The sequence below is a fragment of the Erythrolamprus reginae genome, unplaced genomic scaffold, assembly GCF_031021105.1.
Source record: "Erythrolamprus reginae isolate rEryReg1 unplaced genomic scaffold, rEryReg1.hap1 H_1, whole genome shotgun sequence".
NCBI lineage: Eukaryota > Metazoa > Chordata > Lepidosauria > Squamata > Dipsadidae > Erythrolamprus > Erythrolamprus reginae.
The window spans coordinates 2001554-2073642 of NW_027248462.1; the positions used below are offsets into that span (position 1 = coordinate 2001554).

General features: G+C 38.6%; 3 protein-coding genes across 3 annotated transcripts; 2 read left to right on the top strand and 1 right to left on the bottom strand.

Annotated features, from left to right (window-relative positions):
- Positions 1–1357: 1357 nt before the first annotated feature.
- On the top strand, positions 1358–17830 carry LOC139155261 (microfibril-associated glycoprotein 4-like). Its single transcript, XM_070730371.1, has 6 exons — positions 1358–1777; positions 6629–6719; positions 12375–12538; positions 14915–15011; positions 15574–15756; positions 16422–17830. Exons 1-6 carry the CDS (start codon positions 1772–1774, stop codon positions 16667–16669), a joined length of 789 nt encoding a protein of 262 aa, XP_070586472.1. The 5' UTR covers positions 1358–1771; the 3' UTR covers positions 16670–17830.
- Positions 17831–26939: 9109 nt separating this feature from the next.
- LOC139155257 (RING finger protein 112-like) lies at positions 26940–54079 on the bottom strand. Its single transcript, XM_070730368.1, has 14 exons — positions 53801–54079; positions 47762–47830; positions 45352–45649; positions 44163–44378; positions 42249–42386; positions 41112–41216; positions 40969–41019; positions 38478–38534; positions 36298–36384; positions 36020–36146; positions 35124–35254; positions 32042–32095; positions 31132–31203; positions 26940–29910 (listed from the first exon to the last, which is right to left on the bottom strand). Exons 2-14 carry the CDS (start codon positions 47785–47787, stop codon positions 29371–29373), a joined length of 1902 nt encoding a protein of 633 aa, XP_070586469.1. The 5' UTR covers positions 47788–47830; positions 53801–54079; the 3' UTR covers positions 26940–29370.
- A 3069-nt stretch (positions 54080–57148) lies between these two features.
- Positions 57149–70596, top strand: LOC139155259 (serine protease 27-like). Its single transcript, XM_070730370.1, has 6 exons — positions 57149–57259; positions 62376–62402; positions 62484–62646; positions 63113–63384; positions 67033–67199; positions 69396–70596. The coding sequence occupies exons 1-6, from the start codon at positions 57208–57210 to the stop codon at positions 69678–69680; spliced, it is 966 nt and encodes a 321-aa protein (XP_070586471.1). The 5' UTR covers positions 57149–57207; the 3' UTR covers positions 69681–70596.
- The last annotated feature ends 1493 nt before the right edge of the window (positions 70597–72089 follow it).

The following is a 72089-nucleotide window of genomic DNA, read 5'->3' on the forward strand; positions in this document are numbered from 1 at the left end:
AGATAGATAGATAGATAGATAGATGATAGATTTAGATAGATTTGTGATTGTCCCCCAGTAGCAAGGAATAATCTTTCACATTTGGTATTATAATGGATAAGTTTTGTCATTCTTATTATTTTTATTCTTAATTTAAAATGCATGTCATTTGAGAAACAAAATACTCCTCTTTCCAATTTAAATAGAACATAATATTGATTGCTGCTAGCATCTTTCTTCTTCTAGGGATTCATTGAAAATTAAGTGTTTCCTCTCATGCTTGGATACAAAGAAGCCGAAGTACTACTTCTTCTTTTATTTTAGCAATGTCCTTCATGACACAGTCTTCATCTGATCCCACTCCACAGATGAAACAGCTTTAAAATAATCAGTTAATTGTATCAGCATTAGCGTTTGTATCTTTATCCTGATTGACTTAACAGTATGCAAAGGCACTATGCACTACCATTTTTTAAGGGATCCACTTGTAGGTGGGGATTATGTTATGCTGGTTTTCAACCACATTAGACTGGTGTGAAATCACTCCTTTCCTTCTAATCCCATGGCAATGCTTTCCAAAGCCCTTCTTTTCTGTCTCAATCTCAATACCCACCCTCAAGGACATGCCTGATGTTTCCAGACAAACTCTGGGTTGGAGATCTGAATGAGTTTTCAGAGTTCATGACCCGCAGTAGTGGGGGGGAGAGGGGGAGGGAGGGAGAAAGAAAGAGAGTGAGGGAGAGGGAGTGAGAGAGACGAGTGGGTAGGTGGGTGGGTGGGCAAAGAAGAGGTGATTCTCTGCTTCTTAACAATATAACAGGTTTAGCAATTTTCTGACAACTTTTTGATGTGAGTTTGTGGTGCCTCTCTTCTAGAGGAATGCTATAATAAACCTTGTGACTTGTTTCTTGTGGAAATCCAATGCACTTTTTGACAAATAACTAAAGTTACTGCTATAACTGTTAAAATTCAAGTCCTTCGCTTGTCTCAGCCTACATAAAGAGAGTGATTGATGAGTATTTTTTAATTAAGAATAACATTTTCTGAGAGCTGAAGTATCAAAACCGGCTGAATCCATTGGACTCTGAAAATAAGGAAACAACATTTGCTATTATTGTGTATCTGTGATAATGTGAATCACCAGTGGGAGCAACACATTTTATTTAATGTGTCTGTGAGCAAGAATCTCAGGTTTTGAGCCATGACTAGGTCACACCCTTCTTCCACAGTAGACAAGAATCCTAATTTCAAGGCCATCATTTTTTATTTCTTTGGAAGTCCCTCTTTGGGACTTCACAGAATACTCCCAAATGTTCTGGCTGTGAATAATATTTTCTCCCATCTACAGTTAAAATTTAACACATTTTCTAATATAGTCACACAAATACGGAGACAGAGAAAGATAGGAGGGGGAACCTTCTTGCACATACGTGAGATTGGCATATAACAGCATTATGTTCATGCCAAGAGCCCTGGAAGACATCTAACTCTTGGCTTGTTCTGTGTTTCCCTTCTTCTTTCCAATTTTTCATTTCCTGCCTTGCTTTTCTATAACACATTTTTGCCCCCCTTCTCCTCCCAATCCTGTGACTTCTCTTTGGGCTATAAATCCAGGATTTTCACATCATGTCTGTTCCTTGGCTTGGGGTATGTTAGTGGGCAGGCAGCAGTTTTGGTGGGAGGTGTATAGCTAAAGGCCTGCAAAGGAGACCAAAAGAAGCAGCTTCAAAAGAAAAGAGAAAGTCCTATACAGAGAGCAACAGGAGTGACAGCTCAGGAACCACAAAACAGCATGAAGGTACAGTAAGTCAGTGGAAACCTGAAGGATTGGAGCAACAGATACTTTTGGAGGGGAGATGAATTAGGCTGTAAAATAAGATTTAGTGTGGGTTTTTTTAAAGTTGGACTTTTTGTATTCTCTCCTCACTCTCAATTAAATTAATATTTGTAATGTTCTATTTCAGTGTTGTATTTTGATGAATGAAATTTGCAGTTTTAAGAAATGATGAAAGCCAGCTTCAGTAACTTTTAGGTATGATGTCTGAATGTTGTGAGCTGAGACCCAGAAAAGTGGAGTGGTTAAAGTGTTTGACTAAGATTAAAACTTTAAAGATTCATGTCTCTTTCAGCCATAAAATCTCAGTGGATAACTTTTGGTCAGTCCCTTTCTCTGGACTAGCCTACCACATGAAGTTATAGCTTTGAGGATTAAATGGAGGAAGATCTGTCTGTGAGGTGCCCTATATTATAAATATAAAATTTAACACATCAATAAAGATATCCTCCCAATGCAATGTATGGTAGATATGACAAAGATTTTCCTAAAAGATACTTGAAGAATTCTGTTCGGCCCTTGTAGGAAAGTAAAATGCAAAATGAATTTTCTTTTGATATGGCTGGCATTCCTTGTTTTCTTAAATCATAGCATTTGATTTCTCTATCATGAAGTTTATTCTTTAAACAAAGGGATGTTTACTTTCACTATCTGTAATACTATTAAGGGATTGCTTTCCAAACAAAGACACCTTGAACCACGGATTGCTTAGCTACTTTATTTTTATTCTGTAACAAAGGAAAGAAATGGTTTCCATTTCATATCCAAGATAGTGGAATTACAAGTGCTAACTGAGCAGGGTAAACCTGATCGATATCTAATTAGTATCTAATACAATTCTTTGAAGTGAACCATTTCATACAAAATGCTTTTCAAAATTCATGGGGAGAGGAGGTGAAGAAAACTGCCCCCATTTCCTACATGTGAAAAATGATGAGGAAATATTACTTTTATTATATTTATTTACTTCTTCAAGCATGTATTAGATGACACATATAAGTATAAACATAATTATGAATACATGAAATGGATATGAATAAAAGGGAACATGCAGGTATGGATATTTTTATCTCTATCATTTCTCTCTCTCTCTTTCTATATCTACAACTATTCTAACAATATTTATATATCTATATATTATCCTCCCTATCTCTCCTTACCTTCCCATTTACCTACCTCCGTACCTACCTACCTACCTACCTACCTGCATACATACATACATATCTATCTATCTGAAGGTACATGAACATAATAGAGATCAGCAAGGAGAACATCTGACTAAATTAGATCAATTAGCCCTCTGTAATTCCACTATCTTGGATATGAAGGAAAACTATTTGTTACTATACAAAATTGAGCAGAATATACATATAGTATAAATCTATTTCAAGCTATTTTGCTCTCATCAGCTAGCCATGGCTTGAAATAGGTCTATATTAGTTTATCTTGCTTTTCATTATCAGCAAAAATATGTTACATATGTAGAATATGGTTTGTCGGCTATAAAAAGTAACTGCCTTGAATGGCCTCTGGAGGGTCCGAGTGGCAAAAAGAGAGCAGTGTGCTCCCTCCCATATTTGGGTATACCAGGATTATTCAACAGAAACACACACCCACACATACCCCCCCACACACATTATTATATTTTTTATTATATATTCCCCAAAAATACAATTTACCTGGCAAATAAGCCTACCCTGCTTTTCATGCAACTAATATAATACACACACCCAAACAAGCCCTAGTTACCCCCCCCCCCTTTGGTTGCATGTGGTGGGGCCACCACTCACAGCAGAATGCCGCAAGGCTTGTTGCACCGGTTCTGCCCTTCATGGCAGGACATCACAAGGTTCATTGTGCTGGTGCCGTCACTCACACATGCAATGGCACAACACACCATGTTGCCTATTGCTGCTCATAGTGGCACTGACATGATGAGTGTCAAGGTGTGGGAGGCTTGGTTGCAGTGGTCCTAAGTTAAGTAGATAAGATATCCCCTTAAAATAAGACCAGGTGTTTTATATACAGGCACATACATACTCATACACACACACACACATACAGACAAGTGCGTATGTGTGCGTGTGTGCATGTGTGTGTTGGTTTTCTGAACTATCTAGAATATTGACTGTTGATTGCATGAAGAAAGCTTGCCGGCCATATTTTTCATGAGCCTCTGAATATTTTTATCAGGAATGAAGACTATTATCTCAGGTTCAAGTAGAATACTGTTTATTGCAGACAGCTGTTCTGTATCCACATCAAAATCAATCTCAAGGTTACCTACTTGTCATGCTTCCTGGCTCTAAATGTGAAGTGCTCAGAGGGATAGCTGGGGGACATGATGTGGCAACAGAAAGGACTTCTTCACATTTTTCATATGTGTTGCTCTTTATTTGCTTGCAAATGTTACTGCAGGTATTCAAGAGATGAGCTATGAGTGAGCAACACTATGGAACAGTGTTAACTACCCTTGGCTACTTAAAGATATGTGGACTTCAATTGGATGTGGAATTCTGAGAGTTGAGGTCCATGTGCCTTCAAGTTGCTAAGGTTGAGAAACACTGCTATATAGTTCAAAGTTACAATGGCATTGAAAAAGTGACATGCCTTTTTTCACACATATGATCTTTGCAGCATCCCCATGGTCACGTGATTTATATTTGGATGCTTGACAACTGACTCACGTTTATGACAATTGCAGTCGCTGGAGCTCATGTGATCCCCTTTTGCAACCTTATGACAAGCAAAGTCAATGGGGAAATTAGATTCACTTAACTGTATTACTAATTTAACAAGTGATTCACTTAACAAACATGGAAAGAAAAATCCTAAAGTGGGGCAAGCTTCACTTAACAAATTTCTCACTTAGCAACATAAATTGTGAGTTAAATTGTTGTCATAATTTGAGGACTACCTGTCCACTATACATCAGAGCTTCAAATAAAAGTAAACATGCAGCTTAACTATATGTAAGTTTCCACTTTCTTCCTCATTGGTTCTTCATTCAGTAAAAATACAGTGTATGTTTCCAGAAAAGCATATAGATACCTAGATGCAAATTCACAAACTTTTAAACAAAGCAGACAATAATAACAGCAGCAGGAGACCAGATTATATAAACATTTTATTTAAACAGTAAGTAACTGGGACATGGACACATTCAACAAATTGGCAAATTTATTTAAAATGTTCCTGCATTTTTTTCCTTCGATGATTTTGCCACAGGCAAAAAGAAAATTATGGGGCCAAGAAGAACAAGAGTTCCCCAAAGATTCTACCTAAACTTGTGTCTGCCATGAGAATTGTTGATAGATTTTCAAAGTTAAGGAGAAAATTAATAATGGTAGATGGACTTTAGCATTTTCTTTCTATTTCTCCCATGTTGGGAACTAACAAATATTAATTAATGTTGGATCAGACAGAAAAAATATTTTCCAGTTTTTGAATCTTAATATTTAGAGCTTCTTGTATTCTGAATATTAAGCCAATGATCATGAGCTAATGTCTCTAAATCATGTTCTCTACCAGCATCCACGTTTTTTGCTGCTTGCCTCACAATGATAAAAGCTGCATTCCAGCACCATACCGTAAGATCTTTCCCAGTGGAGCAGGCATGCAAGATTGCAACACATTTACAAAAAGGGGCAGGGTTTCTATTGCACCAGGATACCAGCTTCATCAACCTGTTTTTTTAAAATCCTTCTTCAGGCACTGCTTTGACTAATAAATATGTATGCAACTTTTCAAGTTTCAACTATAAAGTTTATGTTGTGATATATTTCCATCTCTGACAAATATTTTTTCTATCGTATATTGCTATAAAACTTTGACCATTGGAGTTCATATTATCATTATTAAAGAAGTTTGTTAGATCATCAATAAGCCTCTAAACTCAGGAAAATGTGCATTCATATTTTTCACTTCAGACAGCAAAGTCTGATTTTTACATTTTGCCATTTAATGTGAAAATAACCAAAAGGAAGGTTCAACATAAAGAAGCCCTGGGCAAACTAAACACACAGGACAGATTTCTGTTTTTATTTTTCTTGGTAAGATAATGCAAAACATATTAGGACAGTGTCTTTCCAAGCCAGAAGGAGTTGCTGGGAACTGGGCAGTATATTCTATATTATAATTAGGTTGGTCACACAGTCAGACAGTTGTTTAGACTAGATTTGGCATTTTTGTCCATCCATGAAGCAATTCCCAAGAACCTGGGATAGTAATAATGAAGGTAATGTCGCAATATGTAAGTTGCTCCATGTAAAGTTGCCTTCTGCAATTGACTGATGGGAATTATGTCAATGCTGATAGTGTTTAAGTAATGTTGCAGATGTTTTGGAATTGCACCCAAGTTTCCTATCTGTAATATTTTTGCTTTCCTTTGCCACATTCATTCTACTTCTATTTGCAGATCTTAATAGTACAATGATAATTAGACCAACAACAACAACAATAATAATATTGATCTGCAATGACTTTGGCATAAGCTAGTAAAAGTGGTCCCAATAGTTCTTGACACGCTAGGCGCAGTGCCAAAAGATCTTAGCGGACATTTGAAAGCCATCGGAATTTACAAAATCTCCATCTTTCAATTGCAAAAGGCTGCTTTACTGAGATCGGCACACATAATTCGCCACTATATCACACAGTCCTAGGTGCTTAGGAAGCGCCCGACTGGTGACGAAATACAAAGTCCAGCATGGTGATCTTGTTTGCTGTGTTGTAATGTTGAAATAATAATAATAATAATAAGATGTCTCTTTCCTCATTATGTACATAGATGACAAGTCATGCCTTTTCTTTTTTTAGCTTTCTCAGGCCTCCTCATTTTTGCCCATCTCTCTGTTCCTCCTCTTACTTCTTCAGCTGCCTACATTGCAAGGACAGGCCATCAACTCAGGTAAATGCTTTGAGATAGATTTATGGCATATACTCATTGCCCCCAGAAACGGAGTAAACATGCTGAGACATATTGTGGATTAAATAAGGGTCATTTATTGAATTAACATAAATTTAAATAAATTTGAATACGTAAAATTAAATATTTAACTTCAAAATGAACTAAGGACCTGCAGAGGCCAAAATTAATGGGGCGGAAATTCCTATCAGAAAATTCCTTGGCAACATTGGGCAAAAACTCCTTGCTGAACCAGGTGAAGGTAGCCACCTTCACCTGGATCCAAGCCACGCCCCTTCATCGTGTGGGAGGAGTTCACCCTCCAATCCCCATGGGGAATTGGATCCGGTGATTCCCATCGACATCCTCTCTCCAATCCCTGAAGTAGTTCCAACCTCTAGTTCCTGGAGAGAGGCAGTCCATCACCCTTTAAAGGATGCCCAAAGGAGCATGTACAGTCACTTCTAATTGCCCATTTCCGCCCCTAACCTGCCAAACCCCAGTGACCAAAGGGAAGCCTATACTGATATCTAAGTGCGCCGCATCCCCTAACCAATCCAGTCCGCACCGTCAGTATGGAATAGGCGAAAAAATGGCTGCCGCTAAAGGGGAGGCCACAAAAAATTCCTATTCAGCCCCAAGGCGACCTCCTTAGGACACACTGTTAATAGCGGAGGGTGGGCAGGTGTTCGCTTGAAGAGTCAGGGACAGCAAGGAGGAGGTCCTATCCGGATCGCCCTTAAATAGGGCGATCTAGGACCTCCCCCAGACCAGCAGGCAGAGCTGCCGGCAGCGTCCCCCGGCTCTGGAGGCAATTTCGGCCAGCGGTTTAAGCTGCCGGTCGTGCATTTCTCTACATGCTCATTCCATATTATGTCACCTGAAAGAAGGCAGTGACACCAGCTTTCAATAAAGTAATTTTAGCCATCTTTAGGTTGGACACAAAAGAATTCTTATCTAAGACCATGAAAATCTACTTGTCAATATAGGCAATACAGAACTTGTTATGACTTGGGGCATAAATAGAATTCTCTAAACTCCAAAGCAAGCCTCTCAAATGTCTCTTCATATATTAATTTATTTGTTGTGTCTTCAAGTCAATCTATATTAGTAACTGACTAGAAATTTCTTTCAGTTCTCTTGGCAAGGTTTCAGAAATGGTTTACCATTGTCTACTTCCTAAAGGTAAAACAAAATGACTTGCCCAAGGTCACTTTACTGGCTTTGTCCTTAAAGCAGGTTAGAATTCATGGAGTCCTGGATTTTAACCTGATGCTTTAACCCCTATACTATTAACTGAAGTTTCTTACCTCACAAGATTGTTTACTTTCCATTATCTTTAAAATAGAGTCCTTTAGAGCATGATGCACAAACTGTGCAGTTGTAGCTTTCATGTACTGTTCCATAAGTATACTTGCAAACTGGGTCTCCATTCCAGTTGAAGACTTCAGGGTTTCATGCTTGGCTTTGCATACACAAGCTTCTGTCAGGGAAAAAGGGCAGCAGCTCAGGGATTGCAGTATTGTCAGCAAATTGTACCAGTACTTGGGTTATTGGATGGGATCTATGATAATTTACCTTGTCCAACTCGCCACTGCCAACTTCCCATGAGCAAGTTGTTGTGACCAACTAGCCACAACTCACTGCAAGACAAGAGTTACATTAATATCAAATAAATTGTGGAATAGAATAATTAAAAAGGATATAAAAGTAGGGATAGAATGAAATGTAAATGAGAAAAATTAAAATACTTTTTACATTTATTTTAAATAATTAAATTGAATTGTTAAATTGTCTTGCAGCAAGTTGCCCTGTGATGCTGTGAGTTGGCTGTGGCAAGTTGTTCCACTCCTTATTTCATATAGGTTGAAAAAATACTGATGATTCCTAGATAGCACTGACACTATAGAAACTTTTCTATCTCTTTTTTGCCATTTAGTGACTTATCTAGGAGTGCATGTTATGTTTATGCATTGTCTGTCATGAACCTTCATCCGTTATACTGCCCCAGAAAATATTTGATTCCTTTAGCAATAGCAATAGTACTTAGACTTATATACTACTTCACTGGTGCTTTACAGCCCTCTCTAAGTGGTTTAACACAATCAGGATATTGTCCACAGCAATCTGAGTCCTCATTTTACTGACCTCAGAAGGATGGAAGACTGAGTCAACTGAGTCAAAGGCAAATGGCTGTCAGCAGAAATAGCCTGCAGTACTCATTCTAACCACTGTGCCATCACAGTATACCAGCTGTACAACAACCAAGATTGTTTTCTAAAGATTAGATTAGATTAGATTTATTGGATTTATATGCCGCCCCTCTCCGCAGACTCGGGGCAGACTTGTAGATTCAACTAAGAGTCTTAGAGCAATGACCATTTATACTGTCTCAGGTATATTAATGTTTTTGGCACAACGCATTTATAAAGCACCTTCTACTATTAAATAGATTGCTTGTGTTAAAAAATAAAGAAACTCTCAGGTCAAGCTTTACTCTTGATGATTCTGACTGTGAAGTTTTTTCGGCAGCATTATGAAAGTTTGTTGTTATTTTGTGGTTTTTTTAAATTTCCTAATCTAGCTAACAGATAATCATAATCCTCCTGATCCAAATACTAATCAGGGCTGACCCTACATGGCTTCTGAGATCAGCCAAGTCCATTTGTTAAAACATTTCTAGACAGATAAACTTTCACTGCCAGAGCTGCTCTTTGCTGACATTTTAAAAAACAATCTGGGCCAGCATGAATTTGCCAAGCAGACTGAGCCATTTAACAATAAATGAAGAACATCAAAACATAGTCAATGTTCAAGCAAGCACAAAAGACACAAACAAGCACTTAAATTAACTTTTCAGCTTCTGAACAGCTGTTTGCAATCAAATTGGACAGAAAAATATACCGCTTCCAGTTAGCCAGAAAGTCTCATGCTGGGAGGTCATCTGTGGCTCGCAGTTTGCCCAGCTTGGCTTACATTATTGGATTTTTTTGCCTTTTTAATAATCATCAGATCATTTTACCATACTTAAAGACAGTGTTCTGGAATATCCAAAATAGCAAGAACACTTAGACCTACTGGTATATACCACTGCATAATGCTTTACAGCCCTCTCTAAGCAGTTTACTGTCAGTATATTTCCCAAACAATCTGGATCCTCGTTTTACTCATTTTAGTTTGAGTCAGCTGATGCAAATAGTACTGCCGACAGTCAGTAGAATTAGCCTGCAACACTGCAGTCTAACCACTGCATCACCATGGATATATACAGCAGTGTTTCGTGGATGGGGTGTCTTTATCTTTACAATGTAGTATAGAGAATCTTGAAATGCACAAGAAGTATCAGATCTGTTGTCCATCTAGTCCAGAAATTGTTACTTTGAAAGCAGTGTTATGTTTTCAAGAAGAGACCTTGCTGATCATACACTGCCTATTAAATGAAGAAATGTTAAAGTGTTCAGCAGGACCTTTCTTCCATGCAGTACAAATATTAATTGACTGAGCTGTGATTGTCCTGTTCCTTTACATTTTAATCTTTTGCAGAGTTTACTTTATATGTTATAGTATAAATATCTTACTGATTGATTGACTGATTGTATTTATATGCCACTCATTCTGAAACGGACTCAGAGTGACCAACAGTCTGCATTGGTTGCCGATCAGTTTCCGATCACAATTCAAAGTGTTGGTTATGACCTATAAAGCCCTTCATGGCACCGGACCAGATTATCTCTGGGACCGCCTTCTGCTGCACGAATCCCAGTGACCAGTTAGGTCCCACAGAGTGGATCTTCTCCGGCTCCCGTCAACTAAACAATGTCGCTTGGCGGGACCCAGGAGAAGAGCCTTCTCTGTGGCAGCCCCGCCCCTCTGGAACCAACTCCCCCCAGAGATTAGAGTTGCCCCCACCCTCTTTGCCTTTCGTAAGCTACTTAAAACCCACCTCTGCCGTCAGGCATGGGGGAATTGAGATCCTCTTTCCCCCTAGGCCTTTACAATTCTATGCATGGTATGTATGTATGTATGTCTGGTTTTTATATTAATGGGTCTTTAATCGTTTTTAGTATTAGATTACTATTGTACACAGTTTTATTGTTGCTGTTAGCCGCTCCGCGTCTCCGGAGAGGGGCGGCATACAAATCCAATCAATCAATCAATCAATCAATCAATCAATAATAAATAAATTAATTAATAAAGAAATACAAAGAAATACAATGATAATAAGAGAAATAATAAAAAATACAATAATAAAACCAATAGTATAATAAAAATGACAAAAATATTTTAAAAATCATGCATACATTACAATCAATCTAGTTCTAATTCCAGGCCTGCCAGAAAAGCCAGGTCTTAACAGCTGGTTGGGAAAAGATAGTGTGAATCTCTGGGGGAAGTTGATTCCACAGGGTCAAAGCCATGGCAGAGAAGGCTCTTCCTTGAGGTTCCAGCAACCAACATTGTTTGACGGAAGGGACCTGGAGAAGGCTAACTCTGTGGGCCCTTACTGGCCGCAGTGAGGTATGAGGACAGAGGCGGTTCAGTAAATATTATTATTATTATTATTATTATTATTATTATTATTATTATTATTATTAATTAGATTTGTATGCCGTCCCTCTCTGAAGACTCGGGGTGGCTCACAACAGTAATAAAAAACAGTATAGCAATAGAACAAATCTAATAATAAAAAGATATATAAAAACCCCAACAATTAAAAACCATACAGCACATACATACCAAACATAAAATGTAAAAGCCTGGGGGAGATGTTTTAATTCCCCCATGCCTGGCGATATAGGTGGGTCTTGAGTAATTTGCAAAAGACAAGGAGGGTGGGGGCCATTCTAATCTCCGGGGGGAGATAGTCTGGTCCTGAGAAATAGCCTGGGAAATAGTCTGGTTCTGAGCCATTTAGAGCTTTAAAGGTAATAACCATCACCTTGAATTTCATTTAGGTAGGCTTGGGGCATATCTCATAATCTTTGGAAAGATCTGAAAAATTGGATGCAGACAATTCAGAAACTTTATAGGCTCAAGTTATCTAAAAGTAATAATTAACCTCCCCTGAACAAATCTAAAGCAGATCACTTATCAATTCATTCAGATAATTTCTGAATGAAAAAAACCAACAATCTAATTTTATTTTTCTGTAACAAGCCTGCATTGCACATTAAAAGTTAGCAATTTATAGCTGTCCCCAAATCTCCAAAATGAATATACATGTACTGCCTGTGACAGTAAAGACTGCATTGAAATACATATATTTATTACTCTGCTCCACAAAAAAATCAATAATGAGAATTATTTATAAAATCTATTTACATTGGGTGAATGTCAAAATGTGTCTAAATTTGGACAAATACATATATTCTGAAAGATATATACATTTTAATATGACTTTCTTTTAATAAAAAAATATTTATTTCTTGGGTTTTAAAGCTATTCTCAGAAATGTCACATTTACCCAAATAGAAGGTGACCTTGAATAAAAGAATTATGATATTTGTAAAATAATAACAGCAACAGATTTATAATTATTGTCTTGAACTATTAACGCTCTGCTTAAAGCAAAAAGGTCAACCAGAAGCCAAAGCAATGTCATATATTTGATGGTTTATTTAAATTTAAATTAATATGTTTTTCCTCCCACTGGGACAGCTCAACAATCTCAGACCTGTGGAGAAGAGTCCTTTCCACTTGACTGTGAAGACATATACGATCAAGGTTCGGAAACAGATGGGGTGTACCTTATCTTTCCAGCAGGACCCAGTGTCCCTGTTCCTGTGTACTGTGACATGACCACAGATGATGGAAAGTGGACGGTAATGAAATCCCTGGGATGGATCCAAGATGGGAAAGTGTATCCTATGGAAGCTCAAAAGATCCTAGGACTAGATTAGATTAGTAATGGTTGTTCAGTGCTAGTTTGGTGGAAGCCGATTATCTAGGTCCTCAGCAGTCAGGATTCAGGCCTGGCTACAGCATGGAAACTGCTTTGGTCGCGTTGATGGATGATCTCTGGCGAGCCCAGGATAGGGGTTTATCCTCTATCCTGCTACTTCTCGACCTCTCAGCGACTTTCGATACCATCAATCATAGTATCCTACTGCACTGGCTGGAAGGGTTGGGAGTGGGAGGCACTGTCCTTCAGTGGTTCTCCTCCTACCTCTCTGGTCGGTCGCAGTTGGTGTTAGTGGGGGGTCAGAGGTCGACCTCTAGGCTTCTCTCTTGTGGAGTGCCTCAGGGGTTGGTCCTCTCCCCCATGCTATTTAATATCTACATGAAACTGCTGGGGGAGATCATCCAAGGGCATGGGGTAAGGTATCATCAGTACACGGATGATACCGAGTTGTACATCTCCACCCCATGTCCAGTCAATGAAGCAGTGGATGTGATGTGCTGGTGCCTGCAGGCTTTTGGGGTCTGGATGGGTGTCAACAGACACAAACTCAACCCTGATAAGACAGAGTGGCTGTGGGTTTTGCCTCCCAGGGAAAATTCCATCTCTCCATCCATCACCCTGTGGGGGGAATCATTGACCCCCTCAGAGAGGGTCCACAACTTGGGCGTCCTCCTCGATTCACAGCTCACATTAGAGAACCATCTTTCAGCTGTAGCAAGGGGGGTGTTTGCCCAGGTTCGCCAGGTGCACCAGTTGCGGCCCTATCTGGACTGGGAGTCACTGCTCACAGTCATTCATGCCCTCATCACCTCGAGGCTCGACTACTGTAACGCTCTCTACATGGGACTACCTTTGAAAAGTGTTTGGAAACTTCAGATCATGCAGAATGCAGCTGCGAGAGCAATCGTGGGCTTCCCTAAATATGCCCATGTTACACCAACACTCCGCAGTCTGCATTGGTTGCCGATCAGTTTCTGGTCAGAATTCAAAGTGTTGGTTATGACCTATAAAGCCCTTCATGGCATCGGACCAGAATATCTCCGGGACCGCCTTCTGCTGCACGAATCCCAGTGACCAGTTAGGTCCCACAGAGTGGGCCTTTTCTGGGTCCCGTCAACTAAACAATGTTGTTTGGTGGGGCACAGGGGAAGAGCTTTCTCTGTGGTGGCCCTGGCCCTCTGGAACCAGCTCCCCCCAGAGATCAGAATTGCCCCCACCCTCCTTGCCTTTTGTAAGCTCCTTAAAACCCACCTCTGTCATCAGGCATGGGGGAATTGAGATATTCCTTCCCCCTAGGCCTATACAATTTATGCATGGTATGTTTGTGTGTATGTTTGGGTTTTTAATAAGGGTTTTTAGTTATTTAAAATATTTGATTTGTTATATGCTGTTTTTATTATTGTTGTTAGCCGCCCCAAGTCTACGGAAATGGGCGGCATACAAATCTAATAAATAAATAAATAAATAAGTCAGTCAGTCAGTCAGTCAGTCAGTCAGTCAGTCAGTCAGTCAGTCAGTCAGTTCTCATATCTTTTATCTTGGCCTGCTTTTTAGTTTTAGTTTCAGCATAAGTTATGGTGCTGATATTGCTTTATATAAAGCTTTAAGGAACATGTAGTATTTATATTGCAAGCATTTCCCCCCTTGGGAGTTCAAGACAATAAATATGGAATGTGTGTCATTTTATCGTCACAAACATTAAACAAAAATAATGCATTGTGCTCTAATGTCAAATGGTGCTATGACTCTCGATCTTTCCAATCCAGATACTACATTACTCTTTCTCATGGGGCCAAGATATCTGTGTCTCATGTGAATTTTTTAATTACGTAATTTGAACATCATAACCTTTAAGATTAATCATGAACACACATTCTGTGTGCTGCCTTCCTGTTTATGGATGTAGTCCACAAAAATCACAAAAGAGCACCATCCTTCTACAGATATAACCAATTCAGTACTTTTCCTTATCTTGTTAGCCAATGTAGAAGTAAGAGAATGTCCAGCATGGAAAAGTGGGATATAAAGACAAGATGTCAAGCAAGCAAATATGAATTTAAAATAGGAGGGGGCTGAATTGTGTGTATGTTTAAATCCAGGCTGTTAAGAGTAAGGCTTAACATAGTGTATGAATTATGGCTTATCCAATTACCGGTAATCATTTTTTAACATAATGTACAATCTCCTTGATTATTTCCTTTTCATGGTGTTGACAGGAATGCAGCTTCAAGGTAGCTGTTGACAAATTTATGTTAATTTAACAATTGTCTTTCCCCAAAACTCGTATAATTCACAGGTTTTCCAAAAACGCTTCAATGGATCAATCAGTTTCTTTAGGGGATGGAATGACTACAAGTTTGGCTTCGGCAAAGCAGATGGTGAATATTGGCTGGGTAAGTATGAACGGATAAAGAAATTTTCTTCTTCTCCTTCTTCTTCTTCTCCCTCTTCCTCTTCCTCTCTCTCCCTCTCCCCCTCTTCCTTCTTCTTCCCCTTCCTCTCTCTCCCTCTCCCTCCCCTCCTCCTCCTCCTCCTCCTTCTTTTCTTTCTCCTTTCCCCTCTCCTCTCTAGAGCCTCTGCCAAAAGCTCTTGCTTTTTCCCACCCTTTCTCTCACTGGCTTCTCTCCAGTCTCATAATTTTATGCATCTCTTTATCCAGACATCTCCTTTTGCCAGAAACGTTTGGAATGAAAAATGTTTGGGTTTCTCCCCTAAGCAGTTGAAACCTGGGCCAGAAAACTACATCATGAAGTGCAACTGCTCTATTTATTATGAGTCTAGGCCAGCAAACTCAGCCAAGAACTGTCTTGCTTTTCTGTCTGGCCAGCACTTTTTTGTTAACAGAATGGGGATCATCCCCAAAGGGCAGGAAAATAAATGGAGGTCTTTGGACTTCTTCCTGAAGCACCATAATGATGTGCCCACAAATAATTTTCTAATTTCCATCTGGTTTAGGACTGCAAAATATCCACCTTCTCACCCTGAAGCAGAAGTATGAGCTACGTGTGGAACTGGAGGATTTTGAGAATAATACCGCCTTTGCCAAATATGCTGACTTCTCCCTTTCCCCAAATGCAATCAGTGCAGAAGAGGATGGCTACACACTCCATGTATCTGGGTTTACTGATGGAGGGGCAGGTAAGAGACTCCAGGTTCCCAATCCTATTTGTGTACCAAATGGAGTAAGACTTAGACTCAAAATGAGGGCAGGAAAGCCTATTTACAATATGATAGTTGTGATAGCTGTCTTTTTTTTAAAGATGGAAAGCATGGTCTTGTTTCAAACTTGGTAATCAGACCTTCAGATAGGATCAATTTGGATCTGTTTATTATCATGAATGATAGGATGATGTTTGTCCTTAGCCTAGTATAAGGTCAGTCACCCCCAGTTTGCTGTCCTTCTGATATATTGGGTCTATAATTTCCAAAACTCTTCTGGGCCAGTGGTGTCCAAATATTAACATAAACTCACATGTGAGTTAACAAGATGTTTACAGCATCTTGTTTGTAACAATTTTTCTTTCTTTAAAATAGATGTTTTACACTGCTTCTTGGTATATGGGATCAGAATATATTGCAGGGAAATCAGAAGTCATTTATAAGATTTTTACAGCATATTCCGTCCAGTTTAAAACATAAGTTATGAGATGTGCATGAAAATATTCCAGTGCCAGCCATCCCTGACCAGTATACTTAGGCTCCAATGGATCTACTCTTAAATATACAAGCAATGACACTATTCCTTATTCTTACCAGTTTCATGGTCTCATTTTTACCATTATTTCACTTGATGTTCCCACCAGGTGATTCATTGTCTTATCATAGTGGCCAGAAGTTCTCCACATTTGACCGTGACCAAGATCTCTATGTGCAGAACTGTGCAGCTCTGTCATCAGGTGCTTGGTGGTTCAAGAGCTGCCATTTTTCCAACCTCAATGGCTTCTACCTTGGTGGACCACATCTGTCTTATGCCAATGGCATTAACTGGTTCCAGTGGAAAGGCTTCTACTATTCCCTCAAGAGAAGTGAGATGAAAATATCTCGTGTTTGAGATCCACAGCAGCTGGTGGCTTTTCCCATTCTTCTACTCTAGAGGCCACTTGAATATTGATGTAGACTGAACTTCCAATTATTAATGTATTTCATTACTCTGTTTTCTTACCCTTAGCATGCAGCCTGCACCAAATTATTCCTCAGCAAACACAACTTCAATAAAGATTCCTACTTCTCAGGCCCTGCATTACTGATATCCAACACAACTAGATAATTGCCAGTGCCCTATCCTAATTACCACAAATATTGTAGCCACTGATACCCCTGCTCTTCCAGGAGACCTGATGTTGGCTAGTTTCACCAAAATCAATGTCACTGGTCATGAGTCCTACCTACCATTTCAATGTTCCAAATCAAACATTACATTGGGAACATATCCAAAACAAAGCCCATCTCTTCTAAATGACTGCTCCTCTTTAGCAGCCCATCAGAAAACAAAAAAAATGGGGGAGGCTATAGAGGTTACAGCAGTGTTCCAGGCTAATCTCCCTGCCTCAATTAATAAAAAAGAGGTAAAGTGTATTGGCAGAATGGGAAGAATGGCTCATCTAAGCCGTGTTCCTGCTTTATACATTTCCCAGTCTTAGATAACAAATCCAACAAAGGATTTGTAATATTCAAAACTGCAGGGACCAGATGATTTAAGATAAAACGTCAAAGACACAAGAATAACCAGAGAAAACTCATCCAGTTGGAAGTTTCTAGCAGATGGGAACAAGTATTATAAGGTTCAGGGAAAAGGTTCCCAAAGGTGATAGCAATTATCCTGCTTTTTTAAAAAATAAATAAATGAAAGTCTGTTTTCCAAATATGGACAATTGAGAGACCAGTAGAACAATATAAAGGCTTTTAAGGCCATCCTTTCTGGCCACCTCCATACATTTATCCAATCATTAAATTGTTTCTACAGCATCGGTTTGGACAGTGACATGGCCCAAGTTCTAAAGTAAAAATGTGAAGATGAAAATCCTCCTTCTAGCCTACTCTTACATCTTGCCAAAATAGTTGTTTTGACTACAGCCTGTTCAACATCTGGATTCTGTTCTCAGCAATTAAGTTTATAGGACACCTGAGGCTACAGTACGGAAATGGGCTGAGATCCCAGAAAACCTGATGTTCTTTTGCATGTTCCAAATAAATCAGTTTGGATCTTACAAAAGCATGTTGTGGGAGAGAGTGATAAATTGGTGGTTAGACCTACAACAGTGAAAGTTTGGATCTGTAGACTGTAAAAGAGATGTAGAAAATTCAAGCCAAAATATTAAATTGATTAATTTCTTAAAAGATTATGAAAGACTATGAAAATAGTTGTATTCAAAATCTTAGAAAGGGATGTTTTCCTTTTTGGGGGTTACAATAGAATAGTTCAATGATAGTGTAGAGGAAAGAAGACTTGTAGAATCGTTAGTACTCTCCGAGCTTGATTATTTGCTTGTAGATGTTTCATTACCCAACTAGATAAAATCATCAGAAATAGCATTGAAAAATCTGCAACAAACAACCATGATCGGAAAGCACAAAGGACTCCACAGTTCCACCCTGAAGTACATATATTCTATTTGAAGGTGAACTTCCTTGAGGATGATATAAGATGCTTTGGTTTCCTAAGCGATTTCTATTTTTTAGCACATCATGCTGCTATTCAAACAGAATTGGGAACTGCATAGTTTACCCCATATTCTATAACTGAAAAGACTTTCCTTACATAACTGACAAAAATCAGTAGTGCCAATTGAATTTTATTGACTATTTGAAAAAAGATAAAAAGAGATACAGAGAGTGAACCAAATTCTGCACTTTTAGAATCTTTCTGATTTCTTGGTTTCATATTTCATCTCTTTTCCACAAAGAATAAAGGAGTTTCTTTTAATGTAATTTAAGATATGACAGCTATGCCCACTGGGAGTGAGCAAGTAGTTCCATGGCTATGTTGATTCTAGAAGCCAGCTAAGGATGGCATTCCCCATTTCCTTCCATTTTGCTTGGAATAGGTGTTAGAACTAGATTAGGATAAGTGCTAGAACAAAGATACATGTAATGAAAAAGAGTGAGCAATTAATCAAGGGTCTATCAAAGAAAGGAGGAAGAAACACAGTTTCTTTACCACTAGAGAGCATGCTGCCTTAATTTTTAGCATTACCAGCAAATCAACATTTTGATGCTGGCAAATATGACATTTTGTTGTTATTCCTTAATGGTGCTATAATAAAGATCTGACTTCTTTCAGTTTTTAGATTAGAGAAATTCTAAACCCATCCTTTGGGATATCCATGGCAAAAAAGAGGGGTGAAACAGAAGTCATAGGCTTCAGTTTTTTCCAATCCATCTGTTTACCATCTGAGAAAACGACTCCTCCCCACTCAACTTTGCAATATTCTCTAACCTCATTCTCAGTCTTCTGAGACTGAGAGTTTCCCAATATTGTTCCTCATGGTAATAATGATAATGATAATGATGATGATGATGATGATGATGATGATGATGATGATAATGATTATTATTATTATTATTAATCAATAATAATAATAATTTATTAGATTTATATGCCACCCCTCTCCACAGACTCGGGGTGGCTTACAATAATAATAATAACAATGTGCAATGTAACAAAACTAATATTTAAAGTAAAGTATCTAAAAACCCGTCATTTAAAAAGCGTACATCACAAACATACCATACGTAAAACTATATAAGCCTAGGAGAGATGTCTCAATTCCCCCATGCCTGGTGATATAGGTGGGTCTTAAGCAATTTACAAAAAATAAGGAGGGTGGGGGCAGTTGATTCCAGAGGGCCGGGGCTGCCACAGAGAGGGCTCTTCCCCTTGGGCCCACCAGATGACATTGTTTTGTCGACAGGACCCAGAGAAGGCCAACTCTGTGGGACCTTATCGGCCACTGGGATTTGTGCGTCAGAAGATGGTCTCGGAGGTATTCTGGTCCGATGCCATGTAGGGCTTTATAGGTCATTACCAACACTTCGAATTGTGACCGGAAACTGATTGGCAGCCAATGCAAGCCACGGAGTGTTGGAGAGATGTGGGCGAATCTATTTAACCCCACAATAGCTCTCGCAGCCGCATTCTGCATGATCTGAAGTTTCCGAACACTCTTCAAAGGTGGCCCCATGTAGAGGGCATTGCAATAGTCAAACCTCGAGGTGATGAGCGACTGTGAGCAATGACTCCCTGTCCAAATACTGGTGCACCAGGTGAACCTGTGCAAATGCCCTCCTCGCCACAGCCGAAAGATGATGTTCCAATGTTAGCTGTGAATCGAGGAGGACGCCCAGGTGGTGCTTAAGGAGGTTTTGGCAGTCCAAAACATTTTCCTTTCTCTGGGTGCTTGGAGAAGGAATAAACCTTTGCCAGCATTCAGAGAAAAGAGACGCTCCCTTTACTCTGGGCAGCGACCGTCCTCTACTTCTTCCTCCTCCTCTTCCCATCCAAATTCCGAGCTTTTATTTCTTTCCTAATGGGTTTGCACACATTGTTTGCTTTTACATTGATACCCATAGGAAAAATATTTCTACTTACAAACTTTTCTACTTAAGAACCTGGTCATAGAACAAATTAAGTTCTTAAGTAGAGGTACCACTGTAATTGATAAAATGTAGGTTATATTTTATGTAGACATTCACTTGGACATGTGAACATTGAAAGAAGCTCTAATTACTAAATCAGAAGCCAGGAATTATAATTACACAGCTAGGCAGAATTGTAAAATGATTTGCAAATCTCTAAAATAGGCTTAGCCCAAATTTGCCTTTAAAAAAAAGGCATCAGAAATTCTTATCTAGTCATTTTGTCATTGTTCTTCTATTTTCCATACATGCCAAGTATGTTTCCTCAGCCACAAAAGTTTGCTGGTTCTTCATATATTGAGCATTATTCCTGTAAATGTATTTCCATATATCTATTTTAGGTGCACAGAAATTCAAACTCAAAATTACGTTGTAATTAAAAACGGAGATGTGTAGTCATATTATTGTGATTCCATCTGATTTGACAAAACCATTCCAGTAAGTATCCTTTAAATTCTCAATGATGCCTGGAAGACCCTTCTGACAAATGCAGAATACTACCAATACGGAGATGCTGCACCTCCTGCTGGCCAGAGTGGATAATGCAAGGATAGAAAAATAGAAATCCTTCAATTAAAAAAAAAAGTGTACAGTATTACAAATTTGGGATAGAAAAGCAAAGCAAAAATAATTATTAATGTTCAGACTTGAATGTTAATTTGTTCAGAATTAGTAGTTTCTATAGTAATAAATATTTATTTATTTTTGAATTTCAAATTTTCAAATGACATGATTTTTCACAAAATTTCAGAATTGGAGTTTTTTTTCCATTAAGTCAATAAAATAACAATAATAGAGAGTAATGACTAAAAGAGAAAAAAGAAAAAGAAAGAATTATTTCAATGCCATAAATGTCTAGATAAAAATATAATAATAGTTTAATTAATTAGAAGAGATGAAAATATAAAATTAATGGTTAAATCAGCAATGTGGGGTTAGCATCTTTTTCCCTTTCAGAAACACTTTTTCTTTGTGTATTAAGTTCAGTTCAGTTTATTTTAGTTTAGATAATTCTCTTCTCCCATATTAATGCAATGGAGAACCAGTTAAGGTTCCAGGCTATAAACCAGGAGACTGTGAATTCTAGTACTGCTTTAGTTATAAAAGGCAGCTGCATGACCTCAGTCCCACTTACCTCGTAGGGCTGCTCTTGTGAGGAGGATTTGTTGAATATGTTTACTACCCTGAGTTGTTACTATAAAATAATAAAAGCAAGATTAAAATAAACATGTACTGTATTTTTCACTGGTCTGCAAAATGACTGATACTGATACTGTGAAAATAATTTGAATGAGGGTAATCAAGACATATTTATAGTTGTCTTGAGAGAATAAAATCAAATTAAAAACATCCTAAATCTTGACTGGAAAGAGCAAATTTTACTGCTTTTTTAATAGTTCTACAAAAATCTTCTATTTGTTATATTCTTTTTGATGAGAAACTCTCTCTCCAAGTCTCCTCCTCCTCCTAATCTTCCTGCTTTCATTCCAGGCAAGAGAATTGGTCTACCCTAAATCTTTTAGATTAAAGATTAAAATGGTGAATTTATGGCACCAAAGCTCCCTTTAGTGATAGACTGCAGCAATCCTGTCTTTTCCCCCTGCAAATTTATGCTAATAATGGGCATACAAGTAAATGGAAAAAACATGAAGAATTATAATGAAAATAATGCCTCTTGCGATACCCTGAGTTTTATTGTTTATTTGCTAGGGAATGGCATCATCCCATTGCTGCTTTTGAGATTCTCAGGAGTTCCTGAATCCCTGCAAGTTAATGAAGTTAAATGAATAGAGGGAACAATGTGCAAGAAAAGATGAACTTGAACATCAAGTTCCAATTCTGAATTTATTTATTTATTTTATTTTGTTTTTTATATGTTATTTATTTTATTTTATTTTATTTATTTTAATCCCACTCACTTCATACAGACTCTGAGCAGCTAATAATAGGAATAAATACAATAATAAAAAGTTAAAATCTAATGATAAAAATCAACAATACAATAAAACAGTAATAACATTAAAAAAAAAACATACAAATTGCAATCAACTTAATCCCAGGCCTGCCAGAAAAGACAGGTCCTAGTGGCTTTCAAGACAACTGATAGGGTCTCTGGGGGGAGTTGGTTCCAAACGGTCGGAGCCACTACAGAGAAGGCTCTTTCCTGAGGTCCTGCCAATCAACATTGTTTGGCAAACGGGACCTGGAGAAGGCCAACTCTGTGGGGCCTTGCTGGCTGCAGTGAGGTATGAGGGAGGAGGCGGTCCCATAAATAAGGAATAGCTTTTCATACTTTCTGCAACATGTTTATCTGAATGATGTCTTGAGGCAAACCTGGGTATTTTATATCCAACTCCGGTTGTCCCTATCTGGCTGACATGAGATAAATAGGAAATTAGAAATCAAATGTAAATAAGTGTACCATCAGGGGAAGAAGAAGCCAATCTGAATGTGGCTCTTTGCAGTCCCAGTGTGCTCCGACAATTGGCTGGCAGCTGTAAGAGAAGAAAAAGCATTTTCTGCACTCACCCTTCACCTAAAGCAGTCTGAGGAGCTAACTTCAAATCAGATTACAGGGTGCGTTCCAAAAGTAATGCAATTATTTTTTTAAAAAGTAATTTATTGAACAAATTTATTTATTTATTATTAGATTTGTATGCCGCCCCTCTCCGCAGACTCGGGGCAGCTCACAATACAATAAAATAGTTCATGACAAATCTAATAATTTACAATTTATAATATTTAAAAAAACCCCATTATTAAAAAGACATACATACAAACATACCATACATAAATTATATAGGCCCGGGGGAAATATCTCAGTTCCCCCATGCCTGACGACAAGGGTGGGTTTTGAAAAGTTTACGAAAGGCAAGGAGGGTAGGGGCAGTTCTAATCTCTGGGGGGAGCTGGTTCCAAACGGTCGGAGCCACTACAGAGAAGGCTCTTTCCTGAGGTCCTGCCAATCAACATTGTTTGGCAAACGGGACCTGGAGAAGGCCAACTCTGTGGGGCCTTGCTGGCTGCAGTGAGGTATGAGGGAGGAGGCGGTCCCATAAATAAGGAATAGCTTTTCATACTTTCTGCAACATGTTTATCTGAATGATGTCTTGAGGCAAACCTGGGTATTTTATATCCAACTCCGGTTGTCCCTATCTGGCTGACATGAGATAAATAGGAAATTAGAAATCAAATGTAAATAAGTGTACCATCAGGGGAAGAAGAAGCCAATCTGAATGTGGCTCTTTGCAGTCCCAGTGTGCTCCGACAATTGGCTGGCAGCTGTAAGAGAAGAAAAAGCATTTTCTGCACTCACCCTTCACCTAAAGCAGTCTGAGGAGCTAACTTCAAATCAGATTACAGGGTGCGTTCCAAAAGTAATGCAATTATTTTTTAAAAAAGTAATTTATTGAACAAATTTATTTATTTATTATTAGATTTGTATGCCGCCCCTCTCCGCAGACTCGGGGCAGCTCACAATACAATAAAATAGTTCATGACAAATCTAATAATTTACAATTTATAATATTTAAAAAAAACCCATTATTAAAAAGACATACATACAAACATACCATACATAAATTATATAGGCCCGGGGGAAATATCTCAGTTCCCCCATACCTGACGACAAGGGTGGGTTTTGAAAAGTTTACGAAAGGCAAGGAGGGTAGGGGCAGTTCTAATCTCTGGGGGGAGCTGGTTCCAGAGAGTCGGGGCTACCACAGAGAAGGGTCTTCCTCTGGGGCCCACCAACCGACATGGTTTAGTTGACGGGACCCGGAGAAGGCCCACTCTGTGGGACCTAATCGGTCGCTGGGATTCATGCAGCAGAAGGCGGTCTTGGAGATGTTCTGGTCCGATGCCATGAAGGGCTTTATAGGTCATAACCAACACTTTGAATTGTGACCGGAAACTGATCGGCAACCATGTGCACAAACACTTAAAATTCTTCAAAGTATTGTCCTTGGGCCTCTACACATTTTTTCCATGACTCTGTCATGACCGGTACGTGCCTTGGAAGGCATCATCGGGGACCTCTCACAAGGTATTTGTCATGGCTGATTGGATCTCTTCTATGGATGAAAAATGCGCCTTGCCACAATGCGCTGCAAGTCCATAAGTTCCTGGCCAAACACCAGGTACCAATGCTGCCCCACTCCAGCCCTGAAAGGAACCCGTTTTTTGTCCATAGAAGAGATCCAATCAGCTGTGATAAAGACCTTACGAGAGGTCCCCGAAGATGCCTTCCAAGGCGCGTATCGGTCATGGCAAGGTTGCTGGAAAAAATGTTTAGAGGCCCAAGGATAGTACTTTGAGGAATTTTAAGTGTTTGTGCAAGTCTGTTCAATAAATTACTTTAAAAAAAAAAAATTAATTGCATTACTTTTGGAATGCACCCTGTATATTATTTCAGTTCCAGTTTATTTCTGAGAGATAGTGATGCTGCAACAGAGTTAAGAGAAACTCCATTCTCCCTGTTTTCCTCCCACTACAGACCCATGGAAAGCATGATAGTAACAAATCTACTCTTTGCTTGGTAGCTTCCAATACCATGTGTCAACTGAGAAATCTGATGTACCTTCTGCTAATCCTCCCAAAGATAACCTATAAACATAATTGTGTATATGGCAGCAAAGGTAAAGGGCTGATAACCCCAATGAAAAGCACCTCTAGAAAAACGTTTGTAACCCTACAATCTTGAGCTGTTATGGGAATTACATTTCATTTTATTCATTGATTGATTTTGTCCAATACACAATGAGGGTTTTAGTATGTATACACATAGTAAAATACATGATGAAGGTTATAGAGGATATACTCATAGTAAAATATATCTAAGAAAGAAGATATAGGAAAAGAACATATCAATGAAAGAATAGAAGAAGAGATATAGGAATAGAAGAAAGGTATAGGAGATATAGGAGAGCAATAGGACAGGGGACGGAAGGCACTCTAGTGCACTTGTACTCGCCCCTTACTTTTTTTTAAATTAATTTTTAAATTTACAAATGTACAAAACATAAAAGAATAATCGATACAGAAAAACAGTTAAATCCTAGCATAATATCACAATTTACAAACTTGAAAACTTGTAAAGAAGAGAGAAAAGGAGTGGGTAGAAAAAGGGTATAGAAGAGGAGGGAAAAGGGTAGAAGAGACAGAGAACATAGAAAGGATAGAAAGGGTAGGGGTTGGCCAATGTCCGGGGGAGCTGTATTGAAAACGAGAACGAATTCCTAGTTTATTAGCTCATTACCATGGTTCGGATTAATCATCTGGATAGGCAAATGCAAGTGTTGAGTTGATCAAAGTATGGAAATTTTAAGAAATAGTAGTAAATATTCTATCTGTATATATCTAAGGTCTTTTATTACTATAGAAAATACAAGAGAGCTATATACCGGATTTGTAACTGGTCAGGTGTATATCCATCATTTCAATCTTGTAGCGTGTTATTCTCTTTTTTTTCTAACCAGCCCCTTACTGACTCTTAGGAATCTGGATAGGTCAACCATGGATAATCTAAGGGTAAAGTATTGAGGGCTTGGGGATGACACTATGGAGTCCGATGAGTTCCACCTCTAACATGTCTGAGAAGATCCTGAACAAAATATAACTATAGAATATGAGAGCCTTTGGTCTAAGCCCCACTTAAAGCAGAAATCCTCACACCAGTGGTGGATTGCTCCTGGTTTGGTCTGTTCGGAGAACTGGTAACTCCAGTGATGGGATAATCCTCCCTCCTGCCTTGGACACTCCTCCCACTCACCTAGGTCACTCCGCCACTGCCTGGGATGCTTCTGTGCAGATGTGTTGTGCATGCGCACAGTGCACAAACTGGTAGCAAAGGGTTTAGAACCCACTAATGCCTCACACCTTCTCAAACAAATAACTGCCCAAGCTTTCAATTTCAGATCACCCTTGGTCCATGGATCTGCAAAGCAATTTTCCTCTTTCTCCAGGAGAGCTTTTTTTGTAGCTTGGCAGCGAGGAATAATTATAAATGATTGTTATTGTTATTTTTATCTTTTGCTACTACTAAAGTGTTCAAGGGATCAACTGGATAAGGATGGTGAGTTATTCATTCATTCATTCAATTTTTATGCTGCCCTTCTCTTTAGACTCAAGGTGGCTTACAACATGTTATCAATAGCACTTTTTAACAGAGCCAGCCTATTGCCCCCACAATCCGGGTCATCTTCATTTGGTGTGGATAAATATGAGATACCTTTAATATTCTGGCTAAACAAAGAAAATTTGCCATCCTGAGGAGAATTTCTCATTGTTTTAAGAAAAATTCTGGGTAGTTCACTCCTTGAATAACCATGAACTTGAAATAAGTCAATTAATAAACTATCTTGGTTTGTTTCTGGCATGCAGGCAAGCTGAGAGAAATTTTGTTTAAGGCAACAGAACTCAATAAAGGAAGCTGGTAAGAATTAGGTTTCCTTTCCTTTCTGGGAAAAATTAAATCCCTCTACTCATTCCCCCATCCAGTTTCCCATAACACAGTACAAATAAGAAACAAAGACTTGTATTTTCCTGGTGTTCTTTGGAAATTCAGGTTCCTGTTAGATACCTATAAATTCATAGAGCTTCCCATCTAATGCAAAATGATCTGGGCGAAGTAGAATAATTACATGAAAACAATACACATAAAAAACAAGCCTTTAAAATACAAACCATCAATGTTAAAAAAATTAAAAGTTTTTTATTATTATTTTGGTAATGTCATAAGATTCAGTATATTACAAGTTCAGTAAGGAACTTTTTTGGTAAATGTGCAATCAATATAGCTAAATTATTTAGGTTATTGTAAAAAAAAACATATTTTTTTTTACATTATCAACATTATCAACAATCTACTACAGTAGTACAAGTTAAAAACACAGAACTAGAAAGAATATCCTATGATCCCAGAACTCAGCATTTAATCTCTCTCCTAAATATCTTCCAAAAGAGCCTTTAAAATTATTTGAAAAATTTGAGGAATGTATGTTTTGGGAAAGGTATTTGAAAAAGGTTGCTACCACTGAGAAAGCTTAGGAAAAGTTCTCTAGCCTTTCGAGGTTGGTAGTTGGGAGAGGGGGAGAAAAAGAGGGGATGGTTTTGTGGTAGAAGGTTGTGTGCAACCACCCATTGCTCATGTGTGTGGGGCGATGAGCCCTGAATGGTAATTCAGGTAGGACATGCAAGTTCGCACATATGCATACACCAGGTCATTCACACAGCCCCGTTGCGAATAAGCCGCAGACTGGTAGCAGACTGTGGCCCACTGGTTGGGGATTCCTGACCTTAGGAACAGGAGCCATGAACATGATATTCTCTCAGTACAGAGCCCTTGAACCTTATTTATTTTATTGTATTTATTGTTTGTATTGGAAGGCACTGCTGCTGGTGCTTTATCCCTCTTCTCACTGGACCATCCGTTGACTTGGTCTCAGCCATGTACTGCTTTTAAGATGAGCACCAGAACCTTGAATTTTATGTATCATCTTTGCAAACTGGCCATCTTCCTCATGGAGGAATTCTGGGCAGTGTAAAATAGATATAAAATCATAAAAGCTATACATATTACAATGCAAAGAATTACAAAGAATAGTTCAAGATTAAAAATGCAGAGAGAGGGTTTGGGGTGCCTTTGGCTGTGTGCTCATCTGTGGGACCCAAATGGATCAACAGAGCCAAGTTTTCAAGTATTTATGAAAAGCCAAGAGAGTGGGGGCCTGCCTCACCTCTAGGACAAGAATGTCCAAAGAATGAAAGCAATGGCAAAGAAAGCTCTTTTCTTTGAGACTGCCAATCAAATTCTTTACATAGAGTCTAGGAAACCTGCAGAGACTTCCTGGGGATGGCAAAAATGTCCCCATTTTTATGAGAAATGGGCCATTTTCTGCCATTTTTTCATAAAATTGGAGACATTTTGCCTTCCCACAGTCCCCAGGACTTTTCTACAGGCTCCCCAAACCTTTTGTCCGTCCAATTTTGTTAAAAAAAATGGGTGAAAAATGGCCAATTTTTCACAAAAACAAAGCCATTTTTCTCATCTTCCAGTACTCAGGAGCTCCCTGCAAGCGTCCCAGACCCTTTGCCCACCTAATTTTTGCACAAAAAAGGGACAAAAAATGGCTCACTTTCAAAAAAAATTGAGGCTGTTTTTGCCTCCTAATTACCTCATCTAGCATGACTGGAGGAGGATTTCTGGGAGCTGAAGTCCACTAGTCTTAAAGCTGTCAAGTTTGAAGACCCCCTGGGTTAGGGATTAGGGATGCAAAGGTACTTAAACTTGGCAAGTTTAAGACTTGTGGACTTCAAATCACATTGCTGAGCTAGCATGACTGGAGGAGGAATTATGGGAGTTGAAGTCCACAAATCTTAAAACTGTCAAGTTTGAAGTTTGTAAAAGGTGTACATAGTTGTAAATATGCTACACTGGTATTTTATTAAATAATATATTACTATACCATTTGGTTCAGAATACTTTTTTCCTTGTTTTCCACCTCTAAAATTTAGGTGCGTCTTATACTCTGGTATGTCTTATACTCCGAAAAATATGGTAAATCACATATGGTAAAACTTTGATGCAGCTCCATCTGGGAGGTGTTACAAACTTTCTAAGAAACATGAAGGTATTGCCTCTTGTGATAAATTTGAGGTGACAACAAAGCCCACTTTAGTCTGTTCTAGATTTTGATCCAAAGCAGACTATTGCAGAATGGATATCATCAAGCAGCTCTATGTCTACAGCCAAGGCTATGGATATAATTTGCTTTTCTCCTTTATCATAGATGCTAGTACAGGAGAAACATGTCACTGTAAAAGGCTTGGTAATTCATTGGAACCCACCCTCATCCCCAATGGGAGGGAGAGATTCAGAGGAAATAATTATTCTTTTAATTGCTGCTAGATAAAGCATTTAGCTTTGTCTTTTATTGTCATTTGCAAGTCCAAATCTTTGTGCTGGAACTATGCTATTTTATGTCTGTCCCAGTCACAGAATAACTAATTCGCCATAGTTCTTGAGACAAAGGAGTGCACATGAGACTATTATCTTGGGATTTATGTCTTTATAGCAGGTATTTGTTCTTTAATGAAGGAAGTGTGGAGCTCCAATTCTTAAAATGAACCTCTAATAAGACTTTTCTCATCTGACACATTCTCCTCCTCCTCCTCTTCTTCTATTTTATTATCGTCTTTAGTCTCATTCTTGTTATCCTTGCTCTCAGAATTCCCTATGTGGCTCCCCACACCAGCTCCCAGTCCTCCCCCAACAAGTCCAAGTGTGCCTGCCCCGGCAACAGTCCCAATTGCAAGAGCAGTACTAGTGCCCAGTATAATGGCTTCAGCTGCCAGCAAGCCTGCTGCTATACCAGCTCCAATAGCTCCCCCAGCTATTCCCACAACACTTGTCCCAATTGCTACTCCAGCTTTTATAGCAGAAGTTTTGAAGCGGTGTCTATATTCTTCTAAGAAATCATTAGTTTCACACATTATGTATGACTCCAGGCAAACTAAAAAATCAGTCTGATGTGGTTCGTCACCCTGAAATGAGTCTCGGAACTGTTGGAGCAGTTTCTCTTGTTTTTCCTTTAAGCGCTTAGCCATAGATTTTGGGGGCACACGTAGCTTTGCCAGCATTGCGCGTGATAATTTATCCTAAGATTGAAGACAAAAGGGTGTTAGGTTACATAAATGGAGAAAACTAAAAATATTAATTATCTCATTATTCATAACAATGCTGCTTCTTATTATCCCACTATTCATCATATACTTAATCTGCCCTTATATCTAAACCCCCCAGACTTTTTTTTAATTTGCCATTTTACATTCCCAATAGTCTTTTCTGGTCAATTAAGGTGAAACAAAGAAAGAAACCTATCATACCTGTGTGATAAGCTTTGGAACTGCCAAACTATTTTAACTGGTTTTATGGGTCTAGGAGTAGCAATAGCATTTAGACATTTAAACTGTTTCATAGTGTTTCACAACATTCTCTGAGACATTTACAATTTCATCATATTGCACCCAACAATCTGGTCCTTTTTTTTTTAAACTGACCTCAGAAAGGTGGAAGGGTGAGTCAAACCTTAAGCCCTGTCAGGATTGAACTCCAGGTTATAGGCAGTGTTAGCCTGCAATACTGTATCTAACCATTGCACCATAAGGGGTTAATGGTTTATCTACTAAATTTTGCAAAACACAGTCCATCCTCAGACAATAGCAGACAAAAATCATTTGATTTCCTTTTTCTGTATTTAAATACTCACTAACACCACTATAGGTAGTCCTCAATTTATGATTGTTCATTTTAATAATAGTTTAGAGTTACAACTGCTTTGAAAAAAGTGACTTACAGCTTGAATTCCTGAATTTAGGTGATGATTTTGAAGCTCAGCAACCAGTGCGCATTTGCAACAGTTGCAGCATCTTGTTATCAAATGACTGCAATTTGTGATCTAGTTAGTTTTCAACAAAGTCAATGGGAGATTGACTTAATGACCAGATAATTCATTTAACAATTCATTTGCTTAATTATGGTATATTTTGCTTAACAACTGTGGAAAAATGTTTGTAAAATAGGGATCTGATCATGGGATGACTTAATAATGACCACATCATTTAAGCAACCAAAATTCTGGTCCTTATCTACACTTGAATTTTAAAAGGTCAGTCCACTGGTTTCTATTATATCTCTGATTCTACTCTACCATACTCTGACCAAATGTCATTTTTTTCTCATTCACAACATGGCAATTTACAGTAGGCAAACCACAGAAATTTGTTCTTTCTCTAATACATTCCATGTATTTGTGCCTTCAGAATCCGCATTTTTTTTGCCTTAAAAAAAACCCTATAATAAAACAAGGCTTGTCCTACCTGCTTTTGGATGAACTTTTTAAATTTCATCTGAAGCATCTTATTGTTATTCTGGTTGAAGGTATAGACCATCTGAGCAAAGGGAAAATGGAAATATTAGCCAATGTGGTTACATAGATTTTTAATCTTTCCTTGAGTTCCCTCATATCCAGAAGATATAAGTAATAAAGTGAAAAACTGGATTATGCATCAGATCCATCAGTCTCAGCTATTTAGTGTCATATCTGCTTCTTTTCAATGGAAATGGTTACAATTGCAGAGTCCAATCAATCAGAATAGAGTTGGAAGGGACCTTGGAGGTCTTCTAACCCAACCCCCTGCTCACTCAGGAGACCCTATACAATTTGAGACAAGTGGCTGTCCAGTTTCTTCTTAAATACCTCCAACTCTGAAGTCAAGCTGTTCTACTGGTTAATCTACCACTATTAGAAGTAGGATTCCCTATGCTATGGACCTCCAAAGCCATATCTAACAAGTTATTTATGATATGCTCATCTCATCTTCTGCCTCTATAGAATTCAATAAATAGATGTTCTTCCACTCAAATGCTAACTAGGCCCAGTCCAATTTAGCTTCAACAAGATTCCTTTGCTCTCCTTCTTTACGCTTGATTATATTTATCAGGCCCTATTAATTCCTTGTTGGGAATCCACCCAGCAATATTAAAATTGTAAGTTAGGCTAAGATTAAAACAAAATGAAGAGAAAATAGTGAAAGCAAACCACTTCCACACAGTCACTGAGAAAACAACACGGATGTATTTATAGAATCAGCAATCATAGTTGGCCAATAGAATTTTATTCAAATGTGGATCTTTTTCTGAAAGACCTTTTCCTTTTATAAAAAATTGCAAACTAATTATAAATGTATACTAGGGAATGATACAGAAGGAAAATGGGGAATTCAGTACCTCTGTGGGTGATGAAAAACCAGTGTGATATTGTTTCATGAGTTCCGACAAAGCCTAAAAGAATAAAAAAGGGAGAATTCAACATGTAAAAACAGATTAACAAAATATTCTCCTAGATAGCTATTCAGAATACTTCCAGATATGTAGCAAGTTAACTTATAACCCACCTGCACACAGATAATATGGATAGATCAATGCAAAATATTTTCCCTATATCATATTCTTTTCACATAGAATTTTGATTTAAAATAATGTTTTTCTGGGATGATTAGAATTTAAAAGTTAATGAATAACACAACAATTGCAAAGAAAGTATTAAAAGCATAAAGGCACTGAAATGGACCAAAGGTTCAGACTAAGAAATAGTATTAGAAACTTTTTGTAACTGCTGCAAACAAAATCAGAAATTTGTTTATGTTTTTCTTTTAATTTCTCTTTAATTACATTTTTCTTTTTTGTCTTTCCATCTATACTGTATTTTGCAAGGTTTTTCTTAATACTCCATTGTATGTTTTCAGGTATATTTTTTACATAAATAAAAATCATGAATAAAATTATATATTACCACAAGTAGGTAGTACTACTAGTAGTGTTATGACAGTAGACAGGAATCAGAGGACAATGGTGGTGATAGATGTATTGGTGCCAAGTGATAGCAACTTAAGGAACAAGGAGTACAAGAAGCTAGAGAAGTATTAAGCCTGAAGGGGGAACTAAGGAGGATGTCTACGGAGAGGGGCGGCATACAAATCTAAATAATAATAATAATAATAATGATGATGATATGATGATGATGATGTCATAAGGCAGTGAAAGTGGTCCCAGTGGTACTTGGCACACTGGGCACAGTACCAAAGGATCTCAGCGGACATTTGAAAACCATCGGAAATGACAAAATCTCCATCTGTCAATTGCAAAAGGCCGCTTTACTGGGGTCGGCAAACATAATTCACCACTACATCACGCAGTCTTGGTGCTTGGGAAGTGCCCGACTGGTGATGAAATATGAAATCCAGCATAGTGATCTCATTTGCTGTGTTGTACTGACATAATAATAATAATAATAATAATAATAATAATAATAATAATAATGTGAAAATTAAAGGCTGAATTGCACCCTGTAGGTGGGGCTGTGACACCTAAGCTGGGAGACTGCCTGCAACATATCTCTCTGTCAAATCAAGCACAATGTTACGATCAGCTAAGATCCTACTCAGAACCCTCAAACTCCAAGGCCCAGATAGAAGACTAAGAGTGAGGAAGATGTATGCCATTCATAGGGGTGAGAAGGACTTTTTTTAACTCGCACAAACACACAAACACTCATGCATGGAACACATATGTCAACTGCTGAAAAGACTCACAGATGTGCCAAGGAGGCCAGAGAGGGAGAGCTACAATCATATATAAATATCTCATTAAGGGGGAGGGTTAAGATGAAAAGTATGAAAATTATAAAAATAAAATAAAAAATAAATAAATAAATAAATAAAAACCTTTCCTCTAGCACTAGGGTAGCAGATTATGTGCCAATAAAGCAGCAACCTTGACATCCTGTAGGTGCGATAGGGAAGATAAGAGATGTGTGCTTTCTGCTGCCATGGAAGGAGTGGACAGTGAAACAAATAAATCCAACAAGCAAGCAAGCAAGCAAGCAAGCAAGCAAGCAAGCAAGCAAGCAAGCAAGCAAGCAAGCAAGCAAGCAAGCAAGCAAGCAAGCAAGCAAGCAAGCAAGCAAGCAAGCAAGCAAGCAAGCAATAAAGAAAGAAAGAAAGAAAGAAAGAAAGAAAGAAAGAAACAAAAAAAGTGCAGCCTGTACAGAAAGAAAAAGGACAATTTAAAAAAGTGTAAGTGCCCCACCTGCTGGCCTCACTTGACAACACTTTTAATTCTGAGAAAGGAGGGGAGGGTAAGCGTCAGAATAGACTATAAGTAGTCCCTGATTTACAGTTAATTTAATGATCATTCAACATTACAACATTGAAAAAAAGTGACTTAAGTCAATTTTTCACAATTATGACTGATGCAACATTCCCATGGAGATCAAAATTCAGATACTGGGCAATTTGACTCAATTTATGACGGTTGTTGTATCCTGGAGTCATGCGATCACCTTTCGCGACTCTTAAGATAAGCAAAAATCAACGGGGAAGCTAGAGTCATTTAGCAACCATGTTGCTAACTTAACAACTACAGCAATTCACTTAACAACTGTAGCAAGAAATGTCATAAAATGGGGTAAAATTCACTTAACAAATGTCTCACTTAACAACAGAAATGTTGGGCTCGGTTATGGATTAACTGTATATGAGAATATATCAATATTTGGTAGATAGTAATGGAGAAGTACTGTAGAGCATACCAATTAGAGAATTCTGTGAGTTGAAATCCTGGCTGAGGTTGAGACACAGTGTTGTACAATACAGATTAAAGCATAAGTGTAATTTTAATAAATAATACTATATAAATAATTTCATTAGAGAAGGAATAATTGTATTAGTGTTTTTCAAACTTGACAACTTTAAGATGTGGGAATTGAAGTCCACACATCTTAAAATTCTTGAGGTTGAGAAGCACCTCAAGAAACTGATCTCTTTTTGATATACAGTGTTCCCTCGATTTTCGCGGGAGATGCGTTCCGAGACTGCCCGCGAAAGTCAAATTTCCGCGAAGTAGAGATGCGGAAGTAAATACACTATTTTTGGCTATGAACAATATCACAAACCTTCCCTTTACACTTTAAACCCCTAAAGTGCAATTTCCCATTCCCTTAGCAACCATTTAGATCATTACTCACGTTTATTTATTAAAGTTTATTAAAAAAAATATTTATTAAAGTCGGATGAAAGTTTGGCAATGACATATGACGTCATCGGGCGGGAAAAACCGTGGTATAGGGAAAAAACCCGCAAAGTATTTTTTAATTAAATCGAGGGAACACTGTAATAGAAATCTCTATATGCCAAACAAATAATAATAATAATAATAATAATAATTATTATTATTATTATTATTAATTAGATTTGTATCCCCCCCTCTCTCAAAACTCGGTTGCTTACATCACTTGAATCCCATAACTCACCTTTATCTTATTAGCAAGTTCTGTCCCAGTGAGAGGTTGATTCGCCTGATTTCTCTGTACGTGCATTCCAGCTGATATCGCAATATGATTCCCATAATTCTTCAGGAATCCCCTAAAATCCTCATCCATATCTGCAAAAAAACCAATTCAGACTCTTCTGGCTAGCACAAATTTTTTATTTATTTTTTACTTTTTCTAAGATAATGGTTGAAAATATCTGAATGCAACCCAGTTTAGCCCGACTCCAAAATGCAACAGAGTATTGGATTTGACCTTAACTATCCTATCTTATAAATCTTTGCTCCAGTATGTATGTCATATGCAGTGTGTTTGGTTGCTGCCACAGTGTGTTTGGGTGCTGGTGGTTGGAGAAATGAAATTATTTTAGAATATTTTAAATATCTCCAAGACTCAGGGTTTGCTCACTTTTAGTAATCATATAAGCTTTGGAGAAAATGAGTGCAGCAGAGGCATTACAAAGTTAATTCTATCAACCATGAGTAGTGCGAAGAGAGAGATAAACAGCTCTTTTTTGGGGGGAAAGGCATATTTTGCTATTAGCCACAAAAATCAAATAGTACAATAAGAAAGTTTTGGTGAATTTTGGTCATACAAATTATTTGTAGAATAATTTTATCATTTTACATTGCCTTTTGGATACAGAACAATTTTTAAATGATAATAATAAGGGGAAAAAAATCTCAGTTCCATAGCTTGTTTTCCCCATCTCAGTTCCAATGAAGGAAATAAAGATTCCCAGTTTCATTTCAATGAATTGATTTAATCGTTTTTAAACTCCAACGCTAATCAGAAAGGATTTATTGTATTAATGTTCCTCCTCCTGATAGAATGAAGTCTATCAGAATGAAATATAATGGAAAGAAAGATGTTCTTGCCTGCTATGGTGCCTTCAGTTCCTGTCACCAATGCCTTGCCAGGGAAGGGCATCAGGTAACAAAAAGTGTTGGTGCTTTTGAATATTTCCAGGGATTGTGAATACCGGTTGGGTTGACCTTCCAGCTTCTGAAGTTAAACGGACAAATAGAAGTGAGAAGACACAACCATTGTAACCCCATTTCACAGTCACTCTGTTTCTCTTCTTTAGGTAAATTCCTGTGGAATCTCTTCATCATCAACATAGGATATATTTCTATAATATCTGTAATAGGTTTACCTGGATGGTTTCATGGAGATAAACATGTCCACCTTCGAATCCATAGGTGGGAGGGTAGAACCAGTCACGAACTAAGATATCAAGATGCTGCAACAGAAAAGCAAGAGAATCTGCATTTGACTTTCTTCCTACCTATTCTGGTCCCACTACACGTTCACTGGATGCATGGAAGCAACAAACCTACCGTACTCTGCATGGTTGGAAATATTAGTTAGAAAGTAGATTGTACATAGGGCTGCAAGATTCTACTGTTACAAAGAACTACAGGAAATATTTTCAACCTTTTTCTGCCAAAGAATGAATCTGGAATGTTGATCAATGCTGCTAAAACCGGCAGACAGATAAATGCATACCACTGTGAAACTAGGATCCTTCCCTATTAAATCTGACTTTTAGGCTCTGGATGAAATATGGGTAATCTTCAATTGACAACAGTTCATTTATTATTTATTTATTATTTGGACTGATATGCCACCCCTCTCCATGGACTTGGAGCGGCTCATAACAAAAAGATACAATATAAAACATTTCTAAGCTAATTAATAGAATAATTACTTTAAAAATTATCTTAAAAGTAGTCATTTATCGTTCATTGACCTATAAAGCCTTACATGGCATTAGACCAGATTAGTTACGGGACCACCTTCTGCCACATGAATCCTAGTGACCGGTTAGGTCCCACAGAGTTGGCCTTCTACGGGTCCCGTCGGCCAGACAATGTCATCAGGCGGGGTCTAGGGGAAGAGCCTTCTCTGTGGCGGCCCCGACACTCTGGAATCAGCTCCCTCCAGAGATTTGCATTGCCCCCACCCTCTTTGCCTTTCGCAAGACTCTTAAGACCCACCTATGTTGCCAGGCATGGGGCAGGTAGATTATGCTCCCCCCCCCCCCGCCGACCATTAAATGTTACATGTGGATGTGACTGAGTTAATTGACAGCTTCTTAATGTAGTGGGATTTTAGCTGATAGTTTTAACAAATTAGATTTGTATACATATTGTTTTGGTATTTATCCTGTGAGCCGCCCGAGTCTTCGGAAAAGGGCAGCATATAAGTCTAAATACTACTACTACTACTACTACTACTACTACTACTACTACTACTACTACATATTATTATTATTATTATTATTATTATTATTATTATTATTATTATTATTATTATTAAGTAAACATTTAAAGTTACACTGTCAATGAAAAAACCTGACTTATGACCATTTTTTACACCTACAACTGCTGCAGCTTTCCCATGACCACATGATCGAAATTCAGATGCCTGGCAACTGATTCATATTTATGATGTTGCAGCATCCTCCTGGAATTATGTGATCAACTTTTGGGACTTTTTGAACAGCAAAGTCAATGAGGAAGTCAGGTTCAATTTAACAACTGGGTTACTAACTTAATGAAATCAATGATTCAGTTAACAACTATGGCAAGAAATGTTATAAAATGGGACAAACTCATTTAACAAATGTTTCACATAGCAATATAAATTTTGGGCTCAATTCAGGTAATAACTTGAGGACTACCTATACTTTCTAAGGGATTTCCTACTTTATCTTACTAAACCAGCTCTTATTTCATGAATATGATTGAAAACATTCCTCTCTATCCAATTTTTGACTTTTTCCTTAAAAAAGTGTTATTCAGTGTTATTGTCCTTTCTCTTGAGGAATTGGTTGGTAATAAGGGCTGGTTGAGTAAGATGACTTATTTTTCCAAAGCACACACCCCTTCCTTTCTTTACTTTGTTGCTTTAAGAAAGTTTCTCTCTGCTTGATTTGAATGTCAGAACTTAATCAGGCAGTGAGAAAGTTAGTACAGCAAAATGAGATTTCCATCAAAAGCATGGACAGACAACCTGAGGTCCTGAGGGTTCAAGTTCCATTTTACAGAAAAACGAATACATTATAGAGATAAATAATGCATTCTCAAATAGCACTGGGTAAAAAAAAAATTCATTGGTATTCACAATGAAAGAAAAGGAAAGAGATGCGAGTACCAGGCAGAAGAAAACAGAGATGAAGAGGCGTTTGCTGTGAACAGGAATTCAGGAACAAAGGGCTTCTTTGACAATGCTTAAGGGCAACAGTCTTGAGGGAATGGTGACAGTGGGAGAGGGAAAAATATACGTTACACAAATGTAAAAAGGAAGAAGGAAAAAGATGGAGCTCCTGACCTGAACAGACTTCAATTTGAATTGATGGCCCACGGTCTTCGCTATGTACAAAAGCATCTGTGGGATAAAAGAAGTAGGTGACTATTAAATTAGGTGATTTAATTTCACTGAAATTAATTATATGTTCACTTAGTGGCAGAGATAAAGAACTAAAATGTGATTTAGGAAATACATGATTTTGGGGTTATTGTTTTTATTGTTGGCTACCTTGAATGCCTAATGACAGGAGAGATATAAAATTATATTTTTAGAAATGATATAATGGTTCATTGATGTTTAAATTGGATTTGACATTTTTATCTGCCCACTGAATCCTTCCTCAGGACACAGGGTAGGTAGATATTGTCAGCTGTTGTTGTTATTCTTATTAGCAATAATAATAACAACAAAAATCATAATAATCATAATCTCTTTTATTCCTTAAAAATGAAACTCAGTCAACTGAACATTTTAAAAAGTGTCACAAATACCATTGACTGGTGCTAATGGTTGATATGGGTTGTTGCCAGTATCCTAGGTATCAGCTAAGTATCTTCTTAAAATATATGATGTTCCAAGTAGCGCAGTTTTTTGCAGTTCCACTGGTGTTATTGCAGGAAGCTGCAATTTCTTGATGTGTTTTGTGAAATTCTTGAAGACGGTACCAAGTGCCCCAAAGAAATGGGTATCACTGTTACATGTTTCATCCATAGCCGTATAGTTTCAATGGCCAGGTCGCGATATTTCGTAATTTTTCCCGTTCTTTTTCTTTGACTATGGCATCTCCTGATACAGAGATACTGTACTCTTCGGCCCACAGCAACTGTGATATCTGGCATGTTCTGTTCCAAATGACAATCTCTCTGTATTCAAAAGTTCCACAAGATCTTCACCATCTCCTTTTCATTAACTTTTTCCACTTTACGATCCCATGACTTTTCGGATAGAAGTATGTCATGTTTATTTTTACATAATGACTAGTGGAATAATTTAGAATATCTTTGATCCAGGAGGCAATTTTGTTGTACTCCACTGGGTTTTCTCCAATTCTTTCCAAAAGTTCAAAGCTTTTCCTTTACACGGGTGAACATTAGTTTAGACTCAATTTTTATCAAGGAATCAGTAGAAGAGGTGTTAGTTTCTTCTCAACTGGACATTTTCACAATATTGTTTTATTCATCCTTCATATTTTTCAATTTTCTTTGCTGTTGCTATTACACATTGTTTTATTTCTTTCATGATTTGTGTTATTGTTTTTCCTCCAGGTATTTTTTGTGTAGTGTTTTTCAGCTATTTGTTATTTAGTTTTCCTTCTTTCAAGTACTTTAAATTGCTGACATCCTCTGGTAATTTTAAATTTTATTTTCAAGTCCGATTTTCCACTTTGGTGTTCTAGCGGGTTTCTTTTTTGGCATTTTATAACCCAGTTCTGCAGTTATAATGGCAATTGTGCTATATATTAGTGCGTTGGTTTCATATAGTGTACTAGATGGGATGGAATTTAAAATGTTGATCATGGCAGTTAACAGATCTTTCACTTATTTGCTATGCACTTCATGTATGTTTCCTTTGACGTGGTTTTCAATCTTTCTTCAAGCATTTTTGCTAGATCATATACTTCTACATTTTTGAGTTGTTGCACAGGAGGATCTTCATCCTATATGTTAGTTTCTTCTACTGACTGGTCAGTTTATTCAGATACTGGAGCAATTTCTTCAGCTTGTTCATCATTACTTGTTTTCTTTTTAGCCAATATTTTTAGATGTTGCTTTTCCACATCTTTGAAAACTTTATTATGGATAATGAAGCTTCTTTGACCCATTAATCTTATAAAATTGGAGTGTTTTTATAAAACAGTGAATTGCATGAACCAGAGATGAGTTAATTATTCCATGGATGTGCAGATTCAGACAACGAGTTAGTTTCATATCTAAGATCAAAATGTTGTGGGGATCCAAGCTTTTGTTTAGTGATTATGTTCATGGCTGAGTCAACCATGTAAATTTGAAATTTCCTTATTGGTTGCCCTGATCTATTTTGATGTCTTCATTGTGGACTATAGGAAATGGAAGAGAGAGTAGGTCACACTGGAACAACAGTGATTGGGACCATGAGCTGCCCATGTTTTCCATTAGGACCAAGATTAATCAAGTGGTCTTGAAATCAGATGGCCTGGAAAAAGATTCAGATGCTTTAAAGGGTATTAAACCACAATTTTTCACCTTCCTCAGCATTTTCTGTAAATGGATCTGAAGTACTATATAACCTACTAATTATAGAGGCTTCTGCAAGGCATTGATTCTCTACTTGTAATATGCTGATACTGATTCAAACTGCTAGGATCTTTCCAATTTGGTTACCTGAATCAATGGATACCAGAAGTCTGGGCTTTGGTTTATGCCACCTATTTTTTAGCAATATTTTTATATCACCTCTACCTGATAGTGTTACATTTTCTCCCACCTCTCTCTGAGACAAGGATCACACTTTTAATATTCAAAGCCCAACTCACTTCCATGTATTCCAGGTCTGGGTCCTTCAGTTTATGAGACACATTGAGAATCTGAAAGACAATTAAGAAAGACAAAAAAGGTGTGCTGAGCATGTTTTTACAGTCTAGAGGAAAAAAGGATTATTTGGTTTCTAGAACTTTACCTGATAGGAGCTTAACAGCATGGAGAAAGCTGAAAGCTTGACACCATTGTCCTTGCTTCTCTCTATATCCATTAAGCCCTCAGTGTCAATCAAAAACAAGGCTACCTGGAGATGGAATAGAGAAGTGAAATAAATGAATATATGAATATATATATATATGTACAATGGTACCACGTCTTACGAACTTAATTTGTTCCGTGACCAAGTTCGTAAGTAGAAAAGTTCATAAGATGAAACAATGTTTCCATAGGAATCAGTGTAAAAGTGAATAATGCATGAAAACCAATTAGGAAAATCCAAAACTTTAAGGCTTTAAAAAAAGAAAGCGGCGCCCGGTGGAAGCGGCGGGCGAGAGGTTACTTTGGAAGCGAGATCGGGCGGAGAACGTAGCAGCAGGCAAGGGACATTTTGAAGAGAGATCAGGTAAAGAATGTAGTAGCAGGCAAGGGACATTTTGAAGAGAGTTGGGGCACAAAATGTAGCAGCAGGCAAGGGGCATATTAAAGAGAATTTGGGCACAGAATGTAGCAGGAAGCCAGAGGCATATTGAAGAGAGTTGGGGCACAGAATGTAGCAGGAAGCCAGAGGCATATTGAAGAGAGTTGGGGCACAAAACATAGCAGGAAGCCAGAGCTATATTGAAGAGAGTTGGGGCACAAAACATAGCAGGAAGCCAGAGCAATATTAAGAGAGTTGGGACACAGAACGTAGCAGCAAGCCAGCGGCATATTGAAAAGAGTTGGGGCACAGAATGTAGCAGGAAGCCGGAGGCATATTGAAGAGAGTTCAGGCACAGAACGTAGCAGAAAGCCAGAGGCATATTAAAGAGAATTTGGGCACAGAACGTAGCAGAAAGCCAGGAGCATATTGAAGAGAGTTTGGGCACAGAAAGTAGCAGCAAGCCAGGGGCATATTGAAGAGAATTCGGGTATAGAACGTAGCAACAAGCTACGGCTGCAACCTTTTGGGTAGCATTAATGAAATTTTATTTCATTTGGGGACCGTTGTGATATTTAGGAGGTGGAAAATGCATTACATTCAGAAAAATTGTTGAAAAACATAGGGGCTACAAAGAAGAAGACAAAAGGTAGAAAAAGAAGGAAATTTACTTCTTGTATTGAACTCTCAAACATTTACCTTTCCATTTTCATCAGGGACCAAAAATGGCTGATTCCATATCCATATCCCTTTGGTAATGCTCTTAGTTCCTGGATGCCATTGAAAACCTGCCAGTAGCTCATCTTCTTGGCCCAACCAAGAGTCATCTGTAATAGTCTGTCAGCAAGGAAGAAATAAATGAGATAAGAAACACACAGCTGCTTCAATAGCATGGTTAGTCAAATGACACATATTTTACAATATGACAAAAATTACTTGGCCAAGCAACTTTCTCTATTTTGCTCCTTATTTCTGCAAAGTTCATCATTTGCCTTTTGGTGATATCCATGTTTTGGTTTTATTCTTCATTTTTAATTATATTTTATGATTTATTTATGGCATAAATCTCCAGGGAATTTAGAAACCCCTTGATAGTGAGATACTATTGAGATATGAGATACTGCTGTATCTTCAATAAACAATATTCCTTTATTAATCTGTTACATTTGTTTTTTCAGACCAGGAATGTATGCCTTATACCAGTGTTTCCCAACCTTTTTTGAGCCGCGGCACATTATTCACATTTACAAAATCCTGGGAAACATTGAGCGGGGGGTGTGTGTGTGTAAAAAAACGTTTGGACAAAAAATATCTCTCTTACTCCCTTTCGCTCTATTTTTCTCTCTCCCTCTTTCTCTCTCTCTCTCTCCCTCTCTCTTGCTATCTCTCTTTCTCTCTGTCTCTTTTGCTTTCTCTTTCTCTCCCCCCTCTCTCTCCCTCTCTCTCTTTCTCTCTCTCTTTTGCTTTCTCTCTTTATCTCCCCCCTCTCTCCCCCCCTCTCTCCCTCTCTCTTTCTCTCTCTCCCTCTCTTGCTATCTCTTTCTCTCTCCCCCCTCTCCCTCTCTCACTCTCCCTCTCTTGCTATCTCTTTCTCTCCCCCCTCTCTCCCTCTCTCCTTCTCTCTCTCCCTCTCTTGCTATCTCTTTCTCTCTCTTTGTATCCCCCTCTCTTCCTCTCTTTCTCTCTCTACCTCTCTCCCCTCTCTTCCTCTCTCTTTCTCTCTCTCCCTCTCTTGCTTTCTCTTTCTCTCCCCCCTCTCTCCCTCTCTCTTTCTCCCAGTAACCGTGGGGCGACGGCAGGGTGATCAGCTGTGAGGCGGAGCTCCAGAATGGAGGCACAGACGGCGGTGGCTAGACGCCGTACATTTCTGGCATTGTGCTGGGCATGGACATGGGGCTTGAGCCTCCATCCTGGTCCAGCCAGCAGGCAAGTGCCAGCCACGCAATTCCAACATTTCCAGCCGCCACCATCGGTGCCTCTGTTCCTCTGTTCCAGAGCTCCGCCTCACAGCGGATAACCCTGCAGTCGCCCCATGGCTACTGGGAGAAAGAGAGAGGGAGAGAGGGGGGAGAGAAAGAGAAAGCAAGAGAGGGGGAGAGAGAGAGGGACCACCCTGCCACCGCCCCACGGCATGGCTCCTGCCCGCTGCCGCCGCCATCACCCTCCTGCTGCGCGCCGCCCTCCTGCTGCCGCTGCCCTCCCACCAAGCCCCAAAGCTCACCTGCTGACAGGGAAGCTCCAGCCGGGCGGGGCGCCGCAACTGCTGGAAAACTTGGAAGGCGCAAAGAAGCAAGCTCAGCTTCCGGTCTCACAACTTTTTTCTCTTTGCAAAAAGTTGCGAGACCAGAAGCTGAGCTTATTTCTTCGCGGCACACCTGACCATGTCTCGCAGCACACCAGTGTGCCGCGGCACACCGGTTGGGAAACACTGCCTTATACATTTCCCACTCTCCTCATATTCTTTAGAAAGTTGAACATGAGTAAAATGCAACCCACATAAACTCATTCCTTATGCTTGACTCCTTGAATAAAATATACACAACACTATAACACCATCCAGAATTGAAATAATTTTAAAATGCTAAGAAAATAAATATTTATTCTCAAACTTACCAAGTTTTTAAGTCTCCGTAGGAGAAAATTTAACAAGAAGGATTTACCCTGTCGCTGTTCCCCAAAGATGGAAATCAAGCAGATAGGAGTATCTTTCACCTCTTCCTGCTCTAAGCAATTACTCAGGGCTTCCTCATCCAAGTAGAGAACCCCATTTTCATCCAAACCTACTAGCTGTACTGGCTGCCCCAACTCCAATGAAGCTGTTGGCATCTTCTGAAAAAAGAGACAACCAGGTAAAAACAAGTTGTGTTCCAACTTTTACTCAGTTGGAGACATGTAAACATTACACACAGGCACACATATTACTATAGTCTATGTACACACACCTACACATGCACAGCTCTTCTAAAATTATATACATTCAAACTCATCTACTGCGATAGGAAAAACATACCCAGAGCATAGAAGGGAAAAAAAGAAAAAAAATATACCGGTTTACATACCTGACCAAAATTTTTCTACTGGTTCTGCATACCGGACTGTACCTGTAGGAGCCCATACTGGCTGATGGGATCCAGAGAAGACAACTCTGTGAATCCTTGCCAGTCGCTGGGAGCCATGTGATAGAAGACAGACTCAAAGATATCTATCTATCTATCTATCTATCTATCTATCTATCTATCTATCTATCTATCTATCCATCCATCCATCCATCCACCCACCCACCCACCCATCCATCACATATCAATCTAACTACAGGCAATGTAGGAGATGACCACATTGGGCTGAGGGAGGGTCAAAAGACCTAGGTCTCCTCTTAAAGTCCATTGACCCTTATCTGGAACCAATTTGTTATTACCACTAGTAGATATTGTTTACTATCTAGACACAGTCTAGATAACATGAAATAAACTTGTAGAGTTTTTGAACTCTATCCTGGCTTGTGATTTCTTGTCCCTGACATGCAATGCAATAAAATCTTCCTAGTTTCATGTAGATCAGTGGTTCCCAACCTTTTTTTGGCCATGCCACACCCAAGCATCTCTAAAATCCTGATGTCCCCCCCCCCCTAAATAACATATAATTCTTACTATTCAAAAAGTGAACTCTACACATGCAGAGGAAGCCTAAAAGATCATTAACTTGGTTTAAACAAGGCTCTAATTGCCCCCTTTAAAAATCAAATTGCCCCTCTGTGGAGCATGGGCCCCAAGGTTGGGAACCAGGGATCTAGATGCAATCTCACCTTGTTGGCCTCTTCGAGATGAGGAAACTGTGAAATTTTTTCTACTAAACTTTTCAGCCGTGTATCTGGCTTCATTTGTTCAGGGTGGCAGAGATGGCGACATTCAGGACAATTGTACTCAGACTGTGGAGAATTATTTAAGTGACTTAACAGACAGTCTTGACAGAAATTATGGCCACAATCTATAGAAACAGGGTTATTGAATGATTCCAAACATATAGAACATATGATGTCTTCATGAAGGTCCTGGATCATGCCTCCTACAGGCTTTGATGTAGGGACTGTTGATGAAGTAGGTCTGAAAGAGGCAAAGAAAAAGAACTGAATCAAGCTGTGAGAGGTCAAGACTTCCATCAATAGCTCTAGTTTTGTTTTATGTGATATTGTAGGGCCAAACTGCTGTTCAGAAATCTAGAAGCCCCATCTTAAAAGATGAGCATCATAACTGAAATGAAGAGAAGGCCAAACTATATCATTGTATGTAGCCTAATTATATAGATCAGCAGTCCCCAAACTATGGCCCATGGGCCGGATGTGGCCCACTGAGGCCATTTACCCAGGCCGCGGCAGAGTACGAGATTTTACCATCTATATACAGTACTAAGTTCCCGAATCTCCCCTCCACTCTGCTGGTGAGCGTCTGGCAGTGGCAAGGAAGAGGAAAGCCAGGGGGCGGGGAGGAAAGCACCCTATGGCAGAGCAGCAACAGTTCCTCTCCCTAAAGGCGAGAAAGAAATTGGCCAATTGCTTTCCTCCCCGCCCCCTGGCTTTCCCCCGCCTCCTCCTCCAGAAGCCCTGCAAGAGCGTCTGGAGGGGGCAGTAAACAAGCCATCATGACCTCCCGCGCACTAACTTGTTAACGGCCATGCCGTCCTGGATCGCAGGGAGGGGAGCTTTTCCCCGGCCAGGCGATGGTGAGGCCCTTCTGATGCTTGCCCGCCGCCCAGGCCCCGTGCTTGGAGCCGGGGGGCGACGGGCCTAGCCTCGGCTTACTTCTCCCCCCCCTCTAAATAGTACATTCCCATTTTGTTTTTTTACGTTAAAATAAGGTATATGCAGTGTGCATAGGGATTTGTTCATAGTTTTTTTAAATAGTCCGGCCCTCCAACAGTCTGAGGGACAGTGAACTGGCCCCCTGTGTAAAAGGTTTGGGGACCCCTGATATAGATAGTGCATAGGAATTAAGAGTTAGGAAGGAGCTGGGCGGCTTATAAATCAAATAAATCAAATAAAATTAAATCTGATTATCTTATTTTCCCAGATCAGAACTCCCCGTATGCAAAGAGGAGGAGGAAAGATTAAAAACCAGAGAAAGGGGAATGTTAAGAGAAGAGAAAAAAGAAATATTAAATGAAAATCAATGAGTTCATCTGCTTTGTATCTGGACCCTAAAACACCATCCCTTATTTCAGTCTTCTACTATTAGAATCTTTTCTCCTAAAATCCATTACCAATTAGTATTATTCTCACAAAACAAAAAATGGGCTGCCTTTATCCTGGCCTGTGAACTCGGTTTGTCTCCAAAGTGTGAAAGTGAAAAGACTGCATTTCTCAGTCCAAAACAATTACACTAATAATACATAATATTTTGGCTTATTTTTATATTTGTCATATTCCTTTGTGGCAACCTTTTTATAATGAAAAAGTGTACTTTGCAACATTATTTTTAATAGGTTTAAGTGAAAACAATCTAGGTGAAATTATTGCCTTTCCTTTATTTCCTCTGGAAAAAGTGACTCATCAAAAGTAAATGAATAAAATATTTATCTGATAATCAGGGTTAACTGATAAATAAATCATAGATGGACTTGGATACCACTGATTTCTGTTTCTAATTTTTCTTTCAGCTGATTTGAGTTCTTAAAGCTGTCATTTCTACACTCTAGGAAGGGCTTACCTATTATTTAAAGTATTTAGACTAATTTCCAGCAAATTCCAAACTGATCACAAGAATAAATAAAAATACAGTAATAATCAGCAGAAAAATAAAAGAGTTGCAATGAATTCTGAAATGATTGGAAATGTTTTTTTGCTAAAAATTAAATAAATAAACAAACAAATAAATAAATTCAGAGTAATAGCATAATTTCTATTGGATGGATGGATGGATGGATGGATGGATGGATGGATGGATGGATGGGTAGACAGACAGACAGACAGACAGACAATTAATAAACAACATCTCACAGAGTCTTAATTTCTTGGAATTCAACCAATGAGGCATTTTAAAAAAATGTATGATTCTTTGTTGCTAGGAAATTACACTCTTTACCCATATTCTAATAAATCAAAGTGGAGGTGGTCATGATGAAGGTGATGAGAACACAGAAGTTAGATGAAGTCGTTACATTAATTCTTTCAGCATTATTTCCCCAAATATTTTTCTTTGGAAAATAAAGAACCAACTCACAGTTTAGCACTATTTTTGTTTCCCATTCTGTGATGACTCGAATTCTGGGAGATTCCCAACTTCTCCTTTCTAGAATAAAGAAGATCACACAGCTAAGCAGAGGGTAATCTAATTTTTTCCTTATCCTATCTGCCTGCCTGCCTGCACATTTATTTGTTTGTTTGTTTGTTTGTTTGTTTGTTTGTTTGTTTGTTTACTTACTTACTTACTTACTTACTTACTTATTACTTACTTACAAATAAATCAAGGCAATAAACATATCCAATATACATTCCTTCTCCTATTTCCTCTCCTCTCCTTTTCAACATCTACATGAAACCCCTGAGTGAGATAATCTGATGACATGGAGTGAGTTACCAACAATATGCTGAAGATATTCAGCTGTACATTTCCACCCAATGTCAATTCAGAAAAGCAGTGGATGTGATGTGCCAGTGCCTGAAAGCCATAAGGGTCTGGATGGGAGTCAACAGGCTCAAGCTTAACCCCGACAAGACTGGGTGGCTGTGGGTTTTGCCCCCCAAAGAGTACATCATCTGTCTGTCTTTGGTACTGGGGGAGGGGAAGAAAAAAAACCCTCCCCCTCAGAAAGGATTTGCAACTTGGATATCCTCCTAGATCCGCAGCTGAGGTTAGATCAAGTGTGGCTCAATATAGATAGGGGGACTTTTGCACAGGTACACCTTGTGCACCGGGAGGCTCTTCACACAGTCACTTATGCCTCATCACCTCACGCCTTGACTATTACAACACGCTCTACATGGGGGTACCACTGAAGAGCATTCAGAAACTACAACTGGTTCAAAATGCAGCTATATGAACCATAGTACACCCGTGTAACTCCAACTCTCTGCAAGCTGCATTGGTTATTAATCGGTCTCCAGATGCAATTCAATATATTGGTTATCACCTTTAAAACCCTACATGGCTTAGGACCACCCTATTTACTGGACTGCCTACTACCTCACACTTCACTATGACCAATAAGAGCCCACAGAGTTGGCCTTCTCCAGGTTCCATCTCCAAACAATGTTGGTTGGCAGGGCCATGGGAAAGAGTCTTCTATGTGGCAGCTCTGACCCTTTGGAACCAACTGCCCAGGAGATTCACAGGATCCCTACTCTACCGATCTTCTGGAAAGCCAGTAAGACCTGGCTTTTCCTGTGGGCCTAGGACCATGAATGATTGAATGTATGAATATTATTAGTAGGGTTTTATATGTTGTTAGCCGCCCAGAGTCCACTGGAGTTGGGTGGCATACAAGCCTTGTTAAACATTAAACATTAAACCATAACATTCAAACCACCATCACCCATCCCAACCTTTAATTCACCTTCAACCAAAACCAACTCCCATATGACTCCACCAATAGATTGATCAACAGCTGGAATTCATTACTTGACTCTGTTGTTTTTTCCCCAAACCCCAAAATCTTCAACCTTAGATTGTCTGCAGTTGACCTCTCCCCTTTGTGCCTACCCTCCCTGTCCTACTGTCCTATTGTCTTCTTTTATCATTAATTTCTATGTTATGTTTATGTAAACTACTATCCTATACTTGATTGACAAATAAATAAAATAAATAAACATTTTCTTCACAACAGCAATCCTGCTGGCTGTGCTAGACTAAGAGAGAATGACTGGCCCAAAGTTACTCAGCTGGCTTTCATGGCTAATATTGGAATTAAACTCACAGACTCCTGCATTCTGGCTTGGCGCCTTAACAACTAGGCCAAATTGGCCTTTCCTTATTCTTATATCATCCAGAATTTGAGAAATAAAGAAATAAGAAAAGAATAAAATGGGTAATGAAAGACCAGTGCTTTGACTTTGTTTGGGATGGAAGAAATAAAAAGAACTACTTGTGAAAAAGAATGCAAAAATTAATGGTCCTAGTCTGATCATTATACACAAACAACAGAATACAATTCAAAAATTTCAGAACAAAGGTTTTTGTTGTTCTATTTTTTGTATTCTTAATGATTTCAAATCAATGCATGATAAAATATTAAGCAATGGGAACAAAAAGAAAAAAAAACACTGTAATCCAAGCTAAATTGGGAAATGCCAATGTACAGAAAACAGCTTCAACCTTTTTTTAAAAAAAGTTTTTAATCAGTGAGATGGGATAAATATATAAGGAACCTTGTAGAAAATCCTAAATGGTTTTATTATGGGGTATAATGAGCCGGGGTGGTGCAGCAGGCAGAGTACTGTACTGCAGGACACTGAAGCTGACTATAGATCTGCAGGTCAGCAGTTCAAATCTCATCACCAGCTCAAGATTGACTCAGCCTTCCATCCTTCTGAGGTGGGTAAAATGAGGACCCAGATTGTGGGGCTAATATGCTGGCTCTGTTAAAAAGTGCTATTGTTAACATATTGTAAGCCGCCCTGAGTCTAAGGAGAAGGGCATACAAATCAATCAATCAATCAATTAAACAAACAAACAAACAAATAAATAAACAACAGAAATAAAGGCAGCATAAAAGACCTTGAAATTTTCCTCTTAAAGATTTTTAAAATATTTCAAACATCTGTCCCTCACCATCCAGGGAATATTTGGAATATAAACTCACTGAAAAGAATTTACAATTCTTATTATGTGTAAAGATTAGTACTAGAAGCTAGATTAATAAAAGAGAAGGGACATTCTCATTAAAGTTGTCGTGTATATTTGTTCACTGATAAAGGTGAAAATTTTATTTCTGGTGATGTTATGGGCACATCTTTGTTACATCTATGAAAAGGAAATTTTAATTTAATTTGTATTAAAATTTTAGATTTTAATACAATAATATTAATTATTGTCTTTAGTAATTTGTTGCTGTAGTTGTTCAATTTTCCAGTCTAACATTCAGACTTGATGTTTCCTTGTGGTCTTCTATCTGAGTACAAACTGCTTAAATTGTCAAAATCAGAGAAAGAAGGTTAAAAAAGACCTACTTCTAATTTTAGTCAGCCTGTTTAATTAGAAGAAATCCTATTATGTTTATTCTATTTATTTTATTCTATTTATTATTTTATTTTTATAGATAACTCAAGGCAGTGAACATATCCAACACATCTTCCTCCTTCTATTTTCCCCACAGCAATAAATCTGTGAGGTGGTGTGGAATGAGAGAGAGAGTGTGACTTAATTTTAAATTGAGAGTATTATAGTAAGGGGTGGAATTCAGCAGGTTCTGACAGGCTTTGGAGAACCGGTAGTGGAGATTCTGAGTAGTTTGGAGAACTGGCAAATTACCACCTCTAGCTGGCCCAAGTGGGATGGGAATGTAGATTTTGCAGTATTCTCCCCCCAGGAATGGGGTGGAAATGGAGACCTTGCAGTATCCCTCCGCTATCCTGCCCACCAAGCCCTGCCCACAGACCGCTAGGGAAAAATTTTGAATTTCACCCCTGATTATAATGGGTTAAATGGGCTATAGGTAGAGCAGATGGTGGCCTAAAAGTGGAGCTCTCCCCTCCCGATCAGGAAGCATTTAATCCTAGGTAGTGGAAGATGTTTATCTATCTAGGTGCAGTGAGTAACTGTATGCTGCGAACTCCACACAGGCAACAGGAAGGGCATCTGGCCAGTAAATACGCAAGCTCAACTCCACCCTGATGCAAGTGATTACAAGTTCATTAAAACAAAAATGGGCTGTAGATGATAGAGGTTATAGTCTAAAATATCCAGGGTATACCAAGCTAAGAAAAGCTGATGGAATTCATCAATTTGTCATTACACAGTAAACCCGCAAGAGAGATTTAGCATTGTGAATATTATTTCTACAGAAAGCTTATCTCAATTTATATAGTTTAATCATTAGCTTAAAGTGAGTTGCCATTTTTCATCCCTATTATTCATCTACTTCATAACAAAGAAGGAAAGTTCTTGTTCTTGATGGTTGGATTTGAGGTGAGAAATTCAGTCTGTATAGCACAAAATCTTTTTGTAAGGAAGTTCTCCACATATTATATATTTTATTATATAATAAAGAAGCTTCTTAAGTGCAAACTTTCTAATACTTAAGTGAACTCAAAAACAAGTTGAGTAAGCTAAAAGAGCAAATGTTAAAATATGTTGCCTTTTGTTTTTAGAACACTGTAGCTTTCAGTATCATGCAAATTAGAGAGGGAAGAAAATTGATTCTTCCACTCTTCTGAACATCTGCCCTTGTTTCCTACTGATAGAGACAAAGAGTTTTGTAATAAATTTCATCTTCTATTTCTGTAACATCATGACCCACTATTTCAGGGCTGGCTGTATTCAACCATACCCATAGTTTCTGTTTCTGTTCCTGATTGCTTTAACCTTAAGTGCCTTAAAAATATATTTGCATTATATTTAAGTGTGATTAGGAAGGGTGGGGATAAAAAAAAAGCCATCCAAGCAAGAAAAACTGCCAGGAAATAATTTCTTTCACATGTTCCTCTTCACATTTTCGTTCTGAAGTCCCTATTGAAGCATGTGACATCAAACTATTACTTTAGTTCAATAATCTCATAAAAACCAGCACACTATTAAATGTTGAGGCAAAAGCAGTTAGTTAACAATTTTATATATGTTATATGCTATGTTATTTTATGTATGTTATGTGTGTTGTGTTGTTATGTTATGTTATGTTTGTTGTGTTGTGATGATGTGATATGATGTGAAATGATATATTACTATAAATTAGTTGGGGCTATAAAAAAAGGTAGTTGAATACACCAGATAACAAAGATTAGAAGAAAGAATAGCAGATTTTGTTGTCCTTTTGTGATAAAGCAGAATATGAACAATACAATTACTATTAGGAAACTTTTCTGCTTGTTCTTGCTGGCAATTTTGATTGCTAATCCATTAGTGATAGTTACTTACAATTAGTAACACTTGTAGGCTAACAAACCTACACCTTTAGTGTAGATTAAACTAGGTGAAGCATCTAACTACCTTGAATGATCTCAAACAACTAAACAAAGGTTTGCCTGTTTAGTACTTGGATGAGATACCACCCAGGAAATAAGGGAATCATAAATTAAACTGGGAAGTTGAAAAAGAATCCCCTAAAAGAGGTGTAAAAATCTCCATGATATCGTAAAAATACTTGCTATTTATTTATTTGATCAAATTTATATGGCAGTCATGTCATGGAATCTCTGCTGCTTTAGGAAAAAGTTGACAATCAATAAATTACAATCAATAAATTGGAATAGCAATTTATTCCACTGATTTTCTGTAGGTCTAATCCGACTTGCCTAGCCCTTATTACTAATTCCAGAGGTCTTCAAAGGTGGCAACTTTAAGACTAGTAGACTTCAACTTGAAGAATTCTCCAGCCAGGTGGTTGGAGAATTAGGCAAGTTGAAGTCCACATGTCTTAAAGTTGCCAAGTTTGGGGAACCCTGATAATTCTGAAATGTGCAGGATTTGAAAACAAGCTTTGACCCAACCTTTATGTTCATCTGAAGCTGAAAAGTAATTTATCTGCCACTCCTTACTCCCTGTTCCATTTTAATCATCCTCCTTATCTTTGTTCTGAAGGGCAACTTGTAGGAAAATAAAATAAAATAATCATCTTGGTTCTCTCCCCTTTCACCTTTTATTGCTAAAACCACCAGATCCTGTAGTTCCAGTAAGACAACTGGATTTCCCCCTGAACATTTTCTTTTTCATTGCTATTGTTGTTTCGTGAAACAGGAAAGGAAACTATTTGAAAACCATTGATAGTTATCCCACCCCCACTTCTCGCCAACTGCCGCTTTTTCCTCGGATCCTTCATTCTAAATCAAAATACTCTCTAGCGAGCAGAAAAGTGAAGCATCGTTTCATCTCCCCCTCCCAACCACTTCGAGTTCTCTCCTTGTCGAAGTGAAGTTCGGAAAGTTGAATGCCATAAATATCGCCAAATGACAGACAGGAAACAGGTTAAGTTTCAAGCAGGAAAAACCGCAGTGACGGACGCGCGACCCGTTTTTCTTATAACACAGCTTAAGGCGGATCAGGCAAGCAGAAGGGTCGGGGTGGGGAGGAATCCTTAAAAGAAATCGACCCCACCCTTTGCTATCTTACCTGTACCGAGCCAGGCTTTGTAAAGATTGTGGCAAGAGTCAAAAGCGAAAGTGAAAAGCAGCATGTTGCAGGCAGAGTGCATCGAGATACAGAAAGTGGCGCGGATTGGTCCACCAAAGTCTCACAGTTGATGAAGAAATGACGCGTGAGAGGAATATAAATAGCCTTTTATGGGAGGACGAGAGGAATCAGGCTGTGCTAAAAAGGTGGACGCATTTCTGTGGAGGAATTCTGTTTCACCGCGAAGTTTGCGTAGTTTTCTTTCTGGCGTGCAGTGTAGCCATTTTCTTCCCTTCTGAGCAAACAGGCATGCAGGAATACAGACGCACGCACGCACGCATACTGACACACAGAGAGAGTCTGCGGAGAGGGGCAGCATACAAATCTAAATAATAAAATAAATAAATAAATGTTCGTTTCTGGCCAACTGTATTTTTTTTTGTGTGAGCATATCCTCTATAACCTTCATTATGTATTTTACTATGTATACCCACTAAAACCCTCATTGTGTATGGGACAAAATCAATCAATCAATAAATAAATCAGAGTTAACACAGCTGTCTACCGGGAGATTGTGGAGCACTCCATGCTTCCATCTGCATACAACCTTTATGGGGATAGTGATTTAAATTTTCAGGCAGGACTTGTTACCTGCCCACACTGGCAAAAGCACCAGAACCTGCTTCAATGACTATAGGATTACTGTACTTGATTGCCCAGCAAACTTGCCTGACCATAACCCCATAGAAAATTTATTGCCAAGAGAATGATAAGAGACATGAGACAAAACAATGCAGAAGAACTGAAAGCCGCTTTTGAAGCATCCTGGTCTTCCATAACACCACAGGTTATGGAAAACCAGGTAGCACAGTGCCACAGGTTGATAGCATCCATGCCATGCTGCATTGAGGCAGTAATTGCTGCAAAGGGGGCCTAAACAAAGTAATGCTTATACTTTTCAGAGGTCCAATATTGTTCTATGTACAATCCTTTTTTTATTGATCTCATGTAATATTCTAATTTTCTGAGATGGGGGATTTGGGGTTTTCATGAGCTGTGTCTGATAATCATCACTATTATGACAAATCATGGATTGAACTATCTTGCCTTGCATGTTATGAGTATCTCTCATATATTAAGTTTCACCTTTAAGTTACATTTGCTGAAATTATCAAACGTTTGCACAATATTCTAATTTTTCAAGTTTCATCTGTATAATGATTTCATAGTTGTTTTTCTGAATCCTAGCTAGAGGCATCTTTTTATAAAAGTATTTGTTTTAATAATAATAATAATAATAATAATAATAATAATAATAATAAATTAGATTTGTATGCCGCCCCTCTCCGTAATCTCGGGGCGGCTAACAACAATAATAAACACAACATGTACAATCCAATAATAAAAAACAACTAAAAACCCCTATTATAAAACCAAACATACACACAAACATACCATGCATAACTTGTAATGGCCTAGTGGGAAGGGCTATCTCAACTCCCCCATGCCTGGCGGTATAAATGAGTCTTGAGTAGTTTACAAAAGACAGGGAGGGTGGGGGCAGTTCTAATCTCTGGGGGGAGTTGGTTCCAGAGGGCCGGGGCCACCACAGAGAAGGCTCTTCCCCTGGGGCCCGCCAAACAACATTGTTTAGTCAACAGGACCCGGAGAAGGCCAACTCAGTGGGACCTTATCGGTCACTGAGATTCATGCAGTAGCGAGCGGTTCTGGAGGTAATCTGGTCCAATGCCATGTGGGGCTTTAAAGGTCATGACCAACACTTTGAATTGTGACCGGAAACTAATCGGCAGCTAATGCAAGCCACGGAGTGTTGAAGAAACGTGGGCGAATCTTGGAAGCCCCACAATAGCTCTCGCGGCTGCGTTCTGCACGATCTGAAGTTTCCGAACACTTTTCAAAGGTAGCCCCATGTAGAGAACATTGCAGTAATCGAACCTCGAGGTGATGAGGGCATGAGTGACTGTGACCAATGACTCCCTGTCCAAATAGGCCCGCAACTGGTGCACCAGGTGAACCTGGGCAAACGCCCTTCTCGCCACAGCCGAAAGATGATGTTCCAATGTCAGCTGTGGATCGAGAAGGACGCCCAAGTTGCGAACCCTCTCTGAGAGGGTCAGTAGTTCCCCCCCCAGGGTAATGGATGGACAGATAGAATTGTCTTTGGGAGGCAAGACCCACAGCCACTCCGTCTTGTCTGGGTTGAGTTTGAGTTTGTTGACACCCATCCAGGCCCCAACAGCCTCCAGGCACCGGCACATCACTTCCACTGCTTCGTTGACTGGACATGGGGTGGAGATGTATAACTGGGTATCATCGGTATATTGATGATACCTCACCCCATGCCCTTGGATGAACATCAGCTTTATCATTGTGCCTGTTCATTTGGACTTAGCTAGGAACAGATCTTCCAGTGGATATTTTTCCACAGTAAAACACAAAGAAAACTATTTGCATACTGTGGCTATGCAGCCTGCATGGTGGAAGAAGAAGTATTGGGTTCGTTCACCACCTTTAGTTATTTATAACAATAATAAAGTTGGGATAAAAGTGAATAACAATAAAATAAACAAATGTGTCCATGAAGTCTTCAGAAGCTAAATCTGACTTGAGCAATACTTGACTGATATTTGAAAAAAATACAAGATGTACAGTATAGGCTGCATAGCTATTTTGGTGTATGCTTCATGTTATCTTCTTAGACAGATAAAAAGAACTTCATAGTTTCTGTGGCACAAAGAATTTTACTGAGGCAGAACCAAGCCACCGGGCCTACAGTGGGTCCATTGCTGGTGACTTCATTTCAAATATGATATTCTAAGTTTGCTTTTTTCAAGAACAGACCTGTGATCTTTTACATATGTGGTATCCTCCTCAATCTATATCCAGAAGTTCCAATCAGTGGGGTCAGTAGGACCTGAGCAATCCTAGAAATCTGTAAAAAAAAAAAACTTAAATGCACACACTATATTCAAATACAGTATTATTTGGAAAGATGGCCACTTTGGAATGATCAGTCACATAATATCATTTGTTTCCTTCATGTATTCCTTCTTAGCCTTTTGTAAATACTTGACTGGACTTTGATCTCTCTGGACTCTTATAGTCCTATCCTTTTCTTTGACTATAATTTAAAAGACTCCACCCTACCCTGGGAATGAGTTAAGTTTTAACTCTCAGGCTCCTTGGGAAAATCTTGATACATTAGTCCATTAATTAAACAAAAACTGTTTCCTTTAAGATGCTAGGAGGAGTTATATAAGCAGTATAAAGTTTATAAAAGGAGGTCAGAGTACAGTGACATTTATATTCCTTTATGCTTCATCTACCTGTTAACATTTTTCTTCTTTTATTACTTGACTTAAATCAAAATATATTTATAAATAAAGATGATGAGATTTCTTGGGATTGAAAGTTTAGCCCTCCTCTCTCTTCTGATGGGTAAGATAATATTTTTTGTTTAAGGCACTTTTTTCAAAACAAGTGGGTACATAAAATACAAATATGTTCATTCTTCCTCTCTCATTTACTAGGCACCCATTTTTTTATGTTTAAAAATTAAACAAAAACATCAATAGGTGATGAGAGGCCAGCCTATTTAATCCAGGAAAGGTTACTAATTTTATTTTACTAGCTTTGATTTTAGAAATGATCTCTACTTTAAATTAATGCAATTGGCTAAGACTCTAGATCTGATAGTAGAATGGAATGAAAATGTATCACTTATTTCTTTCCTATTTTAATTGAAACACTTTATTTTAAAGTAATCCTTTATTTTTAAGGAGGTGAATTTCAGGGAAATGATTCGTTGGGTGTTCCAATTACACATGCATTATTTTTATAACTGTGGATAATAAGAGTGTAATAATTACTTTGACTCATGGATTCCAGGGCATTTTTCCGACTCTTGTATATCTAGCTGAGATTGGCTTTATACAGGATTGTTAGCAGATTTTTAAATTAATGTTCTCTTTGTTTACTAAAAATATTTTGAATTTATTATTTGGATTCTGAGAAAGGGTTTGTTTTGTTTTATTGGAAATTTTAGAAATATATTTGATTTAATATAGCTTTTTCAATGTTTGGATTGGAAGGATTCATTCAGCTGTGATTATTCTTGATTCATAATTTTGCTGTTGTAATATTTCCTGAGGTTTACACTACAGATGCCTTCTTTCTTTCTTTTTAAAATATATTTATTATTGATTTATTTAGGAAATTTATATTGCTGCCTAATTTCACATGGCAAGGCAGCTTACAGGACATAAAATTACAATATAAAAGAAATAAAAATAATAAAAATAATAAAATAATAAACCTGCTTTACCAGGTGACAACACATACTCATACCAGCCAGTTAATGGGCTCTATTTCACTGTGGGTTTTCCAGGCCTGCGGGCAGAACAACGTCTTCAGGGCTTTCCAAAAGAGTAGAAGCCAGTCTAATTTCTGAAGAAATGATGTTCCAGATGGAGGAAGCCACCACTGGCCTTTTCTCTTGGTCCCATCAAATATATCACCTTAGTGACAGGACCCGCAACATTCCTTGCCTCTCCAGTCTAGTGAGCTAGGTCAATGTGACTGGCAAAAGATGGTCCCTCAGAGGGCTGATCCCAAGCCATCAAAGGCTTTGAATTGCATCTGGAAGTGAATCGGCAACCAAGCAACTCCTACAGGAGAGATAATACCTGTATGCATCAAGGTCTACACAAAACCATGCACCAGTTGCACCCATTGAGGTTTCCAGATACTTTTCGTGTGCAGCCTCATTTAGAGCATGCTGCAATAGTCAAGACAGGAGGTGATTAAGGCTTGAGTGACTGTGGGTAGGAAAGGGCATAACTGGTGCATAACCCGCAGTTGTGTAAATGCCTTTCTCGCCATAACTACCACCCGCTCTTTTGAGTCCAGGAAACCCCCCAGATTATGCACAGGATTTGTTTGGGTCAGTGCCACATCATCCAAGATGGCAATTCTCCATGTACCAAATAACCACCAATCCAGAGCCACTCGGTCTCACCAGGGTTCAGTTTCAACCTGTTGCTCCCCATCCAGTTCCTAACAGTCCTCCAGGCACTAAAGGTCATGGCGTCGTTTAACTCACCATGGGTTGAGATATACAACTCAGTTATATTTATCTTTAGGACCAAGTTTTTTCCAGATTAATCTAAATAAATATTAGATAAATATTAAAAAACAGGAGAAGGCAACCCAATTCATTTCTGGACTCCAAGCCACATGGCTCAGAACTATAGGAAGTAGAGACAAAAATTATATATCAGCTATCTCTAATATTAGAAGGCATAATTCGAAAGATGGTTTTCATTTGCTTATTGTCATTTCAAAAATGCCTTTTCTATTGAATGCAATGATTTATTATATTTGCAATAATTAGAATCAGTATGGTATGAATGATAATACAGCATATAACTAAGAGAGTAGAAAACTTACATTAATGTAGAAAAGTTTAAAGATGGAAAGGCACATCTTCATGAAAGAGAAAATTCACATCTTCTGTCTATCTGTTGATGGATTTAACTCCCATACATCCAAGATCTGACACTGATTTTCATAGTAGGGTGTACCATATTTTGGCTGCGAAAATGTGGAAAATCATTAGATAGTAGCAAAAGTATACAAAGACACTGGTTCTTTGTTGTTATCAAGAATTTCTGTTGAAATAATACTTCAAATTGTGGTGTTCTCACATGGTGCTAATTGGGTGCTCCAAACCTTACCAGATATAGACTGTTATCTATTGCTAAAACTAATGTATCATTCCACTGCAAAGTTTCTTCACTTAAATAGAGGATATGGCTTTGAATCTTGGATTATATTCAGATATGGATCAAGTCAGGGGTGAAAAGTGAACATTTTCCCTACTGGTTCTGTGAACGTGACTTATTTTGTGGACATGGCTTGAGGTCTGGTAGGTATGACTTCAGATGTGTGTGGCTTGGTGGTAAAGTGACTCATTGGGCTTGCTTTGTGGTCATGTGACTAGATGTGTGTGGCTTGGTCAAATGGCTAAGTCGATGTCACAAAAATCTGAAAAAAAAAGCTTTACACTTTACACACAAAAGACAAGTAGCTTGCACACCATGCAAAGGCATCTGTACTGACTGATACTCAATGCAAAAGTACACAAAATGGCACTAGCAACAGATTTAACACATTTAATAATTTTAACAGATTTACAGAGTTGGAAGAAGGGACCTTGGATGTCATCTAGTCCAACACTTGCCTAACCAAAATTGCAAAAGCACACAACATTCCACTTTTATTTTATTTATATTTTTAGATAAGAGCAGCTAAATTTAAAACTTCCTAATTTTTAAATGGCTATGTCTAAAAAACTCCTAAAATAAACCACAAAGAAATACCCCCCCCATTTTACCATTTTTATTTTTTTTAAAAAGCCAACCACAACAACACCCAGTTATTTACCCAATTGAAGGCAGGCAGGCAGAATCTGTTGATCACAAAGAAGATGGATTGCAGGTTGCAATGCAATCCATCTCATTGGTGAGCAACTGGGTGCTTGCCTTCTTCCTTCAATTGAATAAATAACTATTTGTTTGTTTTTTGGATTTAAAAAAAGTGAAGCAAGCTATACTTGATGACCAGCAGCTCAGGATTTGGTCCAAAGAGCAAGGTAAGCAATCTGGAGGATGGGGGGGGAGGGGTGGTTAGCTAGGCAGCTTAGCCAGGCCAGGCAGGTGAGCCAGGGGAAGAGGGATGGCATCAGGCCCAGGTTCCAGGGTGTGAAAGACAAGCAATTTGTTTGTTTGTTTGTTTGTTTGTTTGTTTGTTTGCTTGCTTGCTTGCTTGCTTGCTTGCTTGCTTATGTATGTATGTATGTATGTATGTATGTATGTATGTATGTATGTGTATATGTATATGTATATATACCGCCCCTCTCCGCAGACTCGAGGCGGCTCACAACAACAGCATTAACCTCACAGGTCAGGACTAATCACAGCAGAGAAAAGGAAAGATGCCGACCTCTGCATTATTTTAGACTGGGTGAGGAGGGGGTGACCCCAAGGACCAGTAAATTTAATTTAAATTAATTTAATTTATTCGACTTCTATGCCGCCCAATCCCATAGGACTCAGGGCAGCTTACAACAATAAAAACAATAAATAAAAAGAAGTCGAACAACAAAAAATAAAACCCCCGAACCCTAACAAACCCAATTATAATCACCCACCACCAAAAAACCCCTAATCTAACAAACATCCATACCAACAAACATAATTTGTAAAGTCTGACCTCCAACCTTTTGCAAAATGAAAACATGAGCTAGCAGCGAAAAGGGGCTGTTTATTTTGGTGAAATTGGGTCCTCGCTACTCTGTCATTATGAGAGGATATTCTAAGGAATTTACATGAGGGGCACCCAGGGATGGTCAGGATGAAGTCACTGGCACAGAGCTATGTGTGGTGGCCCAAAATGGATAAACATAGAGGATTGAATTGCGGGGGGCATTCTATGCCAGGAATCTAGGGCATTGCACCCAAAGTCCCCTGTGTATGAATGGGAACAACCTAGGGCTCTTGGTCATGCATACAGATTTTGTGGGGCCATTCCACAGGCAAACATTTTTAATAGTCATACTCTAAATGGCTGGAAGTTGTGTTAATGCCCACAGCAATCATAGAAGCAGTTATGGTATTAAGAAAATTATTTGCCACACATGGGCTGCTTGATGTAATAGTGTCTGATAGTGGGCCTCAGCTAATGTCCACAGCATTCTAGGAATTTTTAGCAAGTCAAGGAATAAAACACACCTTAATAGCTCCTTTCAAGCTGAGCAGCAATGGGTTAGCGGAATGCACAATAAGAGTCACTAAAGAAGCCTTGGGATGATTAGGTCCAGGGGACTTGCAAGCCCAAATAGACAAACTTTTAAGAACACAACATATAACACCTAGCACAACCACTGGCAAAACCCCAGCCAAGCTCCTAATGGGTAGGAAGCTCGAGTTTGTCCTGGATAGATTACATCCAAATGACCACAACCTAAGGGAAGGAAGGAATAATTGTTTGGGCTTTACTAAAAATGGAGCAAAATTATTTTTCTATCCTGCCACAGAAGCTTTCTTTTATAGTTCGAAAGAGAGAAAATTATCACCAGCGTCTCCTATCTTTTTCATCAGCCATTCAAAATGCACCTCCTATGTTTTTCACCAGCCAATCCTATGTTTTTTACCAGTTTTTACCTGTCACAGGTATGACAGTCATATAATTTTGGTATATAAAAAGGCCTGTAATCAAATGCCCCGTTGTGTCAAAATTTCAAAGCAATAGGTGAAAAGCTTTCTGAGATTTGAGGTCATGAAAAAAGGAGAGTTACATTTTTATTTATATAGATGAATAAATAATTCAAAAATATATCTTTCATGCCATGATAGACATTGTTGATCTAAAAGTGATCCTAATGTAGTACTGTATATAATTTCTAGATTATTTATACGCCCTCCTCTGTTTTATCTTTGGGTATCCTGTTCAATCCATTCAATTTCTTTTGATATTTCTCTTCTTGTCTTCACAGGCATTACAGAGGCCCAGCCAGCTCAAGGTGAATAAAAATTTCCATGGATTTCAGCTGCAGGGAACTCAGGACCCAGACATTAATCTTCCTATGTTGCTCTCCCCACAGCTTGTGGCCGATTTATCCCCTCTTCCCGAATAGTAGGAGGTTCAGAGGCTGAGGTGGGTTCATGGCCATGGCAGGCCAGCGTACAGATTTTTGAGTCACATCTCTGTGGGGGAACCCTCATTGCCTCACGCTGGGTTCTAACAGCAGCACATTGCTTTACCAGGTGAGATCAGTTTCCAAACTCCACTCCTTTCATACAAAACCTCACAAGGTTGATTCTCAGACTTCTGAAACTAATTTGTAAAACTTCATTCCCTTTACCAAGAGATCTGGCACTCTGGTGATAAGTTTATATCATTTTTTCACAGAGAAAGCATACATTCAAACTATAGCTATTGTTGGCCAGTCTTAACTCATGTTCTCCCATTCCTAAGGAAGTGAGTTTTCAGTTACCATTTGTCCAGTAGATTCTATGATTTGTGGGTATGTGTGGTGGGCGGAGATAATAAAACCCAATCTCCTCACAAGATTTTTTTTCCTGTTTCCCAACCATAATTTTAAAAATCTCTTCAATTTTCTCTTAACTACCTAATTTCAATTTCCTCTTTGTGGCTGAATTTTAAACAGTATATCCGTTTTCATTCCAATATTCCTGTTTATGTTTTATTAGCCAATTTCTCTGTCTACAGTCTCTCAGATCCTCCTCTATTTGCCATTCTTTTGGGATCCTACAATCTCTCCAATCCTGGACCAGAGTCGGTACTAGTAAAAGTGAAGCAAATTATCATTCACTCCAACTTCACTAAGCTCATAGAAGGCAATGATATTGCACTAATAGAACTCGAAAGCCCTGTGAATTTCACCCAGCGTATCCAGCCTGCCTGTTTACCAGGAACTTCCATTGTCTTCCCTCCCAGATTGGGTTGTTGGGTTGCAGGCTGGGGGAACATTGGACCACAAGGTGAGGCTATCGGATATATTTCTACATTATGCGTGAATCAGTGGTGGGACCCAAACTTTTTAGGACTGGTTCTCTGCCCTAATGAGTGACTGGGGAGGGGGGTGCTGGTGGGGTCATGTGATTGAGTGGATGTGGCCAACTCTACATCATTTCTGTGGGTGGTACCTTTATTGGACAGATAGGGTTAGGGGGGAATCCAAGAGACTCTGGTGAGAGTGGGTAAGAGGAAAGAAAGATCCAGCCTGTTTGTGTGTATGTTTGTGTGTGTGTGTGTGAGACAGAGAGAGAGAGAGAGAGACTAAATCAACCTAGACCAAAAAAGCTGGCTATGAGAAGAAGAGAAGCTGGGTAAGAAAGACCCAGACCAGGGGTGGGTTGCTCTTAGTTCAGCCTAGTTCTTCAAACTGGTAGCGGCAGCAGTAGGAGGCTCTGCCAACCCGCTTGGGATACATCTATGCATGTGTAGAAGCATCGCACACATGCACAAGTGCACGCACAAACCAGTAGCAACCAGTTTTAGGACCCACTACTGACACAGATGCTTCCCAGATCCCCTCATCCCAGAAGAAGAAAACCTCACACTCTTTCCTCTCTGCTAGCCCACTTCTTCACGCGGGATCACCCAGCAGTGGAGACTGAGAGAGGGAAGGGGGCAGTGGATACCACTAGCATTGATGGAAGAGTGCCACACAGAAATGGAAGTACACAGAAATGCTGCCCCCTTCTCCCTCTCTGTCTCTGTTGCTTGGCAATCCTGTGCAAAGAAGGGGACTAGCAGAGAGGGGAAGAGTGCGAGGTTGCTGCTTCTGGCATGAGGCGACCATGGACATGTCTCTTCCTCTTGCATTGTTTGGCCCATTTTAGGCCACTTTTCAGGCCATTTTCGGGCTAATATTGAGGTCATGCAGAATTAGAACAACTGGTTCAGGAGAACTGGTCTGAAGTGTGTAATATACTGCATATCTATATATCTATATATTTTATCCCGCCCTCTCTTTCCTTCTATTCCTCTATCCATCTGCCCAACTATCTAATATCTATCTGTCTGTCCTTCTGTCTGTCTACCTATCCCTCTAGGCAGAACCTAAGGGAAGAGCTTTCTCTGTGGAAGCCCCGGCCCTCTGGAATCAGCTCCCCCGGAGATTCGCACTGCCCCAACCCTCCTCACCTTCCAAAAGAGTTTAAAAACTCATATTTGCTACCAGGCTTTGGGCTTTTAGATCTTCCTCCTGACCAATGAATGTTTTCAGTATGATTGTGAATGATTGGTTTGATAGGTTTTCTTTTAATTGAATTTAATGGGTGTTTTAATGTATTATTAATTGGATTCATATTATTGTTCTGTTTTTGTACTTGCTGTTGGCTGCCCCGAGTCCTCGGAGAGGGGTGGCATTCAAATCCAATTAAATAAATAAATAAATGCACCGGAGTATAAGACGCACCTTAGTTTTTGGGGAGGAAAATAAAAGGGAAAAAATCTGCCTACCAGATATTCATCTGGCTAGCATCCTTAGTCTGGTCAGCTTCAGCATAGTATTTTATCCCCTGGTTAGGGCTTAAAAACCCTTATTTGGAGAGAGGAACAATGAAAGTACTTGCAAGCCAGTAAGAGCTGGGAACATTGTTAGAACCTGGTTAGGACTGGAAAGAAATATTTGGAGCAAGTAGAGCAATGAAAAAAAGTCTTTGCAGACTTAGAGCTTGGAAAACATTCTTTGCAGAGAGTAACATTGAAAGAGCTTGCAAGCTGGTGAGAGCTGGAAATACTGTTAGCACCTGGTTAAGGCTGGAAAGAAACATAGAGCAAGTAGAAAAATGAAAAAAAGCCTGAAAAGACTTATGGCGTGGAAAATATTTTTCGCAGAGAGTAACAATGAAAGTGCCTGCAAGGTAAGAACTAGGAAGATTGTTAGCACCCAGTTAGAGCTGAAAAAAAGCTTCAAAAAAACCCCTACATTCAGAGTATAACACGCACTCAAATTTTCAGCCACTTTTAGGGAGGAAAAGGGTGCATCTTATACTCCTAAAAACATGGTATCTATCTAATTTAGCTATATATCTTCAATATACCTAAGTCTATATATTTTGTCCTTCTCTCTCTCTTTTTCCTCTACTCCTCTATCCATCTACCCAGCTATCTAATCTCTATCTGTCTGCCTGCCTGCCTGCCTGCCTGCCTGCCTGCCTGCCTGCCTGCCTGCCTGCCTGCCTGCCTGCCTGCCTGCCTGCCTGCCTGCCTGCCTGCCTATCTATCTATCTATCTATCTATCTATCTATCTATCTATCTATCTATCTATCTATCTAATCTATCTAATCTATCTAGCTATCTAGCTATTTAGCTATTATATGAAGTGATACCTCTACTTCAGAACTTAATTCATTCCATGACTAGATTCTTAAGTAGAAAAGTTCTTAATTAGAAGCAATTTTTCCTATAGGAATCAATGTAAAAGCAAATAATGTGTGCAAACCTATTAGGAAAGAAATAAAAGCTCGAAATTTAGGTGGGAGGAGGAGGAGGAAGAAGAAGAGGAGGAGCACAGTTGCTGCCAAAGGAAGAAGGTGAGGTGATGGGAATCAAAAAAATCCAAAACTTTAAGGCTTAAAAAAAAAAAGATGAGCACGCCCCTCGCATACACCCAGTGCAAGGCTGTTTCCACCACTGAAAGGTTCCTCTGGCAGCCCAGAAAAGCCCGAGATGGCCGGGATTAAACGGGGAATGGCAGGAAATTGGCCGGGTCTTCGTGCCACTCTCAAATTTCCTGGGAAATTTTTCCGGGCTCTGGTTCTTAAGTAGAAAATGGTTCTTAAGAAAAGGCAAAAAATCTTGAATACCCGATTCTTATCTAGAAAAGTTATTAAGTAGAGGCTTTCTTAAGTAGAGGTACTACTGCATATCTATATGAGGTTCCATCTCTTTTAGTGTTTATAGCTACTCATAGGTAAGTATGTTCCAAATAATTAGTGGAAATATAGGTAGTCCTTGAATTATAAAAATTGGGATCAGAAGTTTAGTTTTAAGTTATTATGGTTGTAAGTCAAAGTACCACATGGCCAGCCTTGATTCTACAACCATTTTTATGATGGTTGTGCAATGATGTCATTAAACAAATTATACTGTATTGTCATAGATGTGAATCTATTTTATCCAATGGGTTTTTTTGTAGACTTTTTTTGTTTTAATTGCTTATATCTTAAATAAAGCCAGAAACAAGTTAAGCAAGTTAATACACATACTCATAAAATTAGAACCTTATGATGCCCCCAACTTCTACTAATTGACTCTATTGGAATGAAGTAACATTTTGAGATGGGTTTGTGAAGACTAACATAAAAGAATAGTTTTTCTGCAGGAAAAACAATGAATAAAAATAGAATTAAGTTATCAAAGATTTTTTTACCCACCTGGACAGAAAAAAGGCTTATTCACCTTTAATCATTGTTTAGAATTTGTGTAATTTAAATAATTGCTTAAATAAGAGCAGGGATAATATTTGATGAATAATTGTTTACATTTGTTTAGATTTCAGCAGCAATAAATACCTTGACAAACTGTTTACTTTGCTGAAATTCATTCTTTTAAACAGATGTTTTGCTTTCTTCTTTGATGGATTCTGAAGAAATACATTTCTTTTCTCTTTTTCTCAGTCCCACTTCCTGAACCTGAGCTTTTGCAGGAAGTGCTTCTCCCCCTTATTGATAGAGCTACCTGTGAGGTTTTTTACAGTGACTTCAAAGAGCCTGGGATGGCAGCTGTAATAAAAGATGATATGATATGTGCAGGCTACATGGAAGGAGGGAAGGATGCTTGCCAGGTAATAATCATTTCTGTGCATGTGCCTTTGAGTCATTGTTGACTTCTACTGATTACCTGGCAAAGTTCCTTTTCTTGGCAAAAATTTGTGGGAATGGCTTTCTCTTGCCTTCTTTTTAGGGATGAGAGACTTGACCAAGATTACTCAACTAGGTTTGAGCTAGAATTCACATTCTTTTGGTTTGTAAGCCTAGTAATGTAACCATTACAGAACCTAACATTCTTTTTTATTCATTCTTAGCATATTGCAGTTTTTCTCCTAGCTATATATATAGGGAGAAAGGGAAATGAGTCCCCACGGATTTTACTCTGCTAGTCATTGCCAACTATCAAGAGGCAGGGTTGTGGTGGTGCTCATATCTATTTCAAGACCATTGAGCCAGTAATGTCCAACGGTCATGATGTTATGGAGCACTGTTATGTTCCCACGAATGTGCTATTTGCATTTGAATGCTTTCAAATTGCTAGGTTGACAGGAGCTGGAATAAGGACAGAAACGTACTCTACAATGTGCAGCTTGATTCTCAAGCTGAGCTTTCCAGCTGACAAGCCCATCATGTTAACCGTGAGCCAACAAAGATACACACACACCTTGAGTAATTGATGAATTTGATGTATGCAGATTAGTTGATGTTTAGTTGATTAGGGGTGACATCCTGAGTAGTTGTGGTCTACAGTTGGAGCCTACAGACAAAATACAACCACCACCAAAAAGCCAAACCACAGCAGAACTTCCAACTGCTGCATCCCCCCCCCCGACAAGCGTACAAAGCAAACTGATACACACCATAAACACATGACCAGACCACAAACTCACAGCCAAACCAAAACTCAGGATGTTACACTACAGTCAATACATTACAAAACAACTGATTAATCTGCAGGCTCTAACTGCCACAACTACTCAGGATGTCACCCCTAATCTGCAAACATCAACTAATTTGTATACACCAATTGCATCAATTACTCAAGGTGTTACCCCACCAACTAACCAGGAAGTTTCAACACACCTTGTAGCAGCTGAACCAGCACTCCACATGTACCCACCAGTATTTGTTGAGGGACGGCAGCTCAGATCACGTTTTGTTCACCAGAGCACAAAGCCGAAAGCATCAGCCTGAAGATGACAAGTGGAACCTCATGCAGAAATGGAGAAAAAAAGATGGTGGTGCATATGGGGCCACCAAGAGAGCTGATTTGTGAGCATGACCAGCACCTGGTTCAGCAAGCAGGGAAAAATTCCCGCTACCAGTTCTAAAGAACTGGTCCATACTGGGAGGAAACCACCTTTGCTCCCTACCCTTCTAATATGTAGAGTCTCAGCAACCAAGGAACTTCATTTGATGAGTTCTAGAAATAATTTCTGCCATGGCACTTGTCCTCTGGAACATCATTCTACTTGAATGAGATTGGCCCCTGAATAGATGGATTTGGTCAAATCATGACCTCCAAAGTTAATATTAAGGAAAGTTCACTACTAAATTATTAAATATTGGGGAATTGCTACATTACTAAATTATTCCTAAATTCTTGAATTTAGATATTGAATTTTCATGGGGCTAGTTAAACAGCATTAAATATTCTGCAATGTAGCACCAGTTCATAATATGTATTGAACAACAAAATAAGCGTAAAATGGCTTCTGTATTTCTCATATATTTTAATATGCCTTTTAATGCAAGCTTTTTCCATTTATTGCAAAGATATCTGCAAAATGAATTTGTTATTAATTATAATTATAAGAGGTATTTTGTTTGTATACATCTATTTTCCTGAGTAAGATTTACTCTCTTTTTTATATTTGTCTAAGGTGTTTCTCATGGTTATCCCAAATGTGCTTTTTCAAGAGGAAACTGAAATTTGGGTTTTTAATATTTGCTTTTGTTACAAATATACTGATTGAACAAGGTCAGTTTATCATTGGGTGAAGAGAGGCAATTGCCCCATGCTTGTGAGCTATGAGTGGAAATCAGTGAGCTATTCCTTCCGAGCCCTCTTATCATTTTCCTTTCTTGGAATACAGAGCATTTTATCCCACCCAAAATGTCTTGGTTAAAGTCTTTGGGTAATATGATATAATCATGTATCTAAGGTTGAAATAAGAGTCACCTATCAATCATACGCAAGTACTTTTTCTGAAAGTAGAAGATTCATGTTATATTCTTAGAAAGTAATGTTTTATTCCTTTATTTTACAGGCAGACTCAGGGGGACCATTGCTTTGTCCATGGAATGGAGATTGGGTTTTGGCTGGTATAGTAAGCTGGGGAGATGTCTGTGCTGCCCCAAAACGCCCTGGTGTTTACATTCGGGTTAGCAGCCACACCAATTGGATTTTGAGACATGCTCCAGAAGTAAAATCTAGTTTCATTGATGCCCTAAACCTAAGTACCCCTAGCAATGGATGTTCCTTGGTTGCTTTTGCTAATATAGCTATGCTTCTCTCATTAACTATCAATATTATATCTATTATTATATATTAATAAAACTTGGTAGAGTATGAATTTGTCTAGCTTACTTGCTATAATCTGTATGACTGCTTTAAGTGGAAAATAATGAAACTTTGATTTTGTGTTTTACCTATTAGATTGATAGATTCTTAAAGAAATGGCTGGTTTATATTATTATGAAAAAAGTTGGGATATGATGTTAATGCCTTATTTTATTGCAGCAGAGAGAGTTGGAATCAACACTTCTTTTTCTTTTTCCTAACCCTGCCTCACTTTTCTCCCTCACTGCTTTCCTATTTATTTTTGTATTTTGTATCTTATTGCGATCACCCAGGGAAAAGGCACAGAGGCACAGTCAGCTGATAGTACAAACTCCCCTTTCTTGCTCTAATTTCCCCCCAAAAGCTCCAAAATTTACAGCAAGTCCTAGAGCAAAATGCTCTCACACACATCTCCAGCTATCTCTGGCTGCAAGTAGTCCAGCAAAACATTGTTAGTACAATGGCTTCAAGGAAAGAAGACCAATGAGGCAAGTTAACAAGGCATTGAGTCCAGGAAGTGAAGGAGCAGAACAATGAGTACACAAAGCAAAGGAACAAAGCAATGAGTCCATGAAGCAAAGGAACAAGGCAATTTTTTCTTCGCTGAAAGTGTTTAGTTGGCAAAATAGCTGCTAACAATATATTTGCCCAGCATCCCCGCACAGAAGATCATGGAACATGAATGTAATTCTGCACTATTCCGTTTTGAAAGAAATAAACACTACTCTGTGCAAGGACTACAAAAATTTCGACTTCTTGTCGATTATGCTTTGTGGGAAAATGATCTCCACTGGAAACCCTTCAATGAACATTTCTTTTATGTAGTTTAAAAATAGTTATGTTCTTTTGTTTTTTATTCTTGCTTATATATATATATATATATATATATATATATATATATATATATATATATATGTCAAATGTTTAAGCTGAATTTGAAAATTAAGGGAGACTAGGATAGATCTATTTCGGCCTTATTTTGGCCTCATCAGCTAGCCATACCCACTGGGACTTGAACTGCAACCTTTGCCCTGTGAGGCAGAGAAATATCCTCTAGGCTACAGTATCCAATCCCTTCAGCTCTGCACCAGGAAGGGTTACATATTTTTGTGTCGAATCACCCTGGTGTATTTGAAGGAACATCACAGCTCCTTATTTGCCTCTCGGCCCAACCCAGGGCCATTTCCAAGGCAGTTAATTTTATTGATAGATGACAATTCTATCTATATGTGTCACATGTTTTTTTTTGCTGAATTTGAAAATTAAGGGAGAGTAGGATAGATCTATTTTGGCCTTATTTTGGCCTCATCAGCTAGCCATACCCACTGGGACTTGAACTGCAACCTTTGCCTTGTGAGGCAGAGAAATATCCTCTAGGCTACAGTATCCAATCCCTTCAGCTCTGCACCAGGGAAGGGTTACATATTTTTGTGTCGAATCACCCTGGTGTATTTGAAGGAACATCACAGCTCCTTATTTGCCTCTCGGCCCAACCCAGGGCCATTTCCAAGGCAGTTAATTTTATTGGTAGATCACAATTCTATCTATATGTGTCACATGTTTTTTTTTTTTTTTTTGCTGAATTTGAAAATTAAGGGAGACTAGGATAGATCTATTTCGGCCTTATTTTGGCCTCATCAGCTAGCCATACCCACTGGGACTTGAACTGCAACCTTTGCCTTGTAAGGCAGAGAATTATCCTCTAGGCTACAGTATCCAATCCCTATATATTAGTTTTCAATTTTTTTTCAAAAATGAAATAAAATTAAAAAGTTAAAATATTTTTATTCAAACAATATAAGTTATTACTGGAATTGAACAATTATAAAGAATGTATTAATAGTTATTGACATTTAATTCAAAGATTTTCAAAATTCACAATGTCTCCTGTTTTCCAATTATGTTAAAGAGGAATCTTATATTTGTATCTGACAAACATGCTCCTTTTTTCAGTTGATACCATCTTGATCTTGCCACTAAAAGATATGAATGGTCTTTTAATGGATTTTAGATATTTTTTTTATTGTTTTTACATGTTGTATGCCACCAGAGTCCGGAAGGAGTTAAGCGGCCTGTAAGCATGCTAGATAGACAGGCAGACAGACAGACAGACAGATCCTTGGGAAATTCTCAACTTTACTTTTGAGTAGAATGCCTGCAAGTGGTAACATACAGTAATTAAACAACAAAACTATGAAAGGGTTGGACTAGAACACCTCCACCTTCCAACTCTGTTATTCTAAATAAATTGAGTAGGAGGTTTGAGTAGAAGACATCCAAAGTTCCTTCCAATTCTTATTCTGAATAAAAATTGAGTAGGGGGTTGCATTACAAGATCTCCAAGGTTCAGCCACAACAATGCATGGCCAGGTACACTAGTATGCAAATAAAAGGGAAGGCT

Coding starts and splice junctions, on each gene's coding strand:
- LOC139155257 (XM_070730368.1), bottom strand. CDS start 47,787: ATGGGAAACAAAAATAGTGCTAAACT. Junction 45,650..47,761: donor AACAAAAATAGTGCTAAACT/GTGAGTTGGTTC, acceptor TGCCTCTTTCAG/ACCTACTTCATCAACAGTCC. Junction 32,096..35,123: donor AACTTGCTAATAAGATAAAG/GTGAGTTATGGG, acceptor TTATTCTTTTAG/GCTTTGTCGGAACTCATGAA.
- LOC139155259 (XM_070730370.1), top strand. CDS start 57,208: ATGATGAGATTTCTTGGGATTGAAAGTTTAGCCCTCCTCTCTCTTCTG. Junction 57,260..62,375: donor CCTCCTCTCTCTTCTGATGG/GTAAGATAATAT, acceptor TTGTCTTCACAG/GCATTACAGAGGCCCAGCCA. Junction 63,385..67,032: donor GGGGAACATTGGACCACAAG/GTGAGGCTATCG, acceptor TCTTTTTCTCAG/TCCCACTTCCTGAACCTGAG.
- LOC139155261 (XM_070730371.1), top strand. Junction 6,720..12,374: donor AGGACAGGCCATCAACTCAG/GTAAATGCTTTG, acceptor CCACTGGGACAG/CTCAACAATCTCAGACCTGT. Junction 15,757..16,421: donor GTTTACTGATGGAGGGGCAG/GTAAGAGACTCC, acceptor TGTTCCCACCAG/GTGATTCATTGTCTTATCAT.